Below are 69578 nucleotides of genomic sequence, written 5' to 3' on the forward strand. Positions count from 1 at the left end.
TGTGCATTTGGACAGAGAGATGATGATTTTCATGGTGTTCATTTTGTAGTTGTTTGTCATATTGCAGAGCACTGGGTTGTGTTTCCTTGCTCGTGTCCCCTCCTGCTGTGGGCTGTCACTTCACTTGTTCCTCTGGGCCTTCCTTTTCTGCCCACATGCCCCCAAGCATATTTTCTTGTCAGCAACAAGGCATCAGGAGAGACAGGAGTCTCGCAGGACACCCAGGGAAGACCCTGGGCAAGCCAGGACTGAACAGGGCTCCTCAGCGTCACCTGAAGGACTTTGATGCAGAATTCCCAGTGATCAGCATGGGTCACCTGAGCACATCTGACAAATCCCACTGTAAATACTGTCACCTTGGGGCCAAATCTCTACAAACACACTCGGAAATAAAGCGTTTAAAGAGGTGCCCAGGACATCCTCACTCTGTACACACAGAGCTGTCAGGATGTGATAAATGTACTGATCCATAGAACTGCTTATTCAGCTAAAAGCTGTGACACTTTCTTCTGTCACCTGTGGCTTGCTCTGTTCCTTGTGCTTCCATCAGTGCCTGAGCTGAGCAAAGACTCCTCTTTGCTTTGTTCCAGATGAAACTATCCAGACAGAACTTCATGGAGAAGCTATAGATCTCAATGTTGGGTTGAGCACATACTCCGTGGAGCTTGAGAAGACTTACATCACCATGTTGTGCCACACAACCATGGTCATCGAAAACAGGAGTGACACCACAGCCCATTTCCAGTGGAGGACTTATCCTAATGAGGAAGAAGAGAATCAAAAGAAGATGAGGTGGGTTTGAAAGATGCATTTCAGTGAAATACGTGGCCCAAGACTAAAACTAATGTATGGCCTTAGGGGTTTGTTGGTGCTTTTGAATGGTTTAGGTCAAGTAAACCATCTCTGAAATTAGGGTGTGTGTCCCTGGGCTTCAGGAGCTCAGCACTTTGCATTCCAGTTCCATTTATACTCCAGCCAAGGATGGCGTTTTGGGGAGGAAAGGTTGATCTCAATGACTGGATTTCCTCAAGTTCTAATTGGGCTTTTGCCTCTCTAATTTTCTTCCTACGTGACCTGGCAACATCCTTAAACATTTCCTGAGTTGCCTGCCCCTCTTTCCAAAGGTCATACACCCTCTTTTTTTCCCTTAGATCCTTCAAAAGCTCCTTGCCTATCTGGGCTGGTTGTCTTCCCCATCAGCTCGTCTTTCAGCACATTGGGACAGTCTGTTCCTGTGCCTTCAAGACTTCTTTCTTGAAGAATGTCTATCCTTCCTGGACCCCTTTGTTTTTAAAGGCTGTTTCCCAAGGTACTCTCCAAATCAGCCTCTTGAACAGGCCGAAGTCTGCCCTCCAGAAGTCCAGAGGAGAAGTTTAGTTGATGCCTCTCCTTGTTTCACTGAATATTGAGAACTCTATTATTTCACAGTCACTGTACCCCAGATGGCCTCCGACCACATCTCCCACCAGCCCTTCTCTGTTTAGGAACAGCAGGTCCAGCAGAGCTCCACCCCTTGTAGGATCACTCACCGGCTGTGATAAGAATCTCTCCTCCATATACTCTAAGAACCTCCTAGATTGCCTCTTCTCTGCTGTGTTGAGTTCCCAGCAGACATCTGTCAGGTTAAAGTCACCTACAAGAACAAGTGCTGGCAATCTTGAAACATCCTTCAGCTGCTTGTAGAATAACACATCCACCTCTTGGTCCTGGTTGGGTGTTCTATAACAGACTCCCCCCCTGGGATGTCAGCCTTGTTGTCCTTCCTCTGATTCTCACGCACAGGCACTCAACTTTATCATCATTAATCTCAAGTTCCATGGCGTCAAGAGCCTCCCTAATATACAGAGCCACCCCTCCACCTCTTCTCCCTCTCCCATCTCTTCTGAAGAGCTTGTAGCCATCCACTGCAGCACTCCAGTCATGCAAGTCGTCCCACCATGTTTCCACGATGGCGACTACATCATAGCTTTTCTGCTCTACCATGACTTCCAGCTTCTCCTGTTTGTTACGTGTGTCACTAATGCGTGCATTAGTGTACGTGCACTTCAGCTGGGCTGCTGACTTCACCCCTAACTCTGGCATACCGCCCTTAGGCTCCTCTCTGGAGAGTGTGGTTTCATCCCCTTTCCCTTCAAATCTAGTTCAAAGCCCTCTCAATCAGACCTGCCAGCTCAGGGGCTCTAGCAGGCCAGGTGCCGTAAAAGTTGCCCCCGATCAAAAAACCCAAAATTTCACCGATGGTACCAGTCCTTAAACCACCTATTGATGATGTTTTCTTGTTCCTTTCATCATTCATCCCTGCTCCTGAAAGAACTGAGAACACCACCTGTGCTCCTGCCCCATCAACCAGTTGACTCAGAACCTTGAAGTTCTTTTTAATTACCCTGGTGCCTTTCCTGTCAGCCTCATCACTGCCAGCCTGGACAACCAACAGAGTAATAATCAGAGAGCTGATTTAGTTCATTTAGTTATTAGGGAATCTTCTGGTGATATCTACTACCTGTATCCCAGGGAGGCAGCAGACTTCCCTGTGGAATGTATCCGGTCAACATACAGGGCCCTCAGCTCCTCTTAGAAGGGAGTCACCTACTGCAGCTACTCTTCTTAACACTTGAGATTGTGATTTGTCTGACAGACAAAGTGTAACTGAAAGACTCTCCAGACAGAATTTTTTCTTTAGTGTCATCTGCCTGACCCTCTGGATCCAGGGCCTCGTACCTCTTCTGTCAGGGCATCTGGGTAGGTGATGGGGGTCAGGATGGAATTTTATTACCTCCCCAGAAGGGACCCATTTCCATTCCCCACCATCTCCTAGGTCTTCTCCTTCTGCCTGGTGGCAGGAAGGGCAGGGCTCCTCTGACTGCTGCTGAGCTTCTCTCAGGGTTGGAAGGGTATAACTCCACCAGCCTTTTTCCCTTTCCCTCTCCCTAATACTCCCTCAGCCTTTCCACTTCTTCCTTAAGCTCTGCCACCGGACAGAACAGATCATCCACCTGCTCACACCACACACAGGTGTCTTGTGCGCTGTCCTCTGGCACTAATGCCAGGCTCAGACCCTCCCTGCAGCCAGGGGCCTGCACAGCTGCATCCTTCCTGGGGGTTCTGTTTGGGTTAGTACACTCTTGCTGGCAGCAGCAGCAATGGCTTTTGATAATTTGTAAGCCATTCCTGGGGAGAGGGGGAAATGCAAGCTCCTCAGAACCAGCAAAAAGACACGAGCCACTACCAGGAGGGTAGGTGGCTGCACCCTTTCTGTTCAGCCTGCTTGCGTGAATGGCCACGCAAAAACCGACAAACTGCGTGCCAAAACTGCCGTGCCAAAACTGCCATAGCAAGCCCCTGTTTGCTGCGGTCTGGGTCACTCCCACTCCCCAGCGCCATTTTAAATTGCCTGCCAAGGACCAGGCGATCGACCCTTGCCAAGCTTGAATGGATGGCAAGAGGGTCCTTTAGTGCCCTGGGCTTCTTGGTTTTCTACTGTTCTCTATCTACTTACACAGTATCTGACTTCCATGCAAGCTCTGTGTGTTAAAAGAAAACCCCCTGACATTCTCTGGCTACTTCCCTGGACTGTTTATTTCCATTTTTTCCCACTTGCCTGCCTCAGCCTGGACCCCAAGTGATCCACTTTCCCCTCAGAAGCAACTAGGTTTCCCCACAGTTAACTTCAGCCTGGTTTTGGTTTTGTGGGTTTTTTTCCAATTACATTTGTTTTCATGCCATTTTGTGTCCTAGACTTTGACCATGACGTTTTGTTCTTCCTTACTTCCAGTCTTAGGGATGGTTTTAGCTCCAAGGCTACTGTCCTGCTGTGAGATCTCAGAGCAGAGAGGACATTTTTATGAGAGGAGACAGTGCACGATCCTTTCCCTCTCAGCACATTCTATGAACATGCACTGGGATGGGACCCAAAAAGCCCTGGATCATTAAAAAGTCTCTCCAGGAGTTTGCTGTCTCCCTCCTGCACAACAAAAGTCCCTTCCCTTCTCAGGGCCTCTGTTTTCATGCATATAAAACCTTGAATGTCACTGAAGGGATGCAATGTCTGAATTCATCAATTGCCTTTGGAAGTGCTCTGGGATGCTCTCATGGAAGGCAGAATAGGGAACAGGGCAGGTTGAAAATGAAAGAAACAAAGAGTGATGCTGGTGACCTGTAGCTGCAACCCAGCTTAGTTTCCTCTTCCCAGAGAAGTCCTGCAATGGATACTCCTTGATCTTGATCTGCCTCCCCTGAGTAGCTTAGCTTATGGAAAAGCCATTTGGGGTGGCTGGTGGATTCCCCTCAGCTGTGGCAGAGGTTTTGAGCCAGAAGGTTCTCTTGAGGGCTGCTGGCTTTCGAAACCTCTCCTGAGCTTGTAAGTGTGGAGTAAAACTGCATGCCATGCCAGTGAACAACAAGTGATCCTCTGATCCATTTGGGACCCCGTGGGTCGGGGTCAGCCCCTTGCTGAGGAGCTGCTGCTGCTACTCTCCAGGTGCTTTGCTCTCCTGCACTTACACTGATCTCTGCAAATATGTGGCTTATTAAATGATCTGCTGGGTTCGTCTCTCCCTGCGGCTGCAGGCTCTATCATTTGCTTAGTCTGGAGAAAGGGGTCTGGCTGGAAAATTTACTGGAGGAGAAAAAAGTAATGGAGGAGCTGGGCACTCGTGAAGATCGCACTGCCATCCTGAGCGACATGGTCGATGAGGAGATGGCAAAGGTGCAACAAGACTCCATACTGTTCTCCGATGAAATTTTTTTCATTGAGCCACTGCTGAGTAATAGCTGAGAACCTCATCTCCTCTTCCTCCTCCCTCCCCCCTTCCCGTCACCTCCCCCCCCATGTGGTCACTCAGCAGATCCTCAGCTGGCTTGATGTGCTGACAGGGAAGACATCCATTTTCTGATGAGGCTAGAGAGCTCACTACTAAAAGCATTTCTGCCCTGCGGGCTCAAGGCAGGGGTGGGAGCCTGAAAAAGCCAAGGCCTGTCCTTGCCGTGTCCACAGGGACCAGTTATTGTAGGTAGGGGCTACCCCGTGGTGTGTGGGGTTTAGCAGGGGTGCTGGAGCACTGCCAGTTCACATATTGACCTGAAGCATGCAATGGTTCACTGGGAAAAGGAGGCCAAATTCAGCCCAAGGTTAATCATAGAAATGCCAATCCCTTCGTATAACCACGACTTGCACTAAGTTTCTGAGTCTCCCTTCCAGTGTCATCTGCGAGCCTGGACACAAGGCTGGCAGGTTCAAATGGGCTTTTTGGGTTCTGCTGCACACAGGGACAGAAAACCTTTTCCTTTTCTGTTTATGCAAACAAAGCCCCACCTCCTGCCATCAGCCAGAGCCCTGATTCTGAGTACTGGCACAGTGAGAGATGATGAATGCCTAATGTCTGCACAGTGCAAAATCCCTTCTCATCTTGGAGTAAACCCTAGAATAATCCCAACCACCTCTGCTTTCTTTCAAAACAGGTTAAACTAATATTTTTATTTCCAAGGAAGGTGTTAGGATCAGAGTTAGGAAAAGTTGGCTTTCACAAAGTTGTTGGTTAATTGTTGAAATAAAAATTGGTAATTAGGGGATAAAGAAAGTTGTTAATGAGTTGGTTGAGGGTTTCCACAGTTGAGCAATTGTGCATTGATCAGGTTTTAATTGTTGTAATTTATTCAAGGTTAAAAGTCATTAGTTACTGTGTTAATTATATTTATTGTTAATAAAAATCATTATAGGGATTGTGGTACAAAATGGGGAACAGGAGAATGTTCCAGAACCTCTATGAGGTAACCAAAGAGGGAGGTCCCCCGAACCTATGAGGTAATCAAAAGGGAGGGCTTCAGCCGTTATCTACATAAGGGTGGAAAAGAAGGACTTTTACTGGATGTACCCCGGAGCAGTCAGAAGACCCCAGACAACAGCCAAAGGACAAGGAGCCAACCAAAGGACTCTAGACATGGGATAGGCAAGCAGGATGCTCTGGCTGGGCGGGGAAAGGGGCAGCCGGGAGGCGGGCACTAGGGGGATAAAATGTGTCACCTGAGGCTGGGAGAGGAGCCTTTTATTTGCCCCGGCCTGCGTCAAGCTTTCAGTGCTGCTCCCTTTGTCTTGTGTGAGGCAACTAGCCACAAGTGGTCTCTTACTGTCTTTTATTTCTTGTTAATAAGTTTATTTTAAAGCTCAATCCTGAGCCCATTTTTAACAAAGGAGATCGTGTTCTCTTCTTGGTTACTCCTGTGGCCCATCTAAGGCCAAGAGCCGCCAGTGCACAATGGCAGTTACACACCACTGTAGCTGACAGCAGCGTGAAATCACCAAGAGCTTGTGTAAGAGCAGTAGGAATATTGTGGAGAGTGGGAGCTCATCGGCTGAGCATTAAGAGCTCCCAGCGGTGTGTTGAGCTTGGTTTGGTTTCCGCGGGCTCCTTGTGTTGTTCACTCCTGCCTCAACATTGATGCTCTAAATAAAGGTTTACAGGACTGTGGGTAAAAACAAGAAATGTGATATTATAATATAAGTGGTTTGCTGTCTCTTTCTTGTTTTAGGAGGGAGAGATCGGGCCAAATTGTTCGGCCAAAGTCAAGGTGACCTTTAAACCCCAAGAAGTGCTAGAGTATCAAAGTGTGGCTTACTGCAACATATCAGGTACAGCTCCTTTCCCCTGCTCCTCTCGCCCACAGTGAAGCCATGGTGCAAGCCCGAGCCTGTTGGGCTCCCACGTAACTGCTGGGAAGAGTCCGTGGTCAGCGGGGCAGTGCTGGCACATCCCCACTGTCCCTGCAGCTTCCAGGGAGTCTCCTGTGCAAGGCCAGGGCTCAGAGCACCTGTGTCTGGATTACTGATCCCAGAACAACCCAGGCAGTGCAGGGAGAAGCTTTCATGCCATGGCTTTGCCAGCATTTCCTCAAAGGCCAAAGAGCTACAGAGCAGAAGAGCTTTAGTGAATGAGCACTAAGTCCTTCTAGACCACTGACCTCCAGGATGGGTCCATTTTACATGGATCCATCATCAGGCAGTGGGAGCTGAGTTAGAAATGTGCTCCCTGACCCTGGATCACCTCCCACTGCCCAGACATCACCAGACCAGAGGTGGCTGAGGCCCGCAGAGCCTCGGGTGTTTGTGGAAGGACCACCCTTGGCCAGCACCTGCTTCTCTCCTGTGTGGGAATTGTCACCTTACAGCTCTCAGTCTGTGGAAATAGAACACAGTGCTGAGTGTCAGAAGTTGAGGGCTTTGGCAACAGAGTCCTGTGCTGCTGGGCCACCTACAAAACCCAATGTGCCAGGTAGCAATTGCCAAACTCTTTATGAGCTTTGTGCCTTCACTGGATGGATTTCAAAGCTCCTCTAAGTGCATGGGAAGGAACCCATAGAATCACGTTAAGTATGTTAAGGATGGAATGGACTTTAAAGATCCCCTAGTCCCAAGCCTCCTGCCATGGGCAGGGCTATCTGCCACTAGACCAGGTAGCTCCAAGCCCCATCCAGCCTGGCTTTGAACACTTTTGGGGCTGGAACCTCCACAAAGTCCCTGGGCAGCCTGTTCTAGTGTCTCACCACCCTCACAGTAAAAATTTCTTCCTAGTATCTAACCTAAATTTCCTTTTTTTCAGTCTGTACCCATTACTCCTTGTCCTGTCACTACAGGACATCAGAGATGTTTTAAACTCAGCAAACTGGTGGCTAAATTAGAAACCAGCCCAAGGAATGGGTTAGAAATTGGAAGTCAGCCCTAAGGGATATCTCCTGAGGGAAGAAAAGGGTCCATATCTTCTCTTGGAGCATCAGGAGCTGGTTGCATCCAGCTCAGAGTCAGGGACTACCATTGAGGCAGCCTGGAAAATACAGGATAACAGAGAGAATTATTGTACTGAAATGGACATCCTTCCACAGGCTGTGAGACCAGGCTGCCCTTGAAGCTCAGATGGGAAGGCAAAGGACCCTGGGTTGAAGTCAGCTATCATACACTGAACCTTGGGAACATATATGTCAACACACCCCACGCTCATAGAGGTGAGTAGCAGGGTTGGGGTGGATCCTGATGCCTCCTGAGGCAGCAGCGAGCCTGGTGGACCTGTGGAATTCCTGGCAACTTGGGCAGTTGTGAGCAGGGAATATTTGATGTACTGCTCAAATCTGGAGGGGTCAGGAAGGCATGTCTGCTGTTCATGAAGCCCCAAACCCTGCTTTTTGGCAGCCTTCCTTGGCCATCAGCTGGGGAAAGCCTTGCCCCATGAAAGCAACACTGGGTCAAAAAGCTGCATGTGCAGAGGCTTTTGTTCCAGTCCCAGACACAAATCAGCTTTGTGCTCAGGCTGTCCAAAAGCAGCTGGAACAAACTGGCTGCATTTGAGTTCGAGTCCATTGAAAACAGTCCAGTGCCTCCTGCCTATTCCTGGCAGTCGGAGGAAAGCCATCCACTCTCCTGGCTCAGCACTGGTCAAGGGGGCTTGGGAGTGCTTTCTCTTGCTGAACAGTCCCTCACCACACTTCAGCCTTGGTGCATCTCTGGCTTTAGAAAAAGTGTTCCTGGAAATAAAGTAAAGGAATTTTCTACCTATTTGCCTCCACCCCAATATTGTCAAGTTTGCAAAACAAAAAAAACAAAAAAACCAAAGAGAGCAACTGAAATAGGTAGGAAATGAGGTACTACATCATGCCAGACACTTTCAAAAGCTTGGCTGTGGAAGGAAAAGGTGGTGATGGTCTATACAGTTTCATGCTGGTGCCTCATTGTTTATCAACGAATTGTTTCCGTGATCTGAGAAAAGGCGAATGAGTAGATGGTACTGTTGGAGCTGTGCTAACCGGGGCAGCAGCAGCAGCTCTGTGGTGATTCACTACGCAGCTGCAATCACCTCACGTTGCTCCCAGGGCCAGGTCTGAATGAGCTTGGTGATGCTGACCAGAGGCGGACTGCTCTGGGATAACCCCAGGGTGACTCTGGTTATGTGAAGTTACCATTGCTTTGCATGAAAACCCAAAGGCAGAACTTGTCCTGTTGTATTTTTTTGTCTTCTGTCATTCAGCAGCAGAAAGCATCTTCTGCCCTTTCCAGGTGTCAGTTGCTTCATTAGAAAATAACTCCCAAGAAGGGAAGATTCCACATGTAGTTCCATTTTGCTTTCTTGCTGCTGCAGGTGGATCTGATTAACAAGGGCCCTACTGATGCTCACTTCACCTTCATGCCTCCAACTGCACACGTGGCCTACTGCTTCGAGCTTGCGCCCAGGAAGGACATCATTGCACCAGACGAGAGACAGACTATTCAGATCTCCTTAAAAGCCACCCTGTTGGGGATGTTTGATGAAGAATTCGAGTTCAGTGTGGCTGGATCTCCTATGCCTGCAGCACTGAGAATCAAGTAAGGAGTCTGGGAGCTTGGTGGGCACATCTGTAGCTGACTCTGGGACATCCCCCACTTACCTCATTTTGGGGTGGAGCAGAGAAAAAAGGTGTTTCCTGAGGTCATAATCTCTGCTCTGATCCTGACATTGCCTTAGTGTGAGGATGCCTGCTGCCCTGTGTGGGTACCCAGGAGCTGGAGTGACTCCTCCCTGCAGGGATCTCCCTCTGCCTTGAACCATGGCAGGCAGTGGGATGGATCAGCTTTGGGCAGTAGCTGCTCCGGCATGTCCCACCTGAATAACAGCCAGCAAGGCCTCCAGGGCTTTGGAGATGGGCCAGCCTGGGTGATTGTGCGCCAGAAGCAGCATTTTAAAATCCTCTGATAATAATTGGTCCTAATGGGGCAGCAGCAGCCTCACCTCAGCTCTCATGCTCATGCATGGAGACAGGCTGAGCTCCCAACTCGTGTGCAGAGAGTGCTCTGGTACCTCCTTTCCACAGCCAGGAAAGGGCTGGTGTGGGACAGGGAACTCTGCAGCAGGGACTGTCACAAGAACTTGGCCTTCATTCCATGGGCTGGTGCCATTGCAAGAGATAATCCTTGCCTAGCAAAAGGGAGAAGGGGTGATAATAGGGGAGGCAGAGCTCACGTCTCAGAACCACAGCAGTGTGAGGGCTTGTCCCTGCTAGCCTGAGCCATGTGCGGGTGGGATAATGTAGTGTAAGCAGGAAAGCTGATGCTGGCTGCTCTGGAGCTTTGGAGCTAGGCTGCTGCTGTTGGGGGGCACTGGGTTAAGGCAGTAAAGAAATGAAAGCAATCTGCAGTTGATTGTACCTTGTATCGATAAGGGAAAATGGATGAAAGAGAACAAGAAGGTTATTACTAAGCGAGAGACAAGTGGTAAGTAGGTCTGCCCATAGTAGAGAAACAATTCTGCTGGCTTTGTTTTTGGAGGAAAAGTGCTGGGTTTTTATTTTGGAAATCAAGAGGGAACCTTTTAACATCAAATAATTGATTCTCCTCTGTCCCTCCCCCAAACAGGTCATGGGCTGTTATTGCATAAGCAGCTTTCTCCTTGAGCAAGGCGTCTCTTGTTGACATGTGTAGAGCAGAGCCAATGGCAGTCCTGTGAATACAATAGAAGGCACAGTTCACTGGTGCTTGATTTTTAACCAGAAGCTAGAGTGGGCATTGATTGGCATCAACCATGAAATAAACTTGTGAGTGTTGCTTCAAGTGCTGATTTCAATGGGTGTTGGTGACTTTTGGAGCCTGTGTCTGCTGAGTTCAAGGGCAGGTGAGGTGGTGTGGTAGATTGAGGACACCCATGTTTGGTTGTTTAAACCATTGCTCTTGGCTGTGTCAGCTGATGCACTGGGGACAAGCTGGTCCTTTCCTCTTAAGATTCATCTGTTCACTGTGTAGGATTGCTGCTGCTCTTTTCAGAAGATGTTTGGGGCTCCCCTGGCTTCATGTCTCAAAACTCTGTCTGTAATTACTGTGTGGGTCCTGAGAAAGCTCCATGGAAACACCAGTTACAGCTAAGAAGTGGCAAATCAGGGAAGCTGTGGCTGGAAAGGCTGGTTACAGAAGTCCATCACATTTCAGATGGGGAAACTGGCACAGAGCCATGTCTGGGTGTGTGTTCAGGGTCCTTCGTGGGACCAGCAGCAACTCCAGGGCACTTCCTGCCTGCCCTGTGCCCAAAGCCCCATCAGGGGCTGTTGGCTGCTGACCACTTGGCTTTGGCTGCCTCCTGTCCACATGGACACTGTGCTGAGCAAATGGTGGTGTGTTGGTTTGAAACCCATGGTGCCCCTGACACCAGGTTTTCTGCCCCTGAGCCACGACAGGCGGATGCTTTGCAATTCCCTTTAACCAAGCCATTGCCTCCTCTGTCCTTGTTATCGCAGGGGGTGCATTGATGGACCGAATTTACACTTGGACGTCAAAGAGATCGACTTTGGTGACATTGCCTTTGGTGAGTGTTCCCTGGGCTTGGATGCAGTGTGAGGGGTCTGTGCATTCCAAAATTGAGCACGTAAGAGCATCCATCACTCACGTTCTGCCTCTTCAGGGTGTGAACTGCAGGGCTGCTGGTGCCTCAGGTAGCATTTTGCCATCGTCAGATCAAATAGAACCAAGGAATAGAATGTCGGTATGTTCTGGTGTGTCTCTGTCCTGGTTTAAAAGACAGATGTCTGCCAAGAAAGGCAGGAATCTTCATGGAATGGAAAGATGACCCCCTCCCTCCAAATTATTGTACCTTTGAAATTACAGGGCTTCCAGGCAAACATCTGGGAAAAGGAATAACAGGTCTTTACTAGAATAGATCAGGACAGCACAAACAACAACACAATAACAGAAGATTCCAACCCACCGAGTACTGTGTTTTCCTTTGGGTGTGATTATGATCCCAGGCAGGAGGAGCTGTTGATTCTGGTAGGGCAGTGATCCTCTCCCAGCTGGCATCGGCAGGGAAGGAAGCGGGGAAATCACTCCTTTTGCAAACTCAGGGGCAGCAGGCGATCTCGGCACTGCTGAACAGCAGCAGGCAGGAGGGGGGAAGGCAGGCAGGTTCGATCGTAGTGCCGAGTTGCAGCGTAGCGGAGTCCCGGGGCCGAGCACACAAGCTCCTGCAGCACCACGTGGCCGACCTTCCCGATCCCTGAGAGGAAGGAACGAAAGGTCCGCTCCCTGCGAAATCTCAGGTCCGAGTTCACAACCGCTCGTGGCATCACACCACAATTCCTGAAAAACCCCGAACGCAAAAGCCCACCCCCACAGCCAAAATCCTCCAAAACCTCTATCCCCCTTCCCAGACCAAGGGAAAAATTTGCTACGAAGCCTGAACTCATAACAATGAAGTTCATGAACTTTTTAAAGAAAATTCATTGCCTTCCTGAGCTGCTTCTTCCCCTCCCTGCATCAGCACTGAGGCACTTGTTAAGCTGCCTTTTGAATAAATGAAACAAGAAAGGCAGCAGGTAGAAACATGTTTCTGTAATAGGAGATTCATCCTGCTTGATCCAATTTCATTCCTAAGGTCCCTTCAGCTGAAGGCAGCTGTTGTGTCTTTGCTTCTTTTCAACTGTTGTCTGCATGTGGTGACCTCAGCCTCGTTTGAGGTTGTGACATCTGTGTTTGTCCTTTTTGTGCCCCTCTGCCTGTGTGCTGGAGTCACTGCTGGAGCCGGCAATGGTCACTGTTGATGGGCACGGAGGAGCTCTGGGCTGTGCCTGCTGTTGGTTTTTCCCCCCCACCTGTGTTCAAATGACTCTTGGTGAGAAGCCCGGGGAGAAGTCTCCTCTCCACAGAGCTGGCCAGCCAAGCCAGATGTCCACTGCAGAGCAGGTTGTGGCTGGTGTTTGCGCTCTGGGGGGCCACCCCCACCATGCATGGCTGTATCTCTGGCTTTCCAGTATGGAAAGCAAATCTCAGAGCTGAAGTGGGGTAAACCCTTGCAGGCAGCAATCACAGTGAGCAGCATGGGTGTGATGTCCCCATTTGTTGGGTAAGGTGCGATATGGTTCCTAACTGCGAATCTTGAAGAAAGGCTCAGGTTTGTCTCCAGTGGAGTGGGCCTGAGCTGTCACGTGCTCAGGCCCAAACCAAGAGATGCCTTAAGGATCCTGCAGAGAGAAACTGCATTAGGGTGCTTTGCAACACGTTCTGTTTCCTGATTCCATCCTCACTTTCTTTTGCTGTAGCTTCTTCTCAATGACAGCTCATTGCTGATACATCTTGATAACAGTGGCAGTGTTGGCAGACTTAGCAGGGAATTTTACAGCTTGAATTTTCAGAGGTAAGTGCTCAGTCTGGGTGCACACTCATCAGTGAGAAATAACTGGTGCTGGTTTGGAGCAGGTGAGGGAGCTTCTCCCCATGTGAAAGAGAGAAACTTGTGGTGTTCAGCAGGGCTAAGAGTGGGCATTTTCAAGGCAGCAGTCTGGGATCAGTGTCAAAGGGAACTAAGTGACGATTAATTCCTCATGCAGCTGCTCGGTGAGCTGTAGTTCAGATAACAAAAAGCTGAACTCAATAGCCAGAGATCTGCCAGGATGAACCACGCTTCTCATAGAGATATGATGGAACTCCTTTTATTCTATTGTCAGTCCCATAGTTATACTCTAATTCCCCAAGCACGCATAAGCAAGCTCCATACTATTGGATTACAGCTACTGTTCACATGGCCTTTAATAGCAAGCGATTGGTTAGAGATTAATATGCACGCGACTAACTAACATAAGTCTTCCTCTCTCTGTGGTCAGCATCGCCCTCCCCAACATCCTGTTGGCTTGCCACATCAGCATTGCTCCTCTCTTTTTTCCTTAGTCAAGGACAGTTCACTAATATAGCTTGGATTGTGCACGTATACATGTCCCTGTTCACTCAGCCATTTCTCTACAATTCCCCCTTTTTCTTCTTGCACAAGCCAAGCTCGATGAACAACTTTCTCTAAAGCTTTCCATATGCACCCCAAAACACAGCAAATTATTATTGCCACAATTACTAGTGTAGCTAGCAGACGTAATCCTTCTTGAACCAGATTTCCTAACCATCCTGTCAGACTGAGTGAGGACAGCCACTCAGAGAAGCTGTCTGTATGGATCTGTATCTTCTGAAAAGCATCTTGCAGTTCTGAGAGCTGTCGATGGATACTCTGGGAATGGTCTGATAGGTTCATACAACACATACCTTCAAACTCTTTGCAACCATGGCCGCGAGCTAGCAATAAAAAATCAATCACAGCTTGATTTTGTAGTACAGCATGCCTAATGCTATCTACATCAGTTGAAAGCTCATTTAATATATGGGAAGTCCTATTAAATTCCTTTTCTGACCAACAGGCCAACTTTTTCAGATTGTTATAGCCATGAGCTACAGCACCCCCTGGGTTAAAAATAGCCAATGGTATAAACGCACTCAAACTCATAATGTTTACCTTATCATTACAATCTTTATCAAATGTGGAAACACTACGCTGGTATCTATTCCACATCCTACTTTTCCAACTTTTCGATGCCGTAATGTTTTTCCGTGCTCGTATAGAAGGGGCAAACATAGTTAGCTTTCCCAGGTAGGAAGGACCCCCAATCAGACTATGTGGAATCCCATTCCATGCTCTATCTCCGCATATCAAAAACACTCCAGGAGGTAAAATCTTTCCTCCAGTTGTGTCAATAGACTCAGCTCCTCCCAATGTGGCCGGCACGTTCCAGCCTGGATGGAGTGTCCTGATACATTCTGTTTCCATGGAAAGGAGCCTATGCCCTGTCGTGCCTGGTAGTCCTCTGTCCGTTTCTCGCGCTTTCACTTGTCGGAGGAAAATAACTTTAAGGGATGGGACTATGCAACTGCACGAATTTATTGTTTAAAATAACAAACGCATCAGTTGAGGCGTGAGATTTTACAACACCTCCGAGTAATGGCGACTAGTCACAAGATTTAGGGTTACATCGTAATTTATAACTTTCTAATCCAATAGATACTTAAAACGACATTTTGTTTTAGATTAATGACCTATCACCTGTGGCACTCCTCACTGCATTGCAGCTATGTCTTGACCAATAACTTCTCATGTCACGTACACACAGTTGTCTCTCTTGTACCATCTACATTCTTAACTTAAGCTATATAAAATCACACTATTATATTTTAAAACCCTTCCCCAAAACACCCAGTGTACAATTTTACTTATAATGAGAGGAACACAAGTTTGTAATCCTTTTGCTTAAAGTCCACAAATCTCTGTCAATTAAGCCAGACCTAGTCTCTTCCAGGGTTGTAAATCAAAGCCTCCTTTAATTGCAGGAGTTTCTACTCGTCTGTCTCCCACAGTCCTCCCAAGGATCTCCATAGGAGAAAACCCCAGACCCATTGGCATATTGCATTGGAGGCACCACATTGGAACAGTTGGTCCATGGTGTTACGTTAACAAGAGTACTGGGAAGAAGGGACCCATAAAGCTGTAGCTCTTGAAGAGGCAAGGTTGCATTTTTTGTTAAATTGGCAATAATACGGGTTTGCTGCAAGGAGTGCCAATAACTAGACCAACAGCCTAAGCACTCACCCGTTTCTTTTGTTTTGCATTTGTTGCTCCACTTCTTCATTGATTTTCCCTATATCTGTCACCCATTTTTGAAATGTGTCCTCGAGTGAGATCCATGGCATGCCAATTAGACGTGCGAAATGGATCTGCTGCCGATGCCACGGCCAGACAGAAGTCTGTCTGGTTCGCCTGGTGAGCCCATGTTACCCACACATTTTCTCTTTCTGACACTGAAGTTATCACAGCTTTACTCAGGGTGAAAGTACTTGAGAGGAGGAGCCATGTAGGGCACCATGCCTGGGTTACAGTGGTCTTTTTACTCACTTACAGACGTCTGATGGCTTCCTTCCCTGCCCACACTTCCAAGCTTCATACAAACTCATGTGGATCCCTGAATGAGCTAACTCTTATCTGTTGTGGTGGAATTCCAAACACAATAGACGCACACTGCCTAAAACTTCTTGTCTCAGGCACTTGATAACATTCTCCGCATAAACTACCTCGCTCATCTACATTCCAAGTTCCCCTAGTAAGCTCTTCCCCACAGCCCCCACAGCACAAGCGCAAGCACAAGCTATTATAACAGCATAAACAATTTTTGCAGCGATTAGCATGCACACTTGCTGACTGTTCCCAGACTCCGAGTGGTCGTACAAATGTGAGGTCGTCGGCCACCAAGCAAAGGTTCACTTCCCAAAGGTTGGGAACATCTGCTGTACATGCCACGTCCTGGCTCAGTTGCTCATGCACTCGCTGGAGCCGCTTTTGTCGACAGCGGGACTGGGAGCAGGCTTGGTCCATCTGCTAGGAACCCATATTGGTCCGGTATCTGTAGAAACACAGCTATAACCTCGATCGTTAAATAACAATGGAGCTGCCCCCCCCCATTGTCCCATCCATGGGTCTTTATAACAAATTTGTACCCCTGGGGTGGCTTGTAACCTAATACGTGCGACTACGGGGGGGCTGTTCGGCATCTCCTGCCAAACTCAAAAAATTTAGAGTGAACAGTACCTGTTGCAGCCTAATTACAGGATCCGTTTGCTCGGTACCCTTCTGTTTAGCTAAATACTCCTTGATTGTCCGATGGGCCCGTTCTTCAATAGCCTGTCCTGTAGACACATGAGGAATGCCGGTACTATGCTTTAACACCCCATAGCTGTAAAAACTTTCGCACTCGATCCCCCACGTAAGCAGGCCCATGATCAGTTTTTAAGGAGTCTGGTATACCCATGATGGCAAAACATGCAGTTAGGCGGCGAATCACATGGATTGCCTTCTCTCCTGCCTGTGCAGTAGCCCATTATCATTTTAGAAAAGGGATCTACAGTGACATGCATGTATTTTAAACGCCCGAATTCAGGCACGTTTGACATCCATCTGCCACAGTTCGCACGCCTGCAGCCCTCTTGGGTTCACTCCGAGGCCTAAACTTGAGCCGTGCTGGCTGCACTGTGGGCAGGCCCTCACAATCCTGTGTGCATCAGTGTTGGTAACGCGGAACTGTCTTTGCAAGGCCTTTGTGGATTGGTGGAACATAGCATGACTGTTATGGGCTGCTGCAAAAGAGTCCTGAGGTGCCTTCAATAGTGGGCTAACCAAGGCATTGGCTCAGGTATTGCCTTCGCCTAATCCTCAGTCAGAGAGGTGACTTCTGATGTGCAGTATACTGCATGGCTCAGTCTGATCATACTTGCCACACTTCAAAGAACAACTGTCCAAGTTGTGGGTTGCTGGGTGGTTTAATCAAAGCATCCTTGATTCTCATCACTACATCCACCACGTATAATGAATTGGATACCACATTCAATGGTTCTGTTCTCCACTGTATTAGTGCCCACGCTACTGCAGCTAATTCAAGTGTCTGTAAAGAGTCCTGATCAGTTCCATACACCAGGTGATGCTTCCATGTGGTCCCCTCTAGCCACATGCAGGCAGCTTTTCTACTTTGTTTGCCTGCATCAGTAAATACCGTACGTCCCTCTACAGGACGCTTGGACACCTTTGCAGTCTCAAGCCATAGTTGTTTTCCTAACATTTGGAGTCGTGCATCCTTTGGGTACCGATCAATAACATCTCCGGGGTAGGCCAGTAACGCCACTTGTAGCGGTTCAGAGTGTTGTAACATCCATTCTTTCGACTCTGCTTTCAGAGGTAAAGCTATGAATGCAGGTTCCATAGCACCAATTTTAAGAGTCCTAGTCCTGGCTTTGCAAATCAAGTGGGCAATTGCCGCTGTTCTGGCCCAAATGCTCATTGGAGGTGTGTGCGACGTAAACACCCATTCCAATAGGGCAAATTTGTCATCTGGAGTTTTCAGTCGCTTTGTTGTTGCTTTGTCGGGTGCTTGTGTTTGTTGCTGTTGTCGCTGCAGCCTGGCACTACAGATTGTGTTATCAACAGGGTCATTTCCCCCCTTTTCCTTTTGCCAGGCCGGCCACTGACAGAGCATTGCAAAAGGGGAAGCCTCTTGGTTAAATACAAGCACCCCTATGGGTTCATCTGGGAAGCAGTGATCAGCAAAGGCACCTGTTATCTTGTTCCCAAGATGCTGCAAACAGCAGCGCTGGTCGTCGCTAAGCTGGACAGGGCATTGAGGAGAGGTACCGTGTAATAGGGGCATTAGTGGAGCTATTTCATCATTCCGGAGCCCTGTTATGTTGCAGACCCATTGTAAGTCACCAGTTACAGTCTGAGCATCGTGTAGGCTGGTGACATCAGTGGCAAGAGTAACTTTTTGAGGGTGTACAGAGCTAGAGGTAAGCACCCATCCAAAATACTTCCAGGGGCTTGATTGTTTCACTTTTTCTGGTGCCACTATAAGATCTCTGTTCTGTAGCAACTGAGTGATGTAAGAAACATCTTCATCAGTAAAGGGTTGTTGCCGACAAAACAGAATATCGTCCATATAATGGTAGATGATGGTGGCAGAAAAGTGCTCTCAAACTGGTTCCAATGCCCAATGCACGTATAACTGACACATAGTGAGAGAGTTTTTCATGCCTTGAGGCAGGACAATCCATTCATATCTTTCCGTTGGGGCGCTTTTATTGACAGAGGGCACTGTGAAAGCAAAGTGCACAGTATCTTCGGATCGTAAGGAAATAGTGAAAAACCAGTCCTTAAGATCAAAAACCAAAATTTCCCAGTCTCGAGGCAACATAGTAGGAGATGGCATGCCAGGCTGGAGGGCGCCCATAGGCCACATTTGTTCATTTACTGCTCGTAGATCATGCAAAAGGCGCCACCTTCCGGATTTTTTGGGAATTACAAAGATGGGTGTATTCCATGGACTGATGGAGGGCTTTATGTGGCCTGCTTGCAATTGTTCATGTATCAGGTGCTTAGCAATCTGGAGCCACTCTTCATTTAACGGCCACTGCTCTACCCATACAAATTTATCAGTTTTCCATGGAATTCTTGGGGTAGATGGCTGTTCTGCAGTGGCTGCACCTAAAAAGGTGTTGGCACATTTAATGTGGCCCCTATCTGGCTGAGGATGTCTCGTCCAATGAGACCTCCCAAGCCCCCTGGAAGGGTCATGACATATGGGCAAAGAGTAATTTCTTGCCCTTCTGGCAACTTTATTTTATTGCTTGCAAACTGCGCATGGGGGTGGTTTCTCCCCCTACACCTTGTACTGCATCAATTGCAGGGCACAGAGACCACCATCGAGACCACTTGTCTCTGCTGATGTTTGTAACATCAGTGCCTGTATCCATCATTGCAGTAATTTGATGTGCCTTGGTGTCATTTAACATGGTAATAGTGACCATGGTCCAAAGTTTCATTTGCTGTACAAAATTGATGACTGTTTCCCCGGTGGACCCAAAGCCACGGTCTTTGCGATAAGGACGAGTATGAATTTCTTCTCCTGCGGGCTTGTCTATAAACATGAGCTTGTTGTCCGCTTTAACGGACAACAATCCGTTGTCCCGCTTTAACGGTAAGAGGGGGAAACAAGGTATAAGCGCAAATCATAATTTCTCCAGTGTAATCAGCATCAATGACCCCTGGTAAGACTATTAGTACAGCAAGTCCTGTTGATGATCTCCCTGATAGCAATGCTCCAAATGAACTGTCCACTTCTACCACAGGGCCAAAAACACCTGTGGGAATTTTGTGGACAGTGCTGTCCTTTAAGGTGATATTCACTGCTGCTGCCAAATCGACTCCCAGGCTTCCCCTGGTGGTGGCGGGGGGAAGGTCTTGGACACTGATGCCTGACCGACTACTTGTGTCGGAGTGTGGTAAGGCCTCACACTGGATTTCCTGTTTTTTGACCTCTTGCATACGGTTGTAGAATGGGTATCCTTTTGGCATTGGTCACACCATACAGCCACCTTGCAAATGCGATGAAAATGTCCTTTTTGGCCACAGTGAAAGCAAATTCCTGACTCTTCTCCTTGTGATTTAATGCCCATCTTTGTAACTGCAGTGGCCAGGAGCTTCGTAGCAGGTTTTATGGCCTCTGCTACCATACTGGCCATAACTTGTCCTTGTTGTTGTTGCACTGCTCGACTGGCTAGCTTGAGCATATCACTTACTTCCGCACCCCTTGGAAGGGTGGTGAGGACACGTTTCGTATTTGGATTTGCTCCTTCAAAGACCAACAACTTAAACATACTCTGCTTTGCGTCCTCTGTCATGTCTGATTGGCTGGCCAGAGCTTGCCAAAGCCTATCGATGAAATGCGAGTATCCTTCAGAATGGCCTTGTTGGATGGTGGCGAAGCTGGGTTGAGGCCGGGAATCAGGTACTGCGTTGAAGGCTTGGCAGGCAAGCTATGCTGACAGATGATGTACGAGCAACGGGTATTGAAGCGGCACTTGTAAATGTCCATATACTCCAGACCCGGTCAATATGTCTGGGTTAATACCGTATAGAGGTTCATTCTGCTGTTGCGGACGATTGGCCTCCATCTGTGCTAGTCTTTTCCACTCTCGCTCCCAGTGAAGGAACTGGGAAGGTGTCAACAGAAACCTTGCCAGGTTAGTGCTGTCTATAGGAGAGTTGGTATCTGCTGTAAAAATCCAATCCAAGGCCATGCGGGTGGCCTCAGATTTTATTCCATGATCTGTTACAGACTTCTTGGCTTGTTGTAAAATTTTCCAGCAATGCTGCTCATATCGTCATTCACCATTCTGGAATATGATGGGGCAGGCAATTTGCTCTGCCGCTTCCCAGTCTCCCTCCAGGATAGCACCTTTTATAATTCCAGACCACCTCTGTCCCAATCGAGAAGTAGTGGAAGCGCCTGTGACACAGGGTGGAGGTGGTGTGTTATCAAAGTCGGGAGGTGGAGTGGAGGGCTCTACTTGAGCCCATTCCTGTAGTTGCAGGGCTGTCTGGGCCACACCCTTTCGGGACACAGTGGGACCCTGTTGTGGCTCGTGCTTCCGATGGAGCTTTTCTTCCATAGAAGACAGAGCACAATCAAAGTGTGGTTTCATTTGATGCATTGCCTCTTCTACTTGATGAGCCCATCTTTCCAATGCTTGTGGGTTCTCACAAGATCCTGGGGGATGAGCAGGTAGCTCATTTGTCGCCTCTGTCATTGGTATGTCATCATCTGGCAGAGGAACAGTCTGTGGCTCTGGCCGAAAAACAGTCTGTGGCAGAGAAGCAGTCTGTGGTCCGGGATGAATCTCTGCTGGCAGCGGAGGTGGAGGGGGTGGGCAAGCAGGGTAGAGGCGCGCTTGACAAGAAGGACCACCCGTTGCTGTGCCCATTGACTGGTTGACTGTAACTTCCGCGTTTGCCTTCAGTTTGCTCTGAGGCGCGGTGGCGGTAACTTCCTCTTTTGGCTCTGATTGCAAGAGCTCTTTCTCCTGCTCCCGCAGGAGCTCACTGACAGTCTCAAAGTGCTTCTCTGCTTTCTGCCCTTTTATCGCGCTTGGGCTTTTAAACAGTCCACTCAGCCCCCTGCGCTGCATAGCTCGGGCAGGAGTGACAACCCCAGCCGGTGTTGCAATTGCCTCCACCGCAGCTGCAGCTACTTTTGACTCGGCTTGCATATTTTTCAAGGCATTTATAACAGTTCTCCAGGTGGGCCCTAAGTTTGTCATTTCTTTCCCTTTTCCCTGGATTGTACAGTCTCACAGGTGATCCCCTACTTCCCTCCACTTGGCTGCATCGAAGAGGAGGGGGGGACTCGCAAATGTCCATGCTCCCGTGTAGGTACAAAAATGCTGTTAGCGAGGATTTTCTTTCTATTTTCTAAGTCCATGAGAGACTTTTCTCTCTCACAGAAGAGGTAGCAGGGAATGTAAACAACTAAGCCACCTGCAACCTTGAAAAGTCTTGTTTATGGTACAGTAGAAAAATATTTTGACAATGGATGTTTTAGGATTTTAGCCAATCACCCCCAAGGGGTGGCTGGTCCCTTGTCCAATTAGACTATGAAGAAAAAAGTCTATAAAAGAGTTTGTAAAATAATTAAAGAAATCAATCTTGCTGCACAATTCCTGCCTGCTGGATCTTCTCCTCCTCCCTATGGCTGCGGGACACGGTGATATACCGTAGGAACCAGGCCGGCGGTAATACTCCCGCGCCCATAAAACGAGCTTATTTAGATCCTTTTCCTTGACCTCCTCCCCTCGCTTAGTGAGGATACTGAGGAGTAATTCCTGTGCTGCTGCAAACTCTAAATCCATGCTAGCAGGGTATCATGGAGGGAAGGTAGCGACCCTTCTTACTGGCCTGACCGACGTCCTTTGATTCGCGGTTGACACTCTCTGCCTGCAGCGTCTCTGTCGCTCGTCATCGTCACCCTTCTTTCAGTGATCAGCGAGCATATCTTCCTCTGAGGAACGGTCCCTGGTCGGACGCCAGAAATAGCCAGAGATCTGCCAGGATGAACCACGCTTCTCATAGAGATATGATGGAACTCCGTTTATTCTATTGTCAGTCCCATAGTTATACCCTAATTCTCCAAGCATGCATAAGCAAGCTCCATACTATTGGATTACAGCTACTGTTCACGCGGCCTTTAATAGCAAGCGATTGGTTACAGATTAATATGCACGCGACTAACTAACGTAAGTCTTTCTCTTTCTATGGTCAGCATCGCCCTCCCCAACATCCTGTTGGCTTGCCACATCAGCATTGCCCCTCTCTTTTTTCCCTAGTCAAGAACAGTTCACTAATATAGCTTGGATTGTGCACGTATACATGTCCCTGTTCACTCAGCCATTTCTCTACAAAACTCCAAGCACACTTTCATCCTACCAAGATATTCACACCAGGAGTCACGATGTAATTGGTGCCTGAATGGATATTTGTGTCCTTTTCGTAGGCCTTCCCTACACCAAAAACTTTTGCCTCACTAACACCTCTTCGGCGTCCCTGACATTCAAGCTCTGCATTCCGGACGATGGTTCAGGGCCTGTTGTTACCTGCTATGACCAAATGCACAACAATACTGACCCATCCTGGAGGAAGGGAATTCATTTTTATGTGGAGCCAAAGGAGTTTACAATGACTCCCAGCCAAGGGACCATCCTCCCCCAGGGACACCAGGATACTGAGGTATGGGAAGAGTCCAGCTGGTGGGGCTGAAACTTCACTGGAGTGTGGGAGTGCTTTAGCTCTGCCAGCTTTGAGCATCGTGTGCGTGAGAGACCTGTGTGGATACAAAAATGCTGCTAGCAAGAATTTTCTTGCTATTTTCTAAGTCTGTGAGAGACTTTTCTCTCTCACAGAAGATAGTAGCAGAGTTCTATAAACAATGAAACACCTGCAACTTTGAGAAGCCTTGTTTATACTATAGTAGAAAAATATTTTGACAATGGATGTTTTAGGATTCTAGCCAATCATCCTCCACCAAGGGGTGGCTGATCTCTTGTCCAATTAGACTATGAAGAAAAAAATCTATAAAAGGGTTTGTAAAATAATTAAAGAAATCAATCTTGCTGCACAATTCCTGCCTGCTGGATTTTCTCTCCTCCTCCCTACGGCTGCAGGACACAGTAATATTTTACGGCATTAATAGACCTGCACCGATGTGAGGCCTCTGTTAGCTGGGTTACTGGGGATGCTCCTGAAGGAGCTGTTTTGTCTCCAAAATCACAAGCTGAAACCGTGTACCAGATGATCAGTACAGAAGCCGTTCTTGTACTTTTGAGAGAGATTTCTTTGATTGAAAGTGGGTAGAGGAAGGATGAGGACAGGAGGTGGCTATTAGAGAGATGTTACTGTATAAAGCAGTTTGCTTTTCTTCCTGGTCTCATTTCTCCTCTCCTGGAGCAGATGAGCAGATGAGTTGTGTTCACTGCAAGGATCTCCAGGGGAGACAGAAAAAACTGCAGCCATGAACTGCCCAGCACCTGCTGGGCCACACTTTGCCTTCAATTTCTTGCTGTAAAGCTGGACTAGTTCTGTTCAAGTCAGCAGACTTCCTCTGCGTTTATGTCATTGCAGTCAGATGAAAAATTGGCCCCTTAATTTGAATACAGTGGTGCACAGAGCTTTACTCTAATGTTTCAATTTAGCTGACCTATGCCCTGATAGAAGGGTGTGTTTAACAAATCCGGTATTGCCAGAAGGCTTGTGTTACTCCCAGAGACTGTGCTCTACACATGGACCAGCAGAAGAATTAAGGCAAAATCCTCCCCTTCCATGCCATGAAACAAGAACTGGAGGACACCACACATGGGCAATGAGCTTTTGCAAGGAGGAATTTACTGCTCTTCTCTTCCACCAGGTGACCCTGTGTTCCAACACTGTGATGGAATACTACCAGTGTATCCTGGTGGTCATGGAGGGTGTTGGTGAGGGAGTGTTGGCACTGAACGTCATGGGCAGGTATCAGCATTTCCCTGGTCTCCCCCAGTGCCTTGGGGTGACCTTATGATGTGTATCCCATATCGCTGCCTATGCCCCGAAATAAATTCCTGTGCCTTTCTATGCCTCTAAACTGAGCCTGAGAGAGGGAAGGAAAAAAACTGAGCAAAACTTTTTCAAAGCAGTTTGCAGCTTGTTCAAGGTCACACACAGATAGCAATTTGTTTCCCAGCTGCAGCAGGGAAGGGAGGAAGCACCCGGCTTGCTGCGCCCAAGGCAGTTTTTTTTTGGCGAGTTGTTCAGCTGCTTTGTTCTCCGGAGAGAGACCGAAGTTGAATTTTTCCTTCCCTGGAATTTCGGATTTTCTCCCTTTTCTACTGGACTGCTTGATTGCTTTAACATCAGAGCACATCGGGAGGACTTTCCACCGGGCACAGAGGGCCTGGCCCTGGGCCAAGCCGCAGCTCCGAGGAGACCAAAGGCAGGACTCTAACACTTTCCCAGGTTTTTCCTCCACAGCAAAAGATTTTATTATTTAGCATTATTTTCCTTTCCCGTGTGTTTGTTAAATAAATAGTTTTATCTCCTTCACTTTCCTTCGAGGAAAATTTATTTTTTCCCGACCCTGGTGGGGGAGGGGTGATTGTGCCTTCTCTCAGAGGATATATTTCTAAATTTGGCCAAACCGGAACACCCAGCACACTGCCATGCACAGGCTTCGCTGGCTGCAGCTCCCAAGGAGAAGTGTTGCTTAATGACCTTGTGTTCTGCCCAGCTGGACATGAGAACAGCAGTACTTAGAAAGCAGCCTGTGGTGAAAAGCACCCCTGCTTCCACCCCAGCATGACCCTGGGCCTTTTTCTAAAAGGAACAGGAATGGTATAATTTATTGGCCTGGTTTTTGGTGCTTGAGGTGGAACAAATTTCCCGAGGGCCTCTTCTCCTTTTTCCTGCAAGAGGTGGAGTTGTGCTGGGTTGTGAGCACCCTGCAGCATTGGTTTGGGGAGCAGCTTGCCGAGAGTCAGGGTCTGGTTCTGTTAATGAGGGCACTTGCCAGTGGGGAAGTGGCTCACAGCGAGGGTGGTGAGGGCAAGATCTTATGAAGGGAAAACAGCCCTTAATGTGGCAGGTCAGCTCTAGTTTTTCTCCTTCCCTCTGCTTCCCATTTTGAGCTTTACTGTTCTCAGGCTTAACCCAGAAGTTGTTCTTGCTGCAGCCAAATTCCATCCTGCTATGCTGCTGTGGACATCAGTTTAATGACAAGAGGGATGCAGCTCCCTCTCCCAGGCAGAGCCGTCTGGTCAGTGCCTGGGCAGCAGTTTTGTCAAGCAAGTGCAAATGGGGACAGTCAGTGTAGAGAGCCGTGGGGTGAAGGACCAAGGGAGCTGTAGGAGGTGGGAGAGGGTGATCACCCACTCTGTAGGGCAGGTGGTGGCTTGTGCCCTCCAAGGCTGGGGCAAGCCAGCTGACTTCTCAGGCCAGGGCAACAGCGCCATGGGAGAGAAGGGAGTTCTTTTTACTGAGACACTGTAGTCTTGTGTTCTTTGAGCCTTGGTGAGCACTGGTCCTTGTTGGCAAGGCTCCCCCAGAGCTCATGGATCACTGGGACTGTTACAGGAGTCCTTTCAAGCCTTCTTGGGTAAAGGAGGGGCTGAGGCAGCTGTGGGACAAGTGCTCTGCCTGGGGCACTTGGCAGCCTCTGGGTGCTGCCTTTCAGGGTTTGCCCCTCCTTGACAAGACATGTTTGAGTGGGAAGACTTTGAAGGCAATTTATCACTGTAGGGCTGTTAAATGTTGATTTGACAGAGACAAATGTGTTACGCTCCATTTCACAACCTTCAGGGGTAAACGTTCTCCATTCTCAGTATCTCTGATTCCCTTGGGGTCATCTCTTTCCCCAGATGCATCGTTCCTAAGCTGACAGCGTGCCCCTACATCCTGTGCTACGATGAGTGCCATCTGAAGGAGCCGTACGAGAGGAAGTTCCTCATTGTGAATAACAGCCACATTCCTGGCTGCTACGGGCTTATTGCCCAGGTTTGGCATCGCATCCACCTCCTCCTCTCCAATATTATTGAGGAGATTATTGGGGGAAAAAAAGGGTTTGGTTTGCTGGTTTCTATTCAGTCTTAAAGATCTGCTGAGAACAAGATCCTACCTGAATGTAAACTTTAGGGTGCAGTTTAACCTCCTGAGGAAGCAGTTCATGTTCTAGTCTTCGGGATGTGGGAGATCTTAGAGGGTTGTGAAAAGCTGCTGCATTCACAGACACCAACGCCTGTGCTGGCAGCCTCCTTGCAGGACCCCCTGAGAATGCTAAACCTACAATTCTTGCATCTTGTTTGTGCCTTTCACCTTTTTCCTGGGGATTTTTAGAAGTGTGTGTGAGTTGCCATTGTGGTGGATGTTAAGGACTTTAAAGTTTCTTCAGAGGTCCCTCTGAAGTTGCATTTGATTCTGTCCCTTCTAGAAACGCAAGGAAGATACTCCTGTGTTCTACTCCAGCTCCGAGCCCTGTGGGATTGTCCAGCCTTTCAGCATAGCAGAGATTCCGGTTACAATCGAAGCCCAAAAATTGGGCAAGTATGACACCAGTGTCCTTATTGGCGTGTTCGGGGATGAAGGAAACTTGCTGGTGAGTGCAAGGGGAGACGTGTGCCTTTGTGCAACTCATCCTGGCAGGGTGCAAAGCGTACAGGGATTCTTCCAGAGAAAACAGGCACAGGCTGGTATGGAGAAGGACAGAAGGGATTGGTGGCATACACAGCTCATGCCTTATAGGTGGTAATCTCAGTGTCTGACACAGCATATAGTTCATCTAAGCTGGAATCAAGGATAATTTTAGTTAATTAATCTTTAAAATGCCATTAACTTTGGAAACATCTGTTTAAAAATGTCATGTCATCTCTCTGAGCACAAAAGAGAATGTCAGAAGATTTCTGGAAACCTTGAGCTTTCTGTAAAAGAAAGGAAAGCTGGCATTTGGAAAGTAGTTGCAAGGATCCAAACATATTAAGACATACGGAAATGATGATGCCAAATCCCCTGGATGGCACCATCACACTGGGCCAGTATTACAGCTGGTGGTGGGGTCCGTGGCTCTGACCCAGGAAGAGGTGACTGGTCCGGAGAGATGGTCCCGAAAGGGATCGCCGTCCCGAGGCCCAGTGTCTTCCCTCAGCTGCTGGCAGGAGGGCCCTTGCAGGGGCTGTCAGCTCTTTAGTGATTGTCAGCTCGTGACTTCAGCTCAGCTCTGCAGGGCAGCCTCCAGGCCAAACCAGACCAGAGAGAGACGAGAAGGCCCGTGTGGCTGGTTCCGCACAGAGGTAGCTTTATTGTTGGTTCCCTCTGGCGAAGGGGAAAGCCAGGGACGAGCTCTCTCCCCCACAGAGCCAGGGGGCTTCCTTTTATAGGGATACAGGGGATCAGCAGGGGACCAATGGGTTACAGAGGGTCTGGGACAGACCAATGGGTTACAGAAAGATCTGCATAGTGTCTCCCAAAGGATTGTGGGTCCACTTTTCCTCGCCATGACCAAGAAGTGGCTGCCTTTTCAGGGAGTCCTGCTGGGCAATTGCAAAATCTCTTGTCTCAGCAGAGATCCCTCCAGGGCAAGGGCTGGGCATATCCCACAGGCCAGTGTGGCACTGCATGTAAGTCAGTCAACAGGAGGGCCAGGCAGTGCAGGCTGTGGCAGGGAGCCTGAAGTTTGACAAAACAGTTGCTTTTAACTATCACGCTCCTTACCTTAAAGAGGAGGGTTTCTCCCCACTAGAATAACCAGTTGTTTAACTGTCAGCCTGGTCTTAATTACAGATTTCTTGAAAAGCTTTTACCTTTGGGCCAATAATTTGTAGTTTGAAGCTTTCTCTTACCTTAATCCTTTTTAATTTGGAGGTGAATGTATAGGGATTCCTTGTGGAACAGGGGCGTATGATAGCCCAGGAGAGTTGGGGCAACCCAGGACTGCTGCAGAAGCACCCCTGAAGGGGCCTCAGGCTGCAGATAGGCCAGAAAGACACCTGGCAGCAGGCAGCCTTGAACAGCCTTGGGAAAAGTTACATGCTGGTCGGCTCCCCTGCTGCTTAGAGGCTGTCCTGTGGAAATAGTGCGTGAAGCTTTGTAGATATAAGTGAGTGTAAGTAAACAATAAAGGAAGCACGATGCTCAAATAGTATTGGTGTTCGTATCGTGACTTTGGCCGGCTCCCCTGCGCTCGGAACCACCCCCCCCCCCCCCCCCGCTAAAGGTGAATGTGTCTTTTTTTTTTCCCCCAAAAGCCCAGTATTTCAGCTGGAGAGTGGTAGTTGTCCCTAAAGAAATAACTTGAGCAGGATTGAGCTGTTTAAGCTTTTTAGCTTTCCCTGTTGTGGTTTGGTTTGGTTTTTTTTTCAAATCTTTCTTGCCTACTTTCTGGAACAGAGACAGGTGTTACGGAGCACTGGAACGCGGGCGGATATCTACCCAAGTCCAAGACTGATAGAATTTGTCATGATCCCAGCGCTACGTTGTAGTACACAAACCTTTCACCTCGTCAATGAGGGTTTTGTTGCTGCAGACTTCAGGATGGCGGTCGTACCCCCCCTACAGGGTCCCCAAGTGCAGGATCTCAAAGATTGAGTAATAGTTTTGGGCGCAGATTAATGCAAAATACAGTAACAGGATGAATCACCCCAGAACAAACATTTTGGAGGAAAACACCAGGTCCTGTCAGCATCTCCTGGAAAATGCTACATTGCCGTTATAAACATATTTTTCTTTGCAATGATGACATCAGAAGGGCAGATTATCAGACACTGTTTCTGGTCCACATTAAGACCTGGAAATGAAGACAGTCTCCAAGCTATTAACACCTCAAATTGTTCATTGGGAGCAATCTGATGACCAGGGAAATATAGCTACTCCCATACTGTTTTCCATCTTGTCTTCTCTTCTAGCCTCATTCCCTGCTTTTGTTGGTTCAAATTCACAAACGGGGGCTACCGTTTCCATTGGCTCTACTGGACCATGGAATGTTACAGACCACCTGAGGAGGAGGGCCAGAGCCTCACATCTGTCAGTAGCTCCAAGGACGAAGAGGATTCCCAGAGCCCCTGTTTCAGCTGCAGCCACGGTCAATGGAGCTGCAGCCAGACGAGTCAGCTCACATGGTGGTGCAAGGCTTCTCCAGCGTTCGGCAGGTGAGGTCCCCACCAAGGGCTGAGCCTGGGGAACCATCAGATCCCCTCCCCTGGGCTTGTTCCACAGTCCCTTGACATTTGCCTGAGGGAATGAGCAGGGGCCTTCAAGAAACTGGCTTAAGGCCACACGTTTCCATGGCAGCACCAGTTGCTTTCCTTGCTGGCCACCATCAGGCCAGCTACGGCTTTATCGTGATTTCACATCTACCAAAACCCAGTGCTGATCCCAAAATAGGGGTGGAAGGAAATACTGCTCTTTTGGGCAAACAGTGTTGCATGCTGAGTCAGCAAGGAAAGACAGAGAAATAAGTTACACTTAGACTAGGAGCCCAAGAAGAAAGTGAATTAAACAAGTGCCAAGTGGTTTATCTGGGGTATGCATAGAGTAAGACAAAAGCTGTGTGAGAAGGGAGGGAGGGTCTCCCAAGTGCCTTTTGTGGCTGTTGGGGTGCAGTGTTAGAGACAATTGAGTGCAGAATAAATAAGCTGGAAGAAAAGGGGGCAGTGACCATAACTCTGGGGCAGGAATAGGGCCCGTGGTGGGTGGTGAGCCAATTTGCTGGATGCCAGCAGCCACTGGTGACAAGTGTCTCTTGCAGGCAGGAGGTGCAGGATTACGTGCTGTGTGAAGCCACCATTGGGGAAAGCACAACCGCAGAGCCAATAACAGAAACAGTCCTTACTTGTGAGTTTATTGATCTCTCTATAGAAGTATCAGCCAAAGAATTCCCTTTCTGAGTGGAGAAGGTAAGTCTCTGGACTGCAACCTGGCATTTAACAGCACAGCTGAGGAGGGTGTGTGCTTGTGTTAAAGCCCCTCTTTTTACCCTTCCTGAGGCACTTTGTAAAGTGAGTGAGGATGCTTTTAGAGATGAGACTGGTGTTTAACTTCCCCAAAGTAAAATTGCAGTAACAGCTGCACTGCCAAGGGGGATCGTGGCCACTTACAGAGAAATACCAGTTTCTCTGCTCACTATAAAGGGAGATTTTTGAAGATCCTCTAAGGCAGGGTGATGTCTAAACACTGATACTGTAGGGAAGCTGGGGAAAATGGGAATTCCTGTGAATTCCTCAGGCTTACAAGGAAAAACCCATCATCTCCTGTGTCTCTTTGCCTTCTCTGCTGTTGGCATGAATGCTTTATGGTATAGCTATATGGTATAGCTCTGTGCCCCCAAGCCTCACCTGCCTCAAAGGACCCCCAGACATCCTGCAGCTGCAGTGATGATAACACTGGGGCAGAGCAGGTGCCCTTTAGTCTCTGGATCCCAACTCCTGCATCATCTTTCCCTCTCCTGCAAGTTGTCTGAAAAAGAGATGTTTCATTATTTGGTTTCTGTAGTTTCAGGCCTCTCCTCTGGTTCCCAGGCTTCCACTGAATCACAGAATCCCTTGAACAGGCAGTTCAGATGTAATTAGAAGCTTTTCAGCTCTCCCTGATTCTGCCTGGCTTCTGCTCAATGCCACACACATTGATTTATCACATACTATAGCACAGCACCTGTTTGGTATCAGTACATCCAGAACTAGTTTCCCAAACTCTCTGGTTTCTTTAAACCATGCAGGAAGCCCAGCACAATGCATAGACAGGAAAGAAGAGCCTAGGCTGATCAGAGCTTTGAAGCCACAGACACCTTGTCCCTGTAGCAAGGGCAGCAGGACACATGTTGCAGATGAACTGCTTTTATGAGGCTGCTAGAGCCAATAAGGTTGTAAGAAATGACTGTACGTGAGTGAAGATCATCTAGTGCTGTTCTGCTCAATAGAGAGACAAAACTAGAGACAAATGCTCTGGATTCCCTTTCTGCTTTAGATCTTGTTCAAGCAGCTGCCTCCTCTCAGGGGCCTATTCCCTCATCTGTATGTGGGAGTGTTTCCCTGTCCCCCAGAGGATGCTGTGGTTTCTAAACATGAAAAGCATCTGCTATAAAGAAAAATCTCCTGGAAGGGTAGAAGCAAATAGAAAGGGTAATAGAGATGGATGAACTTCTGGGGCTGAAAAATGTGAAATGCAGCAGAAGCAGGAGGAGGTCTGTGGCCACTTGAGGTTGTTTTTCCTTGTCTCCCTCCCTTGCTGGACAGGAGGTGCTATGAGCATTCAGGGATTCTTTGTTGGCATAGCAAAGTCTCCAGAAGGCAGCTGGGGAGAAATACCACTCCTTCCACCCAGTGTTCTAAAGCTCTGGGCTACATGGTACAACAAAGTTATCAAGAGTTGCTCTGTTACATAACACAACTCCCGAATGTGAGATGGGGTTAGAGGCTGGTAACACCAGGGGGGTTCCCTTGGAGTCCCTAGGGATCACTTTCTCTGCCGCTCCTTCCTCGGCAGCGGGGGTCTCCTCATGCTCTTTCCCTGCCCCAGTGTGGGAGGCTGAGCCTGCTGGAGCGTGTCTATCTGCCGTAGAGTCTCTTTCAGCATCTGTGCATCCCTGCACAGCTCCTTTAGATGCTGCTGTCCCCTAAATCCAGGCAGACCGGGCTGCATTTGCCTGCTGCCAGTGTGAGGGGAAGAAAGAGCAAGAGTTCATTAGGGCTTGACCTGAAATGATGTTTTGGCGTTTCTGCTTCTTCTCACAGCTTTGGCAGGTGAGCAGCATCTCTGTCCCTGCCGCCTGCTGGCCCTTGGAATGCACACATGAGCCCAGGTATCACTTCTGGTGAACCCAAATGGCTGCGTCAGTTTGAAAGGGCGGCTGTTGTTTCACTGTTACCTTTCTAGGCTGGTTACAGCTCCTCCTGCATGTACTACAGCCTGTGCTTGAAGACACAGAACTACCGTCCTGGAGAAAAGGCATCAAAAGCTTGACAAAGGCTGAAGGGAACACTCTGATTACCCCTTTTCCCAAGAGGGTTCTTTAGCTGAAGTTGCTAAACAGGACCAGACTTGACACCCCGGCATGGGTTTGTGATTGTTTTATTTCTCGAGCCCTCAGTCCTGCATGGGACTCGGTAATCGGGTGCTGCAGAGGCTCTGGCAAGGCATCAAAGACGCCTGCCCCGCACCCAAGGGTGGCGCAAGATCTCCTCCAGCGCTGGCCTGTCCGCAGGGTGCTTGGACAAACACCAGCGGATCAGATGTTGGCACTCTGGGGAGAGAAACCAGAAAGCGCCGGTCACTTGCAGAAGGCTCCTGCCCAGCTGCTCCCGGCGCCTCCAGGGCCCGGGCTATGCTGCGTGTGCTCAGAGCTGTGCCAGCCTCCCGGCTGACTCTGCCCTTTGCGGGACAGTGGCACGGCAGGACACGCGCCACCTCCTTCAGCCAAGCAGGCCACACCGACCACGTCGTCACGGGCTGCCTCCTGCGGCCAGCTCTTGAGGGCAGATGGGCCTCCCGCGCAGCTGCGTGAGGGCCACGCTGGGCTGCGCGGTGCCATCTGCCAAAGCCTGCCTTCTTGAGGCCAGACACCAACCTGGAGAGACCTGCTGCCAGAAGAAGAGCTGCCCCGACACGATGTCACGGTCCTCCTGGAAGGGCATGTTCCCGCAGACCATGACGTACAGCAGCACACCCAGGGACCAGATGGTTGCCGAATGGCCGTGGTAGCAGCCAAGGCAGATCCACTCGGGTGGGCTGTACATGTGTGTTCCTAGGGGAGACAGGTGGCGCTGTCCAGGTGCAGGCTGCTGGCTTCCAGAGCCTGGTGCCAGCCTCCTGGCGGAAGCAGGGGCTGCACCGGTGGCCACAACTTCCCCCCGAGGCCACCGGGCGTTCCCCAGCCAATTGGCCAAAGCCAAGAAACCGTTCTGCAAGGCAAACAAGGCCAGCGGAGCAGCCCAAGCCCTTGCGGGCCTGCCAAGCCGAGCGGCCGGGGCCTGGCTTTGGCAGCCCCCCTCTGTGGGCAGGGCTGGCAGCTGGCTCCTGGGGCACAGCATCTGCCCCGTGCCAAAGGGCAGCCGGCAGCCGGCTGAATGCCGCAGCCCACAGCCCAGGAGGGAATGGGGCCGTGCAGTGCCTGGCACTGGGAGCAGGGCCTGGCCTGTGGGCTCACCGGCAAATCGCGTGAAGGCCTGCTCCTGGAGGAAGGTGCCGCAACCGAAGTCGATGAGCTTCAGGTCGCCGCTCTCCGGGTCCACGAGGAGATTCTCTGGCTTGATGTCCCGGTGCAGGACGCCGCAGGCGGTGCAGTGCCGCACGGCCTCCAGCACCTGGCAGAAAAGCCAGCGCGCCATCTCCTCGCACAGGAACCCCTGCTCCAGCAGGAAGGCCAGGAGATCCTGCGATGGCTCCGGACACTCCATCACCAGCAGGAAGTTGTCAGGCAGCTCAAACCAGTCGAGGAGCTGGATGATGTTGTGGCAGCCAGAGCCCACCTTCTCCATGAGCACGATCTCCATGGGAACACGGGTGCCGTCGGGCTGTGAGGAGGAGACAGTGCCTCCAGCAGGCCTGATACTGCCCTGTGGCTCCGCTGCCTCGTGCCTGGGATGCCCCAGTGCCCCCTTGGGCAGCCTCCCTGGTGCTTGGGCTTCCTCCCGCCCAGGGGATGCTTGGGGGGTGCCCCCCTGCCCGGCCCCATCACCAGTGTTTGGCATCCCCGGGCCCGCGATGCTCCGGCTCGCACGCTGAGCCCACGCCCGCTCCCCCCGCCCTGCGCCGCCTCCCGCCCTGGGGCCCCGGCCTTATCCCTGCCCGCCACGCCCCGCTCTGTCGCGGTGGCCCCGCTCACTCACCAGCTCGTACCACCGCAGGACGCTCTCCCGGGCCACGCGTTTGATGGCCACCTGCAAGCCCACGAGAGACGGGGCTGAGCTCAAGCCCTGCCCCGCCCCGCCCCTGGCCCTCCTCCCGCGCCCCGCCGTCTCGGCCACTTTACCGGACTCCCGTCTGAGAGGCGGATGCCCGAGAAAACGGTGCCGAAGCCACCGCTGCCCAGCTGAGGGCCCAGCTGGTACAGCTCCTGCAGCTTCTTCTTTTGCCCTGCGACCGAGACCGAGCCATCAGCCTTGCGCCCAGGGCCCCCCCGGCCAAGTGCCCGCGAGTAAAGCGAGCCGAGCCACCGCGGGCCACGTTGCTCTGACCTGCTTCCTGCTGCGCGCCGGGCAGCGGCCACCGCCTTGCAGCCGTCGGGCAGGGGAGCGGCAGAGCTGGGGCAGGGGAGCGCGCAGAGGCGGCTGCAGGAGCCGGAGGGCAGCGGGGCAGGGCGTCACCGTCGCTGTCCCCGGCGTCGTGGGCTGGACTCTGCTGTTGAGGACTGCCGGGGCTACAGCCCGAGGACTCGCACAGGGGGGTGTCAGGAGCAGCTGCAAACCAGGGAGGGGTTTTTTGAAGCCGTGGCATCAGAAGCACTGGAAACAGCCAGAGACTCTGCTGCTCTCAAGGGCCCTGGCCTGGCCTGTGGATGCCCCTCAAGAGCCCCGAGGGAGCCTCAGACAGCTCCTCAGAAGATCTCACCTGCTACCAGAAAGGCCTTCCTGGTAGTCGGTGGCCGTCTTGGAGCAGCTTCCTGGAGATGGAGGAACCTCCTGGGTCTCTTGAGGGTCATCTCTGCCACCAGGCACGGGCTGTTGCCAGCTGGCACAGCCGGCACAGCGTCCTGGGAGCTGTGGGCCGGCAACTGCTGGCTCCAGCTCACTTGCTGCTCCGCCACCTGCTCCTGAGAAGGCTCCCCTGGATCGGGCTGGGCTCCCACTTGGACTTCTGGGCTTTCCCTGGCCACGTCAGTTGTCAGGGTTGCGCCCGTATTGTTGAAGTCCGTGAGTCCAAGGGAGCTGGGAGACCTGTCCACAGGCTCTGCACCTTCTGCAGGCTGACAGGTCTCACTGAGCGTCTGCGGGGGATAGAAGCTGTCAGAGATAGCGGAGGCTCGTGGCAGGATGGAGGATCTCTGACAGCCTGAGCTTCTTGCCTGGATGGTGGGTCCCTCATGGTGTGCCGTCCTTGCAAGGGTTGAGGCTCTCCCAGGGATGGATAATCTTGCTGGGAGCGGCCTCTTGAAGGGATGGAGGCTCCTGGAGGAGCTGGACGAGCCACAGCAGGGCAGGTGGCCTCGCTTCACCAGCTCCTCCAGTTCTTTCCACAATGCCTGCCACATCCCAGAGCAGAGCGGCACCCATGTCCCATTGCGAGCCCAGAGCAGCAGCATCAGTTCCTGCAGCTCCTGGGCCACTGCCACGCAGGGGCCGCAGCTGCAGGGGCTGTCCAGAGGGCTCGCGGGAGCACGTGGCCGCTTGCGAGGGGTCACCCGAGGCCTGGAGGACCTGGGAGCCACAGGGGCTCCTCGCTTCCTCCGTGAGCCTCTGGGCTGCACCCCCGGGCGCTTGCGCCTCTTCGATGTCCGTGCCTGCCGCCTCCGTGGTTGCCAGTGGCCAACGGCCCACCAGACAGCCACAGTGGCCAGCAGCAGGACAAGCACAATCACCAGGACGCCACCGTCACACATGGCTCCGGCGCGTCCCATCGCGACTGCACTGGCAGCTGCAGGTGCTGGCAGTGTTACATAGCGACTGCGCGGTGATGTCACAGTGCTGTGGGCCAGGACAGCCGGGTGACATGCCAGCCCTGCCTCTCGCCAGCGCTCAGCCCCTTTGTGCCGTCACAGCCCTGTGCCCACCTCAGCGCTCTCCAGTGCCACAGGAGGAAGAAAGGGACTCCCTGTGGGCACTTGAGGGCCCTCTGGAGCAGAGTGGGTGGAAGATTCTTGTCTAAGTAGGACATAGGGATGAGGAGGGGAACAATGGTGGTGTCACCTCCTTGCTTGCAGAGCATGGGACATGGATTGCCCAATGGGACACTGTAAAGTCCTTGGGGAGAGCAAGCCCTGCTCAGCAACATCCAAACCACCCACATGCTATCCACCGCATTCCCATCCTGAATCCAAATCCAACTCTGTCCCACTTCCTGGGAAGAAAATGGATCCTATCCCATTGAAAACCAGTACATCAGCCAGTTCTTCACCCAGCACACCCTGTCCCTGCTCATCTCACATCTGGACACCTGCTCCAGAAGGATTCTGTGAGGGACAGGATCAAAACTCCTCTTAAAATCCTGAAATACAACCTGCAATGCCTTCCCATCACCCATGAGACAGGTGACCTTATGGCAGCAGGATAATCAATCAGTTAGACCAGAATTTCCCTCTGTTATCTCACGCTGCCCACGGCTGACACTGGCACTGTCCTTCCCATCACTTCCCAGTAGTGCCAAGCATGACCTTCTCCACCATTTTTCCTGCTATCAAGATTAGATTAAGAGGGCTGGAGTTTCCTGGAAAGTCCAAGCACTTGCTGTCAAGTCGCATACAGCTGGAGAGCATTGAGCCAGCATGGACCTCCTTGGGCTTTCAGGAGCTTGGGTAGATGATTTAGGGGGTTCCTTCTGGGACATACTGGGATGAATCCCATCCAATGCCACAGCCTCATGGATATTGTTCTGGTCCAAGCTGTCCCCAGCAATCCCAAATGGAAGATCACTGTCCCTCGCACCACTCTGCCTCCTCCATTGGACACCCTTCAGCACCCAGAGAAGCTGGTGGTACTTGGCAGAGCCAGGGTCTGTGGGACAAGGACACTGGCAACAGCTAAAAGCAGAGAGGATGCCCAGAGAGCCCAATTCCCACAGGATTCTGCCATCTTGAGGGGGTCAGCCTGTCCTGAGAAGATGCTTGCCATGGCTTTGGGCATTGCAGTCCTGCTGGCCCTGGTGGGCTGCACAGCCGTGGAGGGCTGAGCTGAGTGTCCGCCACCCACGAAAAGCTGGGAGAAAGACTGCGGACAGGACGTGGGATCCCAGTGACCTCCCGCCCCCAGTGCAAACATGGTGGCCACACCTGTCCTTCCAGTGGCCCCGTAACAACTGGTCTTCCAGTTGCTTCAGTGCCTGGAGGGACCCCTCAATCCCGACAAGGTGCCAAACCCCAGCGTCCTGCCATGGACCTGTCTGGGGGTCTCCACTGAGAGTCCATCCATAAGCAGCTGCTCCAGGAGGTCAAAGAGGAGGCAGTGAGGAGAGCCCAGCAAGGCAGGGAGGGGAGGAGATGAGGGGCTGGGAAGGGAAAGGGAGGACCACGCACTTGGTCTCAGAGGACCAGGCACTGCAGGCTCGGCACTGCTGGCTCTCAGGGTGCCCTGGATGGGCAAGGTGGTGCCAGGTGCCATCCCACCATGTTCCCCGGCTGTTCTCTTGTCCTCACAGCCATGACCTTGGGACAGATGGCTCTGCACATCCTTGTCCTCCTCTTCTGCCAACACAGTTCAGGGAAAATACTTCCACTACTCCACCTCAGTAAGGGTCCCAGGTGGCTCCATGCTGCTCAGGGTGCTGGAGGTGGTGGCAGAGGAGAACCCTGAAACCTTTAGGTGAGAGCCAGAGGGGCTGTGGCAGTGGGGTTGGGCATCCCACCACCCAGCCTGGAGCCCACTCCATCTTCCTGGCTACTTCCAAACGTCCTGGGGCCCCATGGTTGTGGTCTCCATCCACGAGCTGGCTTCCAGCATGGATGACAGGACATACTGGCAGTGCCACAGTGCTGGGGACACCCTCGATGAAGATGGGTGGCCCAGGGTGGCCACCAGCTGGGGAGCGTATCCAGGCCATCTTCAGCTCCTACTGATGCCACTGAAAGACACTGGGAGCCGCCATGGAGCAAGGAAGTGTCATTCCAGCATGTCCCTGGGTATCTCTGTGTGACCCTGGGAGTGGCAGACAGTGCCACAAAGTAGGAGGTCCCTTGTATCCCCAGCTTCCAGGGCAGGGAAAACAAGGAGGTATTGTTCCTACAGTCCCACCCTGGCCTAACTGGAGGGGGAAGCCAGTACAAGACACCAAGAGCCCCTAGGACACAGGTGGCAGGGATCCAGCAGATGACCCTGCACCAGATTGGCTTGTGGGGCCAGGGTGGAGGATTTGGGTTATAAACCTCAGGGATCAAGGGGACCCCCAGGATCCAGGGGACGGGGTGGGCAGCACAGAGCAGAGCCGATCGAAACCGCAATGGGGAAGGGATCAGTGCCATCTGCAGGGCAGAAGGACACTGGACGCGGGAGTGACCGCAGAGCCACCGTTTGATGGAAATGGATTGGTAGGGGTGTCAGGGGCTCCCATCGTACCAGGGACTCACCACACTGGGGCCCTTGCTAACAGGCAGGGTTGGTGCAGACAGAGAGCAAGTCAGTTCCCTGGGACACACGGGACCTCTCGATCCACTTGCAACTTTAGGCCTAAGGGGGGAAAGTGTCAAGAAGTTCTTTGATTATTCAGGGACCAAGTGGGATAGAGAAGCAGCTGCATTTTATTCAACCACTATTGGTAAATGCGGGGGATAGGTTTGAAAGGCATGAATTTCTGTTTCTTCCTGATTGTGATTGTAATTTACTGGGAAGGGATTTGATGGCTAAACTGGGAATGTAAATTAATATTGTGAAAGGTGATAAGGAAGCTACCACTGCTGTAACTGTCTGTCAAATGCCTGAGAAGACCTATGCTGAAGTAGACCCAGGGAAATGTGGAAAATTAGATATGGAACCTCTCCAAATCACTTTGAAGCCACCAGGACAAGTGGTGTTTAAAAAGCAATACCCTCTTTCAGGAGGGAAGGAAGGGGTTACAGCCTTTTACTGAGTCCCTGTTAAAGGCAGGTCTTTTGGAGCCACGGATGTTTCCCTATAACACTGCTATCCTTCAAGGTGAGAACCTGGCAGAATTTTAAAGTGTTAAAAAGCAGATGAACTGAGGCTCCTGCCCTAGCCCTTCCAAACAGGGAAGAAGTATTTGCATTTTATGTGGATGTTGAACAGGACCACGCCAGAGGAGTTCTAGTGCAAGAACACCACGGGGCGGTACTTGAAGACCGATGGCCCGTTCTTCTGAAATGTTAGACCCCTCGGCGAGGGGTGGCCCCATCGTTTGCAAAATTGTGCAGCCACGGTTTTCATGGTAACTGAGGACGGCAGGAGGCTCTCTAACCCTTAAGCTTCACATCAAGTTAAGGCTTTGTTGACCAAAAGAGCCTCTCATGGAACAGGAGGATTTAGAATTAAGTAGGGGGGAAGGGTTTAACCCCACCTCCTGTTTAACTGGTCCCGAGGGAGGAGACCTGAAGGAAACTCATGACTGGATTCAGGTAATAGATCTCCAGATGCCGAGGAGATATTAAATTATCCCCCTTGGAATTAATGTTTGGGATTTTTCTTTTTCTGGAGCAGTAAATCAGGATGTTGATGGGAAGTCTCTGGTTCTGTTCCCAACAGGGCAGCCATTTGGCGCAGTCCAGGAACGCGGCATCAGAGTCCATGGAGGTGTAGGACAGATCTTTCCCTCTCCCACTCCCCACTGCCACCAGCTCCCCCTGGGCAACGAGGGGGCTCCCGGCTGAGCGAGGGCAGCGCGAACGTGCAGCAGCTCAAGGATCCGCTCCCTGCGCACTTCCCGGGACAGGGCTGCCCTGGGCCTTGGCATGGACGCCCTTCTCTGCTCGGCGTGACCCTCCTGCCTCAGCCTCGCTCAATTCGATTCATGTGCCTCCCGTGAGGGACACCCTCCACACAGATCCTGCTTCTGATTCCTTGGATCCACAGCGCTGTTTTTCCTGGATTTCAGCCACGGCTTCCCCTGTGTAAAGGATAGGGATACATAGGAGGAGTGTGTTGGGCTCCCCTCCACCACTGTTAGTGGTTTCAGGCCCCCAAGAGCTCTTGTGTCTCCCTTTTTCCCAACAATATCCCTCCATCCCCTCCTTCCCGACGCTTCCCCTCAGCAGCACCGAGCCTTTTCCCCGCCCTTTTTCCCCTCAGCGCTGGCCCCGCCCCCGCTCAGACCACGCCCCCTCGGCGCCGCTGAGGCCTTGGCCACGCCCACCGTCCTGGTGGGACCGGCTCCCCGCCCTCCCTTCCCTAATTAGCGCCCTTAGTTCGTCCCTCGTTAATACGTCCCTAATTAGGCCCCTGGCGGCCAAGAGCAGGGGTTTGGAGGAGCTCTGTGGGACACCCTGGCTGCGTGGGGCAGACCAGAGACGCCCAGTGTTGTCCCTCCACTCAGGGCAGGGATTCGGGGCACCGCGGCCACCCGGGGAAGATGCTCCGTTGCCAGCCCACACCTCCACGAAAGGGAGAGGAGGAAAGCAGGGTGCCAGAGACACAGAACCCCTCAAGACTTCCCCAGCTGGGTCTTCTCCGCCCCGCCCCTTCCAGCTGTATGCCGTGTTTACAGGAGCTCAGAAAGAGGAAAAAAAAAGAGAAACGAGCTCCACAGTGAATTCCTGAAAGAAAAATCCATCAATGGCCAGGAGACTCCTGTGGCTCCTTCCTGAAAATCAGGGCTGTGGGGAACAGGGTGCAGGGTGTCCCAGGACACAGAGCTGGACACTGATCCCTCCTGGATCTCCTTGGCACCCCTGTCCCAGGCAAGGATGGTACTGAATATCCTCTTGGAGCTGTCCCAGGAAGGTCCCTGCTCCCTGGCGCAGGATGGGAGGGGTAGAGGTGGTCCTCTCACACTCATCCCACTCATTCCCCCCTGCCCTGACTTTGCCCCTGGGGTGCTCACCCCCCTTTTTAGGGTGTCCAGCCCTGTTCTCATGGGGAACCTTGGCAGCACCCATGAGCATAACCAACCTTTCTGGGAGGCTGGGAGCACTGGTGAGGGAGGGGGCTGTTTCTGGTGACCTGGAACTTGGCTCCTGCTGTGAGCCAGCGGCTTTCTGCCTGCTGGGCTGGGGGAACACCCTCTCTGAGCTCTGTGACAGCCCCAGCCCCACACCCACTCCTTGCCACAGCTCCTCCCAGACAGCATCTGCTACGGACATGTCCCCTGCTACTGTCCTTTGGCCAGGGGCCTTGTGGCTCATGCCAGACCCTTCTTCCTCCCCAGGGAGCCTCCTCCCAGGTAAGGGGGGAGCCCCCCACAGCCCAGGACTCTCCAGCTCAGCCCCCCTGGAGCCAGGCCGCCGTCTGAGTCCCACGTGCCCTGAGCCAAGTGGGGACTGGTGGCCGTCTTGGCCACAGTGACCACAGATAAATCGACTTTCCAACCTCTGACAAGAGGAAAAGGGCCAGCAAAACCTCAGTTCGGGGCATGAGGAGAGCAGACTTCAGACTGCTCAGGGAACTGGTAAGCAGGGTCTCCAGGGACAATGCTTTTGCAGGTGCTGGGGTCCATCAGTGCTGGTCAATTTTGAAACATCACCTCCTAAGGGCACAGGAGTAGGAGAGTCCCAAATGTCGGAATCCAAGCAGACGAGGCAGAAGGCATCTTCTCTGGGAAAGAGGATGGAAAAGAAAGCTGTGTGCCCAGTGGAAGCAAGGTCAGCAGAAGAATACAGATGTCAGGAAAATTAATCCACAAACACCACAGGTTTATGTCCAAACAAGAGACAGAGCAATCCTGTTACTTTATTCGAATAAAGGGAGAGGCCATGGGCATTTCCCATGGGATCTCTCAAATTGTTAGAGGACGCAGCTTCCTTTTTCTCCTGATTTCCCGGCTGCATTTTCCTCTCTCCTTCCCCAGTGGCTGAGGTACTTGACAGGTACAGACTTCCCGAATGGCTTAATACAAACCCCCTTTCTAATGTGCACCCCCCACCCTCATTCTTTTCCTTGTGTCTCTGTTCTTTTTCTCTAAATCCAGGGATTAGCAGAGTCTTGAGTGAGTAACAGTCTGTGTCAATTAGTGGAATTCCTATGGAATTTATGGTTCCTCCCTTTGCTTCTTTCACCTATCAGTATCTGGCTTTATCTACCATCATGCCCACAGATAGTTTGTAAAGACACCTCCTCCTCATTCCTTCCACAGAGATGTCTCTTGCCACTGTAGGGAGAACTTTGGTGCAGTGAAAGCTCAGCTGGAGAGGAAGGTGGCCAGAAGTGTGGGGCACAATAAAGAGTGTTTTTAAATATATTAATGGAAAAAAACATTGTAGAAATAACATTGTCCCCTTCCAGGATGTGGATGGTCACCTCACAAACAGGGACAGGGACACAGCACAGGTGTTTAATGCATTCTTTGCCTCTGTCTTCAACACTCCTCCCTCCCTTCCCAGTGGAAAACATGCACTGTACCAAGGGACACTGCAAAATCCTTGAAGAGGGCAAGCCCTGCTCAGCAGAAACCAAACCACTCATGTTTGATCCACAGCATTCCCATCATGAATCTGAACCCAGCGTGTGCCAGCAATTGGGAAAAAAGGAGCCCTATGCCCGTCAAAACCAGAGCAGTGGGAGCACTATGAGCACTCCTTGGGAAATCCTGACTTATTTAGAACAGAGGCAACGCAGAAGTCGGTGAGCTGTTACAGAAAACTCTTCCTGCCATCGACAGCCAGTTCAGGAGAGCTCCCCAGAGACACAGGAACTTCAACTCCCTTTGTCTCTGGAAGATTTCTCAGGCACAGAGAGTGTTTCCAGTTGGTACTGCTGCAGTGTCCTGGGAGCCATGGGCTTGACACTGGTGGCAGCAGCACTCTTCCTGATGTGCCACTTGCTGCAGGGAATGACTCACTGCAGCAGGCTGAGCTGTTCTTACTGCCAGGCTTTTTCTGGCCATGTGCATCTTTAGAGATGCGCTGGTTCTGCTGATCCCTGAGGTGGGCACAGGGCTGTGACGGCACAAAGGGGCTGAGCGCTGGCGAGAGGCAGGGCTGGCATGTCACCCGGCTGTCCTGGCCCACAGCACTGTGACATCACCGCGCAGTCGCTATGTAACACTGCCAGCACCTGCAGCTGCCAGTGCAGTCGCGATGGGACGCGCCGGAGCCATGTGTGACGGTGGCGTCCTGGTGATTGTGCTTGTCCTGCTGCTGGCCACTGTGGCTGTCTGGTGGGCCGTTGGCCACTGGCAACCACGGAGGCGGCAGGCACGGACATCGAAGAGGCGCAAGCGCCCGGGGGTGCAGCCCAGAGGCTCACGGAGGAAGCGAGGAGCCCCTGTGGCTCCCAGGTCCTCCAGGCCTCGGGTGACCCCTCGCAAGCGGCCACGTGCTCCCGCGAGCCCTCTGGACAGCCCCTGCAGCTGCGGCCCCTGCGTGGCAGTGGCCCAGGAGCTGCAGGAACTGATGCTGCTGCTCTGGGCTCGCAATGGGACATGGGTGCCGCTCTGCTCTGGGATGTGGCAGGCATTGTGGAAAGAACTGGAGGAGCTGGTGAAGCGAGGCCACCTGCCCTGCTGTGGCTCGTCCAGCTCCTCTAGGAGCCTCCATCCCTTCAAGAGGCCGCTCCCAGCAAGATTATCCATCCCTGGGAGAGCCTCAACCCTTGCAAGGACGGCACACCATGAGGGACCCACCATCCAGGCAAGAAGCTCAGGCTGTCAGAGATCCTCCATCCTGCCACGAGCCTCCGCTATCTCTGACAGCTTCTATCCCCCGCAGACGCTCAGTGAGACCTGTCAGCCTGCAGAAGGTGCAGAGCCTGTGGACAGGTCTCCCAGCTCCCTTGGACTCACGGACTTCAACAATACGGGCGCAACCCTGACAACTGACGTGGCCAGGGAAAGCCCAGAAGTCCAAGTGGGAGCCCAGCCCGATCCAGGGGAGCCTTCTCAGGAGCAGGTGGCGGAGCAGCAAGTGAGCTGGAGCCAGCAGTTGCCGGCCCACAGCTCCCAGGACGCTGTGCCGGCTGTGCCAGCTGGCAACAGCCCGTGCCTGGTGGCAGAGATGACCCTCAAGAGACCCAGGAGGTTCCTCCATCTCCAGGAAGCTGCTCCAAGACGGCCACCGACTACCAGGAAGGCCTTTCTGGTAGCAGGTGAGATCTTCTGAGGAGCTGTCTGAGGCTCCCTCGGGGCTCTTGAGGGGCATCCACAGGCCAGGCCAGGGCCCTTGAGAGCAGCAGAGTCTCTGGCTGTTTCCAGTGCTTCTGATGCCACGGCTTCAAAAAACCCCTCCCTGGTTTGCAGCTGCTCCTGACACCCCCCTGTGCGAGTCCTCGGGCTGTAGCCCCGGCAGTCCTCAACAGCAGAGTCCAGCCCACGACGCCGGGGACAGCGACGGTGACGCCCTGCCCCGCTGCCCTCCGGCTCCTGCAGCCGCCTCTGCGCGCTCCCCTGCCCCAGCTCTGCCGCTCCCCTGCCCGACGGCTGCAAGGCGGTGGCCGCTGCCCGGCGCGCAGCAGGAAGCAGGTCAGAGCAACGTGGCCCGCGGTGGCTCGGCTCGCTTTACTCGCGGGCACTTGGCCGGGGGGGCCCTGGGCGCAAGGCTGATGGCTCGGTCTCGGTCGCAGGGCAAAAGAAGAAGCTGCAGGAGCTGTACCAGCTGGGCCCTCAGCTGGGCAGCGGTGGCTTCGGCACCGTTTTCTCGGGCATCCGCCTCTCAGACGGGAGTCCGGTAAAGTGGCCGAGACGGCGGGGCGCGGGAGGAGGGCCAGGGGCGGGGCGGGGCAGGGCTTGAGCTCAGCCCCGTCTCTCGTGGGCTTGCAGGTGGCCATCAAACGCGTGGCCCGGGAGAGCGTCCTGCGGTGGTACGAGCTGGTGAGTGAGCGGGGCCACCGCGACAGAGCGGGGCGTGGCGGGCAGGGATAAGGCCGGGGCCCCAGGGCGGGAGGCGGCGCAGGGCGGGGGGAGCGGGCGTGGGCTCAGCGTGCGAGCCGGAGCATCGCGGGCCCGGGGATGCCAAACACTGGTGATGGGGCCGGGCAGGGGGGCACCGCCCAAGCATCCCCTGGGCGGGAGGAAGCCCAAGCACCAGGGAGGCTGCCCAAGGGGGCACTGGGGCATCCCAGGCACGAGGCAGCGGAGCCACAGGGCAGTATCAGGCCTGCTGGAGGCACTGTCTCCTCCTCACAGCCCGACGGCACCCGTGTTCCCATGGAGATCGTGCTCATGGAGAAGGTGGGCTCTGGCTGCCACAACATCATCCAGCTCCTCGACTGGTTTGAGCTGCCTGACAACTTCCTGCTGGTGATGGAGCGTCCGGAGCCATCGCAGGATCTCCTGGCCTTCCTGCTGGAGCAGGGGTTCCTGTGCGAGGAGATGGCGCGCTGGCTTTTCTGCCAGGTGCTGGAGGCCGTGCGGCACTGCACCGCCTGCGGCGTCCTGCACCGGGACATCAAGCCAGAGAATCTCCTCGTGGACCCGGAGAGCGGCGACCTGAAGCTCATCGACTTCGGTTGCGGCACCTTCCTCCAGGAGCAGGCCTTCACGCGATTTGCCGGTGAGCCCACAGGCCAGGCCCTGCTCCCAGTGCCAGGCACTGCACGGCCCCATTCCCTCCTGGGCTGTGGGCTGCGGCATTCAGCCGGCTGCCGGCTGCCCTTTGGCACGGGGCAGATGCTGTGCCCCAGGAGCCAGCTGCCAGCCCTGCCCACAGAGGGGGGCTGCCAAAGCCAGGCCCCGGCCGCTCGGCTTGGCAGGCCCGCAAGGGCTTGGGCTGCTCCGCTGGCCTTGTTTGCCTTGCAGAACGGTTTCTTGGCTTTGGCCAATTGGCTGGGGAACGCCCGGTGGCCTCGGGGGGAAGTTGTGGCCACCGGTGCAGCCCCTGCTTCCGCCAGGAGGCTGGCACCAGGCTCTGGAAGCCAGCAGCCTGCACCTGGACAGCGCCACCTGTCTCCCCTAGGAACACACATGTACAGCCCACCCGAGTGGATCTGCCTTGGCTGCTACCACGGCCATTCGGCAACCATCTGGTCCCTGGGTGTGCTGCTGTACGTCATGGTCTGCGGGAACATGCCCTTCCAGGAGGACCGTGACATCGTGTCGGGGCAGCTCTTCTTCTGGCAGCAGGTCTCTCCAGGTTGGTGTCTGGCCTCAAGAAGGCAGGCTTTGGCAGATGGCACCGCGCAGCCCAGCGTGGCCCTCACGCAGCTGCGCGGGAGGCCCATCTGCCCTCAAGAGCTGGCCGCAGGAGGCAGCCCGTGACGACGTGGTCGGTGTGGCCTGCTTGGCTGAAGGAGGTGGCGCGTGTCCTGCCGTGCCACTGTCCCGCAAAGGGCAGAGTCAGCCGGGAGGCTGGCACAGCTCTGAGCACACGCAGCATAGCCCGGGCCCTGGAGGCGCCGGGAGCAGCTGGGCAGGAGCCTTCTGCAAGTGACCGGCGCTTTCTGGTTTCTCTCCCCAGAGTGCCAACATCTGATCCGCTGGTGTTTGTCCAAGCACCCTGCGGACAGGCCAGCGCTGGAGGAGATCTTGCGCCACCCTTGGGTGCGGGGCAGGCGTCTTTGATGCCTTGCCAGAGCCTCTGCAGCACCCGATTACCGAGTCCCATGCAGGACTGAGGGCTCGAGAAATAAAACAATCACAAACCCATGCCGGGGTGTCAAGTCTGGTCCTGTTTAGCAACTTCAGCTAAAGAACCCTCTTGGGAAAAGGGGTAATCAGAGTGTTCCCTTCAGCCTTTGTCAAGCTTTTGATGCCTTTTCTCCAGGACGGTAGTTCTGTGTCTTCAAGCACAGGCTGTAGTACATGCAGGAGGAGCTGTAACCAGCCTAGAAAGGTAACAGTGAAACAACAGCCGCCCTTTCAAACTGACGCAGCCATTTGGGTTCACCAGAAGTGATACCTGGGCTCATGTGTGCATTCCAAGGGCCAGCAGGCGGCAGGGACAGAGATGCTGCTCACCTGCCAAAGCTGTGAGAAGAAGCAGAAACGCCAAAACATCATTTCAGGTCAAGCCCTAATGAACTCTTGCTCTTTCTTCCCCTCACACTGGCAGCAGGCAAATGCAGCCCGGTCTGCCTGGATTTAGGGGACAGCAGCATCTAAAGGAGCTGTGCAGGGATGCACAGATGCTGAAAGAGACTCTACGGCAGATAGACACGCTCCAGCAGGCTCAGCCTCCCACACTGGGGCAGGGAAAGAGCATGAGGAGACCCCCGCTGCCGAGGAAGGAGCGGCAGAGAAAGTGATCCCTAGGGACTCCAAGGGAACCCCCCTGGTGTTACCAGCCTCTAACCCCATCTCACATTCAGGAGTTGTGTTATGTAACAGAGCAACTCTTGATAACTTTGTTGTACCATGTAGCCCAGAGCTTTAGAACACTGGGTGGAAGGAGTGGTATTTCTCCCCAGCTGCCTTCTGGAGACTTTGCTATGCCAACAAAGAATCCCTGAATGCTCATAGCACCTCCTGTCCAGCAAGGGAGGGAGACAAGGAAAAACAACCTCAAGTGGCCACAGACCTCCTCCTGCTTCTGCTGCATTTCACATTTTTCAGCCCCAGAAGTTCATCCATCTCTATTACCCTTTCTATTTGCTTCTACCCTTCCAGGAGATTTTTCTTTATAGCAGATGCTTTTCATGTTTAGAAACCACAGCATCCTCTGGGGGACAGGGAAACACTCCCACATACAGATGAGGGAATAGGCCCCTGAGAGGAGGCAGCTGCTTGAACAAGATCTAAAGCAGAAAGGGAATCCAGAGCATTTGTCTCTAGTTTTGTCTCTCTATTGAGCAGAACAGCACTAGATGATCTTCACTCACGTACAGTCATTTCTTACAACCTTATTGGCTCTAGCAGCCTCATAAAAGCAGTTCATCTGCAACATGTGTCCTGCTGCCCTTGCTACAGGGACAAGGTGTCTGTGGCTTCAAAGCTCTGATCAGCCTAGGCTCTTCTTTCCTGTCTATGCATTGTGCTGGGCTTCCTGCATGGTTTAAAGAAACCAGAGAGTTTGGGAAACTAGTTCTGGATGTACTGATACCAAACAGGTGCTGTGCTATAGTATGTGATAAATCAATGTGTGTGGCATTGAGCAGAAGCCAGGCAGAATCAGGGAGAGCTGAAAAGCTTCTAATTACATCTGAACTGCCTGTTCAAGGGATTCTGTGATTCAGTGGAAGCCTGGGAACCAGAGGAGAGGCCTGAAACTACAGAAACCAAATAATGAAACATCTCTTTTTCAGACAACTTGCAGGAGAGGGAAAGATGATGCAGGAGTTGGGATCCAGAGACTAAAGGGCACCTGCTCTGCCCCAGTGTTATCATCACTGCAGCTGCAGGATGTCTGGGGGTCCTTTGAGGCAGGTGAGGCTTGGGGGCACAGAGCTATACCATATAGCTATACCATAAAGCATTCATGCCAACAGCAGAGAAGGCAAAGAGACACAGGAGATGATGGGTTTTTCCTTGTAAGCCTGAGGAATTCACAGGAATTCCCATTTTCCCCAGCTTCCCTACAGTATCAGTGTTTAGACATCACCCTGCCTTAGAGGATCTTCAAAAATCTCCCTTTATAGTGAGCAGAGAAACTGGTATTTCTCTGTAAGTGGCCACGATCCCCCTTGGCAGTGCAGCTGTTACTGCAATTTTACTTTGGGGAAGTTAAACACCAGTCTCATCTCTAAAAGCATCCTCACTCACTTTACAAAGTGCCTCAGGAAGGGTAAAAAGAGGGGCTTTAACACAAGCACACACCCTCCTCAGCTGTGCTGTTAAATGCCAGGTTGCAGTCCAGAGACTTACCTTCTCCACTCAGAAAGGGAATTCTTTGGCTGATACTTCTATAGAGAGATCAATAAACTCACAAGTAAGGACTGTTTCTGTTATTGGCTCTGCGGTTGTGCTTTCCCCAATGGTGGCTTCACACAGCACGTAATCCTGCACCTTCTGCCTGCAAGAGACACTTGTCACCAGTGGCTGCTGGCATCCAGCAAATTGGCTCACCACCCACCACGGGCCCTATTCCTGCCCCAGAGTTATGGTCACTGCCCCCTTTTCTTCCAGCTTATTTATTCTGCACTCAATTGTCTCTAACACTGCACCCCAACAGCCACAAAAGGCACTTGGGAGACCCTCCCTCCCTTCTCACACAGCTTTTGTCTTACTCTGTGCATACCCCAGATAAACCACTTGGCACTTGTTTAATTCACTTTCTTCTTGGGCTCCTAGTCTAAGTGTAACTTATTTCTCTGTCTTTCCTTGCTGACTCAGCATGCAACACTGTTTGCCCAAAAGAGCAGTATTTCCTTCCACCCCTATTTTGGGATCAGCACTGGGTTTTGGTAGATGTGAAATCACGATAAAGCCGTAGCTGGCCTGATGGTGGCCAGCAAGGAAAGCAACTGGTGCTGCCATGGAAACGTGTGGCCTTAAGCCAGTTTCTTGAAGGCCCCTGCTCATTCCCTCAGGCAAATGTCAAGGGACTGTGGAACAAGCCCAGGGGAGGGGATCTGATGGTTCCCCAGGCTCAGCCCTTGGTGGGGACCTCACCTGCCGAACGCTGGAGAAGCCTTGCACCACCATGTGAGCTGACTCGTCTGGCTGCAGCTCCATTGACCGTGGCTGCAGCTGAAACAGGGGCTCTGGGAATCCTCTTCGTCCTTGGAGCTACTGACAGATGTGAGGCTCTGGCCCTCCTCCTCAGGTGGTCTGTAACATTCCATGGTCCAGTAGAGCCAATGGAAACGGTAGCCCCCGTTTGTGAATTTGAACCAACAAAAGCAGGGAATGAGGCTAGAAGAGAAGACAAGATGGAAAACAGTATGGGAGTAGCTATATTTCCCTGGTCATCAGATTGCTCCCAATGAACAATTTGAGGTGTTAATAGCTTGGAGACTGTCTTCATTTCCAGGTCTTAATGTGGACCAGAAACAGTGTCTGATAATCTGCCCTTCTGATGTCATCATTGCAAAGAAAAATATGTTTATAACGGCAATGTAGCATTTTCCAGGAGATGCTGACAGGACCTGGTGTTTTCCTCCAAAATGTTTGTTCTGGGGTGATTCATCCTGTTACTGTATTTTGCATTAATCTGCGCCCAAAACTATTACTCAATCTTTGAGATCCTGCACTTGGGGACCCTGTAGGGGGGGTACGACCGCCATCCTGAAGTCTGCAGCAACAAAACCCTCATTGACGAGGTGAAAGGTTTGTGTACTACAACGTAGCGCTGGGATCATGACAAATTCTATCAGTCTTGGACTTGGGTAGATATCCGCCCGCGTTCCAGTGCTCCGTAACACCTGTCTCTGTTCCAGAAAGTAGGCAAGAAAGATTTGAAAAAAAAACCAAACCAAACCACAACAGGGAAAGCTAAAAAGCTTAAACAGCTCAATCCTGCTCAAGTTATTTCTTTAGGGACAACTACCACTCTCCAGCTGAAATACTGGGCTTTTGGGGGAAAAAAAAAAGACACATTCACCTTTAGCGGGGGGGGGGGGGGGGGGTGGTTCCGAGCGCAGGGGAGCCGGCCAAAGTCACGATACGAACACCAATACTATTTGAGCATCGTGCTTCCTTTATTGTTTACTTACACTCACTTATATCTACAAAGCTTCACGCACTATTTCCACAGGACAGCCTCTAAGCAGCAGGGGAGCCGACCAGCATGTAACTTTTCCCAAGGCTGTTCAAGGCTGCCTGCTGCCAGGTGTCTTTCTGGCCTATCTGCAGCCTGAGGCCCCTTCAGGGGTGCTTCTGCAGCAGTCCTGGGTTGCCCCAACTCTCCTGGGCTATCATACGCCCCTGTTCCACAAGGAATCCCTATACATTCACCTCCAAATTAAAAAGGATTAAGGTAAGAGAAAGCTTCAAACTACAAATTATTGGCCCAAAGGTAAAAGCTTTTCAAGAAATCTGTAATTAAGACCAGGCTGACAGTTAAACAACTGGTTATTCTAGTGGGGAGAAACCCTCCTCTTTAAGGTAAGGAGCGTGATAGTTAAAAGCAACTGTTTTGTCAAACTTCAGGCTCCCTGCCACAGCCTGCACTGCCTGGCCCTCCTGTTGACTGACTTACATGCAGTGCCACACTGGCCTGTGGGATATGCCCAGCCCTTGCCCTGGAGGGATCTCTGCTGAGACAAGAGATTTTGCAATTGCCCAGCAGGACTCCCTGAAAAGGCAGCCACTTCTTGGTCATGGCGAGGAAAAGTGGACCCACAATCCTTTGGGAGACACTATGCAGATCTTTCTGTAACCCATTGGTCTGTCCCAGACCCTCTGTAACCCATTGGTCCCCTGCTGATCCCCTGTATCCCTATAAAAGGAAGCCCCCTGGCTCTGTGGGGGAGAGAGCTCGTCCCTGGCTTTCCCCTTCGCCAGAGGGAACCAACAATAAAGCTACCTCTGTGCGGAACCAGCCACACGGGCCTTCTCGTCTCTCTCTGGTCTGGTTTGGCCTGGAGGCTGCCCTGCAGAGCTGAGCTGAAGTCACGAGCTGACAATCACTAAAGAGCTGACAGCCCCTGCAAGGGCCCTCCTGCCAGCAGCTGAGGGAAGACACTGGGCCTCGGGACGGCGATCCCTTTCGGGACCATCTCTCCGGACCAGTCACCTCTTCCTGGGTCAGAGCCACGGACCCCACCACCAGCTGTAATACTGGCCCAGTGTGATGGTGCCATCCAGGGGATTTGGCATCATCATTTCCGTATGTCTTAATATGTTTGGATCCTTGCAACTACTTTCCAAATGCCAGCTTTCCTTTCTTTTACAGAAAGCTCAAGGTTTCCAGAAATCTTCTGACATTCTCTTTTGTGCTCAGAGAGATGACATGACATTTTTAAACAGATGTTTCCAAAGTTAATGGCATTTTAAAGATTAATTAACTAAAATTATCCTTGATTCCAGCTTAGATGAACTATATGCTGTGTCAGACACTGAGATTACCACCTATAAGGCATGAGCTGTGTATGCCACCAATCCCTTCTGTCCTTCTCCATACCAGCCTGTGCCTGTTTTCTCTGGAAGAATCCCTGTACGCTTTGCACCCTGCCAGGATGAGTTGCACAAAGGCACACGTCTCCCCTTGCACTCACCAGCAAGTTTCCTTCATCCCCGAACACGCCAATAAGGACACTGGTGTCATACTTGCCCAATTTTTGGGCTTCGATTGTAACCGGAATCTCTGCTATGCTGAAAGGCTGGACAATCCCACAGGGCTCGGAGCTGGAGTAGAACACAGGAGTATCTTCCTTGCGTTTCTAGAAGGGACAGAATCAAATGCAACTTCAGAGGGACCTCTGAAGAAACTTTAAAGTCCTTAACATCCACCACAATGGCAACTCACACACACTTCTAAAAATCCCCAGGAAAAAGGTGAAAGGCACAAACAAGATGCAAGAATTGTAGGTTTAGCATTCTCAGGGGGTCCTGCAAGGAGGCTGCCAGCACAGGCGTTGGTGTCTGTGAATGCAGCAGCTTTTCACAACCCTCTAAGATCTCCCACATCCCGAAGACTAGAACATGAACTGCTTCCTCAGGAGGTTAAACTGCACCCTAAAGTTTACATTCAGGTAGGATCTTGTTCTCAGCAGATCTTTAAGACTGAATAGAAACCAGCAAACCAAACCCTTTTTTTCCCCCAATAATCTCCTCAATAATATTGGAGAGGAGGAGGTGGATGCGATGCCAAACCTGGGCAATAAGCCCGTAGCAGCCAGGAATGTGGCTGTTATTCACAATGAGGAACTTCCTCTCGTACGGCTCCTTCAGATGGCACTCATCGTAGCACAGGATGTAGGGGCACGCTGTCAGCTTAGGAACGATGCATCTGGGGAAAGAGATGACCCCAAGGGAATCAGAGATACTGAGAATGGAGAACGTTTACCCCTGAAGGTTGTGAAATGGAGCGTAACACATTTGTCTCTGTCAAATCAACATTTAACAGCCCTACAGTGATAAATTGCCTTCAAAGTCTTCCCACTCAAACATGTCTTGTCAAGGAGGGGCAAACCCTGAAAGGCAGCACCCAGAGGCTGCCAAGTGCCCCAGGCAGAGCACTTGTCCCACAGCTGCCTCAGCCCCTCCTTTACCCAAGAAGGCTTGAAAGGACTCCTGTAACAGTCCCAGTGATCCATGAGCTCTGGGGGAGCCTTGCCAACAAGGACCAGTGCTCACCAAGGCTCAAAGAACACAAGACTACAGTGTCTCAGTAAAAAGAACTCCCTTCTCTCCCATGGCGCTGTTGCCCTGGCCTGAGAAGTCAGCTGGCTTGCCCCAGCCTTGGAGGGCACAAGCCACCACCTGCCCTACAGAGTGGGTGATCACCCTCTCCCACCTCCTACAGCTCCCTTGGTCCTTCACCCCACGGCTCTCTACACTGACTGTCCCCATTTGCACTTGCTTGACAAAACTGCTGCCCAGGCACTGACCAGACGGCTCTGCCTGGGAGAGGGAGCTGCATCCCTCTTGTCATTAAACTGATGTCCACAGCAGCATAGCAGGATGGAATTTGGCTGCAGCAAGAACAACTTCTGGGTTAAGCCTGAGAACAGTAAAGCTCAAAATGGGAAGCAGAGGGAAGGAGAAAAACTAGAGCTGACCTGCCACATTAAGGGCTGTTTTCCCTTCATAAGATCTTGCCCTCACCACCCTCGCTGTGAGCCACTTCCCCACTGGCTAGTGCCCTCATTAACAGAACCAGACCCTGACTCTCGGCAAGCTGCTCCCCAAACCAATGCTGCAGGGTGCTCACAACCCAGCACAACTCCACCTCTTGCAGGAAAAAGGAGAAGAGGCCCTCGGGAAATTTGTTCCACCTCAAGCACCAAAAACCAGGCCAATAAATTATACCATTCCTGTTCCTTTTAGAAAAAGGCCCAGGGTCATGCTGGGGTGGAAGCAGGGGTGCTTTTCACCACAGGCTGCTTTCTAAGTACTGCTGTTCTCATGTCCAGCTGGGCAGAACACAAGGTCATTAAGCAACACTTCTCCTTGGGAGCTGCAGCCAGCGAAGCCTGTGCATGGCAGTGTGCTGGGTGTTCCGGTTTGGCCAAATTTAGAAATATATCCTCTGAGAGAAGGCACAATCACCCCTCCCCCACCAGGGTCGGGAAAAAATAAATTTTCCTCGAAGGAAAGTGAAGGAGATAAAACTATTTATTTAACAAACACACGGGAAAGGAAAATAATGCTAAATAATAAAATCTTTTGCTGTGGAGGAAAAACCTGGGAAAGTGTTAGAGTCCTGCCTTTGGTCTCCTCGGAGCTGCGGCTTGGCCCAGGGCCAGGCCCTCTGTGCCCGGTGGAAAGTCCTCCCGATGTGCTCTGATGTTAAAGCAATCAAGCAGTCCAGTAGAAAAGGGAGAAAATCCGAAATTCCAGGGAAGGAAAAATTCAACTCTCGGTCTCTCTCCGGAGAACAAAGCAGCTGAACAACTGGCCAGAAGTGATACCTGGGCTCATGTGTGCATTCCAAGGGCCAGCAGGCGGCAGGGACAGAGATGCTGCTCACCTGCCAAAGCTGTGAGAAGAAGCAGAAACGCCAAAACATCATTTCAGGTCAAGCCCTAATGAACTCTTGCTCTTTCTTCCCCTCACACTGGCAGCAGGCAAATGCAGCCCGGTCTGCCTGGATTTAGGGGACAGCAGCATCTAAAGGAGCTGTGCAGGGGTACGCAGATGCCAAAAGAGACTCTAGGACAGATGGACACGCTCCAGCAGGCTCAGCCTCCCAAGCTGGGGCAGGGAAAGAGCGGGAGGGGACCCCCGCTGCCGAGGAAGGAGCGGCAGAGAAAGTGATCCCTAGGGACTCCAAGGGAACCCCCCTGGTGTTACCAGCCTCTAACCCCATCTCACATTCGGGAGTTGTGTTATGTAACAGAGCAACTCTTGATAACTTTGTTGTACCATGTAGCCCAGAGCTTTAGAACACTGGGTGGAAGGAGTGGTATTTCTCCCCAGCTGCCTTCTGGAGACTTTGCTATGCCAACAAAGAATCCCTGAATGCTCATAGCACCTCCTGTCCAGCAAGGGAGGGTTCTCCCTGCACTTGTGCACCCCAATACGGTATATTTTTGTCAGCTCTGAATTTTCCCTTCTCCCCCTTCAGGATGAGAAAAAAGCCTGACTTTGTCTCTTAGCTTTCCTGCTCATTCACAACTGAAAGCTGTTGACATCCTGGACTTGCTCCCATGGTGTTGGGCCCATTGTGCCCCTCCCAAATATCTTCCTCTACCGTAAAAACAACTGATGGAGATGGAAAGTGCAGTAACGAGTCTAGTTACAGGAATAGGCCCGGGTGCCAGCTACAAATCTGTGCTACCTTCTGTCTACTGCCCTGACCTACTGAAACAGGGGTCGGTAAAAAAAAGGGTTTTTTCATAAATGCGCCTGCTCTTTCATTTTTCTTTTCTTTTCTGAGGGCTGCCAACCCTCTTGTGCCCTGAGTGGCTCTCCAAGTCTCTACCCAAAGTCCTGACCCGAGCTGTGATGCTTCCAGCCAGGATCCCACCGTGAGGGGATGGCGAGAGTCCTATGTGTCAGCCCTGGTCTGGAGGGTGAGCTGGGGGTGACAATTATCCCTTTTCCGATGGCCTGTGAGCAGTGACTGCCAATTCTCCAAGGGCCGTGGCACGTTTCCTCCGGGAGCGGGAGGTCCATTGTTACAAAGCTTCCATTTTTACAGAGGAAACATCTTCAGTTTCATTTTCTCCCTGTAGTGGAAGAAGAAACATCACTTACAGCTACTATTGTAAATAAACCAAAAGCATTTCAGACAGATTTGTTAAGTAGAAGTTTCTACTCCTCAAGGCACAGCCCCACTCTTTTTACAAGGTTTCCATTGAATGCAATGTGGAATCTGCTCAAGTAGGAACTGCTGGGTGATGCTTATTGAGATGTATTTTTTCTTTAGGATGCGACTGTCTCCAAACTGGAGGATATTTAACAAACGGTAAGTAAATCGGTGTTGTCTCATTTAAGGTATGGAATGGCAGAGCGATGCAAAGAACTGGTAGAAGCAGGATATGATGTTTGCCAACCAGACAAAGAAAATGTGACTCTTCTTCACTGGGCAGCAACAAACAACAGATAGGAGCTGGTGAAGTAAGCCGGGAGTCCCTGTGACAGTAACACAGCGTATTCTGCCACTGTTACCTATAATCGCTTTGTTGCTTTTGTACTTGAAGACAGAGGAATGCACTGCCTGAGAAGAAAAGGGCAGACAGCCCGGTTTCTTTAGATGTGAAATCATGTAGTACATGAAATCATGAAATGTTCCCGGGTTTGTTTTTTTTTAACAAAGTGTCCTGTTTTAAAAGTTAAATGTCTGCTAAGGAAGTGGGAACCTTCCTGGAATGGCAAGAAGACTGCTCTCTCTAAATCATTATAACTTCGAAAATTATGGGGCTTAAAAAATATAGGAAAGGAGTAGCAGTTCTTTAGTACAGAACATGCCCGAAACAAAGCCCAGCACAAACCCAGGAGGTTCCCCCGCCGAGGGTCGTGGTTGCCCTTTGCTGTAGTTCCGGCCACGCCCGGCAGGGGCCGCTGGCGGCTGCGGCGGGCGCGGGGCGGGGCCGGGATCCCGCGCGGCCGGCGGGGGGCGGGGCTAAGGCCGCTGCGGCCGGCGGGGGGCGGGGCCAGGGGCACGCGCGGCCGGCAGGGGGCGCTCCGCTGCACGCTCGGACCCTCAGCGGGGCGGGGGCAGCGGCGGCTCGGACACAACGGAGCCGAGGGAGCGATTCCCCGGGCACTCAGGGCACGGCGGGCACAGCCCGGCTCCAGGCGGAACACCGTGCACCGTCTGTGCATTCCCGAGCGGCAGGGAGGCAGGGAAAGCAGGCACATTCGATCACATTGCCGAATTGCAGCGTAGCAAAGTCCCGAAGCCGAATGCACAAAAGCTCCCTCAGCAACCACGCAAGCGACTGCCGTGATCCGGAAGGGAAGCAGGCAGTTTTACACCCCAGTCACTAAATTCCAGGATTCCCGTAAGTCTCGGGCAGAGCGTACACCTTTTGCACGATGTGCGACTGCCTGGGCAGCCTTTAAAAACACGTGCCCTAAAGCAAAGCCCTCCATCCTCCCCAAGGTTTCCCGGCTGCCAAATCCTAAAGTTACAGCGACAATCTTCTTGGTGCAAAAGATCATGGGATAGATACCTTATGGTTAGGAATCCCCACCCAAGCCGGTGTCCTTCCAGGGAGTTGGAGAGAGAGGGAAAGTCCTCCCCGAGCCTCCTTTTCTCCAGGCTGAGCCCCCCCATCTGCCTCAGCCGCTTCTCCTCAGACTTGTGCTCCAGAGCCTGCCCCAGCTCAATTCCCTTCTCTGGACACGCTCCAGCACCTCAAAATTTTTCTTGCAGTGAGGGACCCAAAACTGACCCCACGATTCGAGGTGGGGCCTCAGCGGTGCCCAAAACAGGGGGACGGACAGTCATTGCCCTGGTCCTGCTGGCCGCACTGTTGCTGACCCAGGCCAGGATGCCAATGTCCTTCTTGGCCACGTGGGCACACCTGGGCTCGTGTTCAGCAGCTCTTGGCCAGCACCCCCAGGTCTTTTTCTGCGGGGCCATTGGAAATTGCACAGAACGGTCAGCGCAATGTGGGGAGTTTAGTAACAACTCCAGGCAACCCAGTCTGATTTAGGGACTCTGTGGCCGCTTTGCTTACAAGTCAAGGCGGCCCAGTTCCCTTTAAGGGCTCTGTGGCCGCCTAAAGAAACCAGCCCGTAGCGCTGCAGGGGGATGTTGTGAGCCAAGCGCAGGTGCAAACGATGTCCTTGGACACCAATTCCCACTCTTCCAGAACGTTTGGGTTTATGTAGTGATCCCTCCTGCCCGGTGGCCGAAGCGCCTTCTGCGCGCCCGCGTTGCCGGCCGTGCTGGCGGCGCAGCCACGGAGAAACGGCCGCTCCGCGCGGGCCCCGCGGCCGCCGCTCCCCAGGGCACGACCGAACGCTCCCCGCGCGCAGCGGGACAGGGGGCGGAGCCTGCGCCGCTCGCGCCGCTCGGGCCGCGGGCGCAGCGCGCGCCACCAATGGGGAGCCGCGGGACGGGCGGGGCTCGGCGGGGATTGGCCGGGGCCGCGGGGCGGGGGCGGAGCCCGCAGGGGCCGGGGCCGCTGAGGGGCCGTTGGTGCGACAGAACGGGAGCGGCGGCGGCGGGGTGGGTGCGGGAGCGGGTTCTGGTTCTTGTTCTGGTTCTGGTGGGGGAGTGATCCCCCGGTGAGGGAGTGACCGGCCCCCGGCGGGGGACTGACAGAGCCCCGGTGAAGGATTGGCCCCAGGCGTCTGGGTGGGTGCGTTCCTTCCTTACCGTGTGTGGGATCGGGCCTGGAAGGGAGCCAGCCGTGTGGGTAAAGGGGAGCGGCGAGCCGCCTTCCCCTCACATCGCTTCTGAAAGAAGCCTACGGGCTACTAGAGGGAGTGGCCTTCAAATGGGACAGTGGGGATTCGGATTACATATTAGATTTTTTTTTTTTGCTGTTGGGGTGGTCAGGCGTTGGAACAGGTTGCCCAGGGAGGTGGTGGTTGCAGAGGGTACGGTCAGGCTCAGTCAATGTGCAGAGAATGGATCAGGTTGGCGGCGATGAGGCACGTCGGGCCAGGAAGTCAGTCCGTAGTCCAGATTATAGGATGATGATCTTTACCATAAGAAGTGTTTGATCAGACCAAAAGAAAGCTGTAGTGCATGTTGCACAGAGAGATGTGCCGAGTAAGGTGTTGCCGAGTAAGTAATTCTCGATTCCCACTGAATTTTTGCTCGGATAGGATTCTGTCTTGTTTTCTGTGGTGTAAATGACATATATAGAGCAAAGAGTCTGGGCAAAAGCATCCAATTGACAAGGTGCAGTACAGGTAATGTTATAGCAGTATCAATTTGTCAAATTGAGAAAGGCAGTTAAGTTTATAGGACTTTATTTCCAGAGGTTTATGAGAATGTGGTGAAACTTGCTTTTTTCTTTTGCCTGTATGTGTAAGTAATGAGCTGTATATTATCTATGCATCTCAAAAGAAATTTCCAGTTAGCAGCAAGTTTAATGGATTACTTTGATATCATTGCAGTGCTCCAAGCAGTGTCCCACTAATGTCACCCTTGAAAACTGGAATGTGAGGGACCAAGAGCTTGCTCATCTTCATGCCTCGGTCCCTTTATTGCATGCATGGCAGTGCTGTTAAATTTGTTTCTTCCAGAATAAAAAAAAAATAATAAAAAATTGGAGGATTGTTGGGGGTGTGTATTGGATTAACTTTTGTTCTGATATTTCCTATTTATTGCTACTCTGTGGTCAATATCACCTCTCAAGTTTGAAGATCACCTATGAAATCTCTGTAATATGTTGGGAATTTCAAATATAGAAGTGTCAATATTTACAAAATATTGGGTTAACTAAAATCGAATGGGAAACCACAGCCAAAGCTTATGGTAATTACTTGGAGCAGTAACCAAGTTGTTTGGTTGGATGATTGTAGGAAGAAAAGTTACAAATGCTCCCTTGAGGAGGGCACAAGAGGCTGAGCAACTCCCAGACTGCCTTAGATCTGCCTAAGGAAAAGAATCCATGCCAGTGCTGTGGTGTCTAACCTTTATGGATTGTCAGCATTCCATTTATGGATGGAATGGAGTGGGGAGAGGGGAACTTGCAATACCTCTGGGAAGGGAGGATGCCTTCCCACCTGGGAAAGCTCTGTCACAAATGGCATTTCTGAGCTCAGGGCTCCATCTCTGCAGCATAAGGGTGGTTGCAAAGGAATGGGATTGCTCGGTTCCAGTTTCACTCTGACCGTGAGAATGTCAACAGGAGAATGTGCTGTTGCCTCGTGGTGGCAGCCAAACTATTTCCTGCTCTTCCTTAGCAGTCTGAGGTTCTGATCATGTGTTAACCGAGAGCTGCACTGCCTCAATTGGTTCTATTCAATAATGCAGAGCCTTCACTCAAGGTTAGAAGTGATGTGCAGTTGAAGATAAAACTGTAATAGCATCTTTTTTCTGCTTTATTTCCTACAAGATAAAGTCTCAATGTGTGTATCAAATCAAAAACTGGCTTTACTTTTAGATGATGGATACAGATCTATGTTATGGCTACTGGACAGGTAATGAAACTATTTATTTTAAATTATGCTATCCAAACTTTAAAAATATATTTTCCATTAAAAATGCAAAAAATTTTTGCCATCCGAGGTAATGTAAAATACGTGTTTTATCATCTTCCTGTATTATAAATCAAAACAACAAAAACTATCTAATAAGTATATGTTGCACCAGCTACATCTCTATAAAGTAGCCTGGAAAGATTGGAGAATAAGTACAAGAATAAACCAAAGGAGAGGTCTTCTGAGTAGAGGAAGTGAAAACAGGAAACAGATGAGTTCCGAAGGGAAAAATATTAAAGAGAGAAACAATTGCCAATGTTTCTGCAAAAATAAAAAAGGACAAAGATGTGTGGTTGCATCTTGTAGCTAGACGATATTGAGAATTGTTTTGTATATATTAAAATACTAATCTGGACAGAGACGATGTGTAAGCCAGGTTATGAACTAGTAAGAGTTGTAAGAGTTGTGAGGCATAGTCATGATAAAAGTTGTGAGAATAAGCTTAAACAAACTCTGTGTCCACTATAAAAGAGTTACAAAAGATATGATGTATTCATAGCTGGCATAGAGCAGTCAAGTTATGAAGCCTTTCTTGTTTAAGCAGGATATAGAAAAGAGAAGGCCTCCAGTAAGGCAATCCCACAAGCCAGAGGCAGAGCAGAGATTGTCCTGGAGCCACCAGTCCCCCAACCAAGGTTCCAAGAAGGATGTGGCAGTACCATAGGAGAAGACTTTTGGTGTGGTGCTGGAAAAATTGCTCCAGCAGCAAAGGAAGCTGTTCCCATCTGCCGGGCACTTAGAGCCATCAGCAATGGAGAAGAAGGATGAAGAAGAATTCCACACGTCAGATACTCCTGGCAGGAGACTTGACCATATCTGGTGCCTCTGTGAGAGGTGCAGGACTAGAGATGCAGGAAGCCCTTTGGACAGGACTCGCTGCTCCCTCAGAGCCGCAGCTCTCAGAAGAACCGTCTCATTGCTGAGGATGCACCTGTCCAGGAAGAGCCTTGCAGAGGAATAGGAGTCCAGCTCATTGCAGTAAGGGAATGGCTGAGGGATGTTTCCCAGGAGCAACTATGCTGGAGGTGCCAGTTCCAGTCCGTGACTCGCAGGATGCTGCAGCGCTGCCATAGGAGAAGGCCTTTGGCATGGTGCTAGAGAAGGTCCTTGGGCAGCAAAGGAAGATGGTTGCAGCTCCAGGGAATTCCAGGTCGTCAGCAGTGGAGGAGCAGGATGAGGAAGACGTCCACGCTTGGGCTACTTGTGGCAAGAGCCTCCATCCCTGCCCGAGCGTGGGTGAGAGTTGCCGGAGCGCAGACGGAGGAAGGCCTTTGGACAGATGCAAGGTAAGAATGATGCATGGTCGGCAGTCGTGGTGTAAACAGAAACATCTCTTCGAAGCATCTCTAGCTTTTGAAATAGTTTCACATTCCGGTTTGAATTGCGTGAGCCTGGAAAGCCAATAGTCTAAATGTTCAGATGTCTGGTACCCAATAGTAGACATGAACTCAAGTCTCTCATAGAAACATCAGGCTTTTTCCTTAAGCCAAGTGCTGGGAGGGGAATTTCTTCTGCAAAACTGCTCTGCTTCTGCTGCTTGTTCCATTTTAGAAAGTTTCCTGCTTTGGCTCTGCCTTGATTGAATAGTCCTTTGTCTTCTAACTAGAAGCTCCAGGTTTTCTTCTTACAAGTTGTCTTTGTTTTCTTTGTCCACAGACAGGAGTCCCTGCTCTCCCAGAGCCCTGTTGATCATCAGAAGCTGCTTGTGGCCGCGGATGCAGATGGCCACGAACGGCCGAGAAGTAAAATCTACAGCAAGGTTCTGTGCAAGAAGATTTTCCCAGAGAAAAGCATCCTAGGAGCAGCAAGTGTCCTGGAGGTGCCAGTTGCCAGTATATGACTCCTAGGATGCTGTTGTGCTTCCAAAGTGTAAGAGGCTCAGAGAGCTGCCAGACACGATCCTCGAGCAGGAAAGGCAGATTTTAGGAGCTCCAGGGAATTCCCTGATATCAGCAGTGGAGGAGCAGGATGAGGACGATGTCCACGCTTGGGCTACTTGTGGCAAGAGTGTCCAAGGCTCCCAGTGCCTCCGTGGGAGCTGCAGGAGTGGAGACGGAGGACAACCATTGGGCAGGACTGGCTGCTCCCTCAGAGCCGCGGCTCTCAGCAGAACCGTCTCATTGCTGAGGATGCACCTGTCCAGGAAGAGCCTTGCAGAGGAGTAGGAGTCCAGCTCATTGCAGTAAGGGAATGGCTGAGGGATGTTTCCAAGGAGCAACTTTGCTGAAGGTGCCAGTTCCAGTCCGTGACTTGCAGGATGCTGCAGCGCTGCCATAGGAGAAGGCATTTGGCAAGGTGCTAGAGAAGATAATCGAGCAGCAAAGGCAGGTGTTTACAGCTCCAGGGAATTCCCTGATGGCAGCAGTGGCGGAGCAGGATGAGGAAGATGTCCACGCTTGGGCTACTTGTGGCAAGAGCCTCCAAGGCTCCCAGTGTCTCCGTGGGAGCTGCAGGACTGGAGACACAGGAAGGCCTTTGGACAGGTGCAAGGTAAGAATGATGCATGGTCCCCAGTCTAGTGTGTGCGGAAACATTTCTTCCAAGCATCTCTAGCTTTTAGAATAGTTTCAGTTTCCGGTTTGAATAGCATGAGCCTGGAAAGCCAATAGTCTAAATGTTCAGATGTCTGGTACCCAATAGTAGACATGAGCTCATGTCTCTCATAGAAACATCAGGCTTTTTCCTTAAGCCAAGTGCTGGGAGGGGAATTTCTTCTGCAAAACTACTGTGCTTCTGCTGCTTGTTCCATTTTAGAAAGTTTCCTCCCTTGGCCCTGCCTTGATTGAATAGTCCTTTCTCTTCTAACTAGAAGCTCCAGGTTTTCTTCTTACAAGTTGTCTTTGTTTTCTTTGTCCACAGACAGGAGTCCCTGCTCTCCCAGAGCCATGTCGATCATCAGAACCTGCTTGTGGCTGAGAATGCAGATGGCCACGAAAGGCCTAGAAGTAAAATCTGCAGCAAGGTCGAATGCAAGAAGATTTTCCCAGAGGAAAGCATCCTAGGAGCAGCAAGTGTCCTGGAGGTGCCAGTTGCCAGTATATGACTCCTAGGATGCTGTGGCGCTGCCAAAGGCAAAGAGGCTCAGAGAGCTGCCGGACACGATCCTCCAGCAGAAAAGGCAGATGGTTGCAGCTCCAGGGAATTCCCTGATGTCAGCAGTGGCGGAGCAGGATGAGGAAGATGTCCACGCTTGGGCTACTTGTGGCAAGAGTGTCCAAGGCTCCCAGTGCCTCCGTGGGAGCTGCAGGACTGGTGATGGAGGACAACTATTGGCAGGACTGGCTGCTCCCTCAGAGCCGTGGCTCTCAGCAGAACCGTCTCATTGCTGAGGATGCACCTGTCCAGGAAGAGCATTGCAGAGGAGTAGGAGTCCAGCTCATTGCAGTAAGGGAATGGCTGAGGGATGTTTCCCAGGAGCAACTTTGCTGGAGGTGCCAGTTCCAGTCCCTGGCTCGCAGGATGCTGCAGCGCTGCCATAGGAGAAGGCGTTTGGCATGGTGCTAGAGAAGATAATCAAGCAGTAAAGGCAGGTGTTTGCAGCTCCAGGGAATTCCCTGCTGTCAGCAGTGGAAGATCAGGATGAGGAATATCTCCAGGCTTGGGCTACTTGTGGCAAGAGCCTCCATCCCTGCCCGACCTTGGGTGAGAGTTGCCAGAGCGCAGACGGAGGAAGGCCTTTGGACAGGTGCAGGGTAAGAATGATGCATGGTCGGCAGTCGTGGTGTAAACAGAAACATTTCTTGCAGTCATCCCTACTGTTAGAATAGTTTCACTTTCCGGTTTGAATAGCGTGAGCCTGGAAAGCCAATAGTCTAAATGTTCAGATGTCTGGTACCCAATAGTAGACATGAACTCAAGTCTCTCATAGAAACATCAGGCTTTTTCCTTAAGCCAAGTGCTGGGAGGGGAATTTCTTCTGCAATACTGCTCTGCTTCTGCTGCTTGTTCCATTTTAGAAAGTTTCCTCCCTTGGCCCTGCCTTGATTGAATAGTCCTTTTTCTTCTAACTAGAAGCTCCAGGTTTTCTTCTTACAAGTTGTCTTTGTTTTCTTTGTCCACAGACAGGAGTCCCTGCTCTCCCAGAGCCATGTCGATCATCAGAAGCTGCTTGTGGCTGAGAATGCAGATGGCCACGAAAGGCCTAGAAGTAAAAACTGGAGCAAGGTTGTGTGCAAGAAGATTTTCCCAGAGAAAAGCATCCTAGGAGCAGCAAGTGTCCTGGAGGTGCCAGTTGCCAGTATATGACTCCTAGGATGCTGTTGTGCTTCCAAAGTGTAAGAGGCTCAGAGAGCTGCCAGACACGATCCTCGAGCAGGAAAGGCAGATTTTAGGAGCTCCAGGGAATTCCCTGCCGTCAGCAGGGGAGGAGCAGGATGAGGAAGATGTCCACGCTTGGGCTACTTGTGGCAAGAGTGTCCAAGGCTCCCAGTGCCTCCGTGGGAGCTGCAGGACTGGAGACACAGGAAGGCCTTTAGACAGATGCAAGGTAAGAATGATGCATGGTCCCCAGTCTAGTGTGTGCGGAAACATTTCTTCCAAGCATCTCTAGCTTTTAGAATAGTTTCAGTTTCCGGTTTGAATAGCGTGAGCCTGGAAAGCCAGTAGTCTAAATGTTCAGATGTCTGCTACCCAATAGTAGACATGAGCTCATGTCTCTCATAGAAACATCAGGTGTTTTCCTTAAGCCAAGTGCTGGGAGGGGAATTTCTTCTGCAAAACTGCTCTGCTTCTGCTGCTTGTTCCATTTTAGAAAGTTTCCTCCCTTGGCCCTGCCTTGATTGAATTGTCCTTTCTCTTCTAACTAGAAGCTCCAGGTTTTCTTCTTACAAGTTGTCTTTGTTTTCTTTGTCCGCAGACAGGAGTCCCTGCTCTCCCAGAGCCATGTCGATCATCAGAAGCTGCTTGTGGCTGAGAATGCAGATGGCCACGAAAGGCCTAGAAGTAAAATCTGCAGCAAGGTTGTGTGCAAGAAGATTTTCCCAGAGAAAAGCATCCTAGGAGCAGCAAGTGTCCTGGAGGTGCCAGTTGCCAGTATATGACTCCTAGGATGCTGTTGCGCTTCCAAAGTGTAAGAGTCTCAGAGAGCTGCCAGACACGATCCTCGAGCAGGAAAGGCAGATTTTAGGAGCTCCAGGGAATTCCCTGATGTCAGCAGTGGAGGAGCAGGATGAGGACGATGTCCACGCTTGGGCTACTTGTGGCAAGAGTGTCCAAGGCTCCCAGTGCCTCCGTGGGAGCTGCAGGACTGGTGACGGAGGAAGGCCTTTGGGCAGGACTGGCTGCTCCCTCAGAGCCGCGGCTCTCAGCAGAACCGTCTCATTGCTGAGGATGCACCTGTCCAGGAAGAGCATTGCAGAGGAGTAGGAGTCCAGCTCATTGCAGTAAGGGAATGGCTGAGGGATGTTTCCCAGGAGCAACTTTGCTGAAGGTGCCAGTTCCAGTCCCTGGCTCGCAGGATGCTGCAGCGCTGCCGTAGGAGAAGGCATTTGGCAAGGTGCTAGAGAAGATGCTCGAGCAGCAAAGGCAGGTGTTTACAGCTCCAGGGAATTCCCTGATGGCAGCAGTGGCGGAGCAGGATGAGGAAGATGTCCACGCTTGGGCTACTTGTGGCAAGAGCCTCCAAGGCTCCCAGTGTCTCCGTGGGAGCTGCAGGACTGGAGACACAGGAAGGCCTTTGGACAGGTGCAAGGTAAGAATGATGCATGGTCCCCAGTCTAGTGTGTGCGGAAACATTTCTTCCAAGCATCTCTAGCTTTTAGAATAGTTTCAGTTTCCGGTTTGAATAGCGTGAGCCTGGAAAGCCAATAGTCTAAATGTTCAGATGTCTGCTACCCAATAGTAGACATGAGCTCATGTCTCTCATAGAAACATCAGGCTTTTTCCTTAAGCCAAGTGCTGGGAGGGGAATTTCTTCTGCAAAACTGCTCTGCTTCTGCTGCTTGTTCCATTTTAGAAAGTTTCCTCCCTTGGCCCTGCCTTGATTGAATTGTCCTTTCTCTTCTAACTAGAAGCTCCAGGTTTTCTTCTTACAAGTTGTCTTTGTTTTCTTTGTCCACAGAAAGGAGTCCCTGCTCTCCCAGAGCCATGTCGATCATCAGAACCTGCTTGTGGCTGAGGATGCAGATCGCCACGAAAGGCCTAGAAGTAAAATCGGCAGCAAGGTTGTGTGCAAGAAGATTTTCCCAGAGAAAAGCATCCTAGGAGCAGCAAGTGTCCTGGAGATGCCAGTTGCCAGTATATGACTCCTAGGATGCTGTGGCGCTGCCAAAGATGAAGAGGCTCAGACAGCTGCCAGACACGATCCTGCAGCAGAAAAGGCAGATGGTTGCAGCTCCAGGGAATTCCCTGATGTCAGCAGACGCGGAGCAGGATGAGGAAGATCTCGACGCTTGGGCTACTTGTGGCAAGAGTGTCCAAGGCTCCCAGTGCCTCCGTAGGAGCTGCAGGACTGGTGACGGAGGAAGGCCTTTGGGCAGGACTGGCTGTTCCCTCCGAGCCGTGGCTCTCAGCAGAACCGTCTCATTGCTGAGGATGCACCTGTCCAGGAAGAGCATTGCAGAGGAGTAGGAGTCCAGCTCATTGCAGTAAGGGAATGGCTGAGGGATGTTTCCCAGGAGCAACTATGCTGAAGGTGCCAGTTCCAGTCCGTGGCTCGAAGGATGCTGCAGCGCTGCCATAGGAGAAGGCGTTTGGCATGGTGCTAGAGAAGATAATCAAGCAGTAAAGGCAGGTGTTTGCAGCTCCAGGGAATTCCTAGATGTCAGCAGTGGAGGAGCAGGATGAGGAAGATGTCCACGCTTGGGCTACTTGTGGCAAGAGCCTCTATCCCTGCCCTTGCCTGAGTGAGAGTTGCCAGAGCGCAGACGGAGGAAGGCCTTTGGACAGGTGCAAGGTAAGAATGATGCATGGTCGGCAGTCGTGGTGTAAACAGAAACATTTCTTGCAATCAGCGCCACTGTTAGAGTAGTTTCACTTTCAGGTTTGAATAGCGTGAGCCTGGAATGCCAATCGTATAAACGTTAAGATGTCTGGTACGCAGTAGTAGACATGAACTCAAGTCTCTCATAGAAACATCAGGCGTTTTCCTTAAGCCAAGTGCTGGGAGGGGAATTTCTTCTGCAATACTGCTCTGCTTCTGCTGCTTGTTCCATTTTAGAAAGTTTCCTCCCTTGGCCCTGCCTTGATTGAATAGTCCTTTCTCTTCTAACTAGAAGCTCCAGGTTTTCTTCTTACAAGTTGTCTTTGTTTTCTTTGTCCACAGACAGGAGTCCCTGCTCTCCCAGAGCCATGTCGATCATCAGAACCTGCTTGTGGCTGAGGATGCAGATGGCCACGAAAGGCCTAGAAGTAAAAACTGGAGCAAGGTCGTGTGCAAGAAGATTTTCCCAGAGAAAAGCATCCTAGGAGCAGCAAGTGTCCTGGAGGTGCCAGTTGCCAGTATATGACTCCTAGGATGCTGTGGCGCTGCCAAAGGCAAAGAGGCTCAGAGAGCTGCCGGACACGATCCTCCAGAAGAAAAGGCAGACGGTTGCAGCTCCAGGGAATTCCCTGACGTCAGCAGTAGAGGAGCAGGATGCGGAAGATGTCCACGCTTGGGCTACTTGTGGCAAGCGTGTCCAAGGCTCCCAGTGCCTCCGTGGGAGCTGCGGGACTGGAGACGGAGGAAGGCCTTTGGGCAGGACTGGCTGCTCCCTCAGAGCCGCGGCTCTCAGCAGAACCGTCTCATTGCTGAGGATGCACCTGTCCAGGAAGAGCCTTGCAGAGGAGTAGGAGTCCAGCTCATTGCAGTAAGGGAATGGCTGAGGGATGTTTCCCAGGAGCAACTTTGCTGGAGGTGCCAGTTCCAGTCCGTGGCTCGCAGGATGCTGCAGCGCTGCCATAGGAGAAGGCGTTTGGCATGGTGCTAGAGAAGATAATCAAGCAGTAAAGGCAGGTGTTTGCAGCTCCAGGGAATTCCCTGATGGCAGCAGTGGCGGAGCAGGATGAGGAAGATATCCACGCTTGGGCTACTTGTGGCAAGCGCCTCCATCTCTGCCCTTGCCTGGGTGAGAGCTGCAGGAGCGCAGATGGAGGAAGGCCTTTGGACAGGTGCAAGGTAAGAATGATGCATGGTCAGCAGTCGTGGTGTGAGCAGAAACATTTCTTCCAAGCATCTCTCGCTTTTAGAATAGTTTCACTTTCCGGTTTGAATAGCGTGAGCCTGGAAAGCCAATAGTCTAAATGTTCAGATGTCTGGTACCCAATAGTAGACATGAACTCATGTCTCTCATAGAAACATCAGGCTTTTTCCTTAAGCCAAGTGCTGGGAGGGGAATTTCTTCTGCAAAACGACTGTGCTTCTGCTGCTTGTTCCATTTTAGAAAGTTTCCTGCTTTGGCCCTGCCTTGATTGTATAGTCCTTTGTCTTCTAATTAGAAGCTCCAGGTTTTAATCTTACAAGTTGTCTTTGTTTTCTTTGTCCACAGACAGGAGTCCCTGCTCTCCCAGAGCCCTGTTGATCATCAGAACCTGCTTGTGGCTGAGGATGCAGATGGCCACAAAAGGCCTAGAAGTAAAATCGGCAGCAATGTCGTATGCAAGAAGATTTTCCCAGAGAAAAGCATCCTAGGAGCAGCAAGTGTCCTGGAGATGCCAGTTGCCAGTATATGACTCCTAGGATGCAGTGGCGCTGCCAAAGAGGAAGAGGCTCAGAGAGATGCCGGACACGATCCTGCAGCAGAAAAGGCAGGTGTTTGCAGCTCCAGGGAATTCCCTGATGTCAGCAGTGGCGGAGCAGGATGAGGAAGATGTCCACGCTTGGGCTACTTGTGGCAAGAGCGTCCAAGGCTCCCAGTGCCTCCGTGGGAGCTGCAGGAGTGGTGACGGAGGACAACTATTGGGCAGGACTGGCTGTTCCCTCAGAGCTGTGGCTCTCAGCAGAACCGTCTCATTGCTGAGGATGCACCTGTCCAGGAAGAGCCTTGCAGCGGAGTAGGAGTCCAGCTCATTGCAGTAAGGGAATGGCTGAGGGATGTTTCCCAGGAGCAACTTTTCTGGAGGTGCCAGTTCCAGTCCCTGGCTCGCAGGATGCTGCAGCGCTGCCATAGGAGAAGGGGTTTGGCATGGTGCTAGAGAAGATAATCGAGTAGCAAAGGCAGGTGTTTGCAGCTCCAGGGAATACCCTGCCGTCAGCAGCCCAGGAGCAGGATGAGGAAGATGTCCACGCTTGGGCTACTTGTGGCAAGAGCCTCCATCCCTGCCCGAACTTGGGTGAGAGTTGCCAGAGCGCAGACGGAGGAAGGCCTTTGGACAGGTGCAAGGTAAGAATGATGCATGGTCGGCAGTCGTGGTGTAAACAGAAACATTTCTTGCAATCGCCTCTAGCTTTTAGAGTAGTTTCGCTTTCCGGTTTGAATAGCGTGAGCCTGGAAAGCCAATAGTCTAAATGTTCAGATGTCTGGTACCCAATAGTAGACATGAACTCATGTCTCTCATAGAAACATCAGGCTTTTTCCTTAAGCCAAGTGCTGGGAGGGGAATTTCTTCTGCAATACTGCTGTGCTTCTGCTGCTTGTT

The 69578-nt window shown here is 51.6% G+C and overlaps 2 protein-coding genes across 2 annotated transcripts; one reads left to right on the forward strand and one right to left on the reverse strand.

Annotated features, from left to right (window-relative positions):
- Positions 1–32329: 32329 nt before the first annotated feature.
- On the reverse strand, positions 32330–33408 carry LOC138100802 (serine/threonine-protein kinase pim-1-like). The gene is made up of 3 exons (XM_068998665.1): positions 33337–33408; positions 32758–32934; positions 32330–32433 (listed from the first exon to the last, which is right to left on the reverse strand). The coding sequence occupies exons 2-3, from the start codon at positions 32924–32926 to the stop codon at positions 32330–32332; spliced, it is 273 nt and encodes a 90-aa protein (XP_068854766.1). The 5' UTR covers positions 32927–32934; positions 33337–33408.
- A 4334-nt stretch (positions 33409–37742) lies between these two features.
- Positions 37743–46433, forward strand: LOC138100803 (serine/threonine-protein kinase pim-1-like). Its single transcript, XM_068998666.1, has 7 exons — positions 37743–37847; positions 43648–43842; positions 44518–44601; positions 44694–44721; positions 45040–45426; positions 45829–46005; positions 46330–46433. The coding sequence occupies exons 1-7, from the start codon at positions 37743–37745 to the stop codon at positions 46431–46433; spliced, it is 1080 nt and encodes a 359-aa protein (XP_068854767.1).
- Positions 46434–69578: the final 23145 nt, after the last annotated feature.

The sequence above is a fragment of the Aphelocoma coerulescens genome, unplaced genomic scaffold, assembly GCF_041296385.1.
Source record: "Aphelocoma coerulescens isolate FSJ_1873_10779 unplaced genomic scaffold, UR_Acoe_1.0 HiC_scaffold_142, whole genome shotgun sequence".
NCBI lineage: Eukaryota > Metazoa > Chordata > Aves > Passeriformes > Corvidae > Aphelocoma > Aphelocoma coerulescens.

What these genes read in the sequence shown, in the direction of transcription:
- LOC138100802 (XM_068998665.1), bottom strand. Translation starts at nt 32,926, where the DNA reads ATGTACAGCCCACCCGAGTGGATCTGCCTTGGCTGCTACCACGGCCAT. An exon ending in CTGGCAGCAGGTCTCTCCAG is followed by an intron (nt 32,434 to 32,757) that starts GTTGGTGTCTGG and finishes TTCTCTCCCCAG; the next exon opens with AGTGCCAACATCTGATCCGC.
- LOC138100803 (XM_068998666.1), top strand. Translation starts at nt 37,743, where the DNA reads ATGGTTGTGGTCTCCATCCACGAGCTGGCTTCCAGCATGGATGACAGG. An exon ending in ATGAAGATGGGTGGCCCAGG is followed by an intron (nt 37,848 to 43,647) that starts GTGGCCACCAGC and finishes TATCCCCCGCAG; the next exon opens with ACGCTCAGTGAGACCTGTCA. An exon ending in AGCAGGTGGCGGAGCAGCAA is followed by an intron (nt 43,843 to 44,517) that starts GTGAGCTGGAGC and finishes AAGAAGCTGCAG; the next exon opens with GAGCTGTACCAGCTGGGCCC.